The sequence below is a fragment of the Myotis myotis genome, unplaced genomic scaffold (assembly GCF_014108235.1).
Source record: "Myotis myotis isolate mMyoMyo1 unplaced genomic scaffold, mMyoMyo1.p scaffold_m19_p_38, whole genome shotgun sequence".
NCBI classification, from domain to species: domain Eukaryota; kingdom Metazoa; phylum Chordata; class Mammalia; order Chiroptera; family Vespertilionidae; genus Myotis; species Myotis myotis.
The window spans coordinates 1,804,322-1,873,821 of NW_023416344.1; the positions used below are offsets into that span (position 1 = coordinate 1,804,322).

Here is a 69,500-nt window from a genome sequence, read left to right on the forward strand (position 1 = left end):
GGTGGTGCCCTGAGCTGGGATTGAACCCACAACCTTGGTGTATGGGGACGATGCTCTAACCCACTGAGCTACCCAGCCAGGGCCTGTATTAATTAATCAACCAATCAATCGATCAATCAATCAATCAATTAATACTATTTAGAGAAGTCAGGAAGGCAGCGTGTTTTGGGGAAGGAAAAGTCTAATTCATCCAAGAAGTGAATCTCCAAGCAGGTGTAGGCTGGGCGAGGGGGAGGGGAGGGAGAGGCAGGAGGGGCATCGCGCCTTCTGAGGGTGTGTGTGGGGGGAGGAGAGGGGGCCCCCAGAGCAGATGGATGTCCTGGGTGGGGAAGATGGAGAAATCTGAGCCCTGGGAGGCGTGGCTCCTTTGGATTCCGATTCTGATTGATTCCAGGAGCGGAGGGAGGGTCTCTCCCGTCCGGGGTCGCCAATCGGGGCCCATCAGGAAGCCAGGCTGCCCGGGAGGGAGGGTCTCCGCGTCCGGGGTCCCCCAATGGGTGCCCATCAGGAAGCCAGGCTGCCCCGGGAAGAAGGCGCCTTAGTCCGGGACCCTTTGCCGCACCCGCTCTCCGGGTCTCCCTCTCCTCGTTGGCGCGAACGGAACCGAAACTAAGCGGCTGGAAAGTTTGGGCTTCCCGCTCTCCACGGAGCCAGGGCGCGGCGCGGGCCGGGCCGGGGCGGGGCCGGAGGGGGGCGGCTGCGGAAACGGCCCGGGTGGCGCGAGCGAGGGGCGTGCGGGCCGGGCGGGGCGGCGCTGACCGCCGTCTGTCTCCGTCCCGGTGGCGCGTCCCGCAGGCGGGGAGCCCGCGCCGCCGCGTCCGGGCCGCCGGCGATGATCACCTAGGAGCGCCCGGCGCGCGCGCAGGAGCGGGGCGCGGCGACACGCGGCCATGGAGCGGGACCCGGCGGCGGGCGAGGACCCTGCGCCCCCGGACCGGCGGCCGCAGGGACGGCGAGGGCGCCGGCGGAGGCGCCGGGAGAGCCGGACGCGCACGGTGCGCTCCAACCTGCAGCCGCCGCCGCCCGCCAGCGCCCACGAGGAGGGCGCGGCGCAGGGCGCACGGCGGCGGCGACGGTGGTGGTGGTGGCGGCCCGGGCGCGGGGGCGCGCAGCACCTGGCGGACAACCGGCTCAAGACCACCAAGTACACGCTGCTGTCCTTCGTGCCCAAGAACCTGTTCGAGCAGTTCCACCGCCTGGCCAACGTCTACTTCGTCCTCATCGCGCTGCTCAACTTCGTGCCCGCCGTCAACGCCTTCCAGCCGGGCCTGGCGCTGGCGCCCGTGCTGTTCATCCTGGCGGTCACGGCCTTCAAGGACCTGTGGGAGGACTACAGCCGCCACCGCTCCGACCAGGAGATCAACCACCTGGGCTGCCTGGTCTTCAGCAGGTGAGCGGGGCGGGCGGGGCTGGGCGGGGCGCGTGGGGTCCGGGCCGGGCCAGGGGCGCGCTCCTGGAACTCCGGGTGGCGCGCGGTGGGAGTGGCACCATAGGCCACAGCGGACTGTTTGGATATTCGTAAAAGTGCGCCCAGTTTCCAGATGGAAAGACTGAGGCTCTGGGGGTGGGGGGTGGGGGCGTTTGGGGAGCATCATTCCATTGAGCTTCTCCCTCCTGGTCCTGCTTTCTTACCCACGAAGGCACCTCCCCAGAGTTGGGGACACTCAGGCTGGGCTCGCCCCCCCACCCCGGGATGCTTGCTGGCCTTTCTTGGGGGGCCGGGGGAGCTGGCTGGACTCAGGACGGAGTTTTCTGGCCTCGAGTGGCAGCGGCGGCGGGTGGGCTGGAGAGTAGGAAACTTTTAATTTTGTTTGTTTTGGTTAATCCTCACCGATTTTCTGAGAGAGTGGAAGGGAGAGAGAAACATGGATTTGAGAGAGACACAGCAATGGGTTGCCTCCTGCGCGCGCCCTCTGGGCCAGAGAGCCTGCAACCCAGGTACTTGCCCTTGATCGGAATCAAACCCGGGACCCTTCAGTCCACAGGCCGATCAATGTTCTATCCGCTGAGTGGAACCGGGCAGGGCAGTAAGAAACTTTTAGATGCCGGGGTGCAGGGGGTGGTCCCCTGTCTCAGATGATCCCTCAGACCTGGCCCCTGAACTAGAATGATCCCCGGGCTGGAGTCCAGCGGCCCCTGGGCGCCCTCATTCCTGGCCGCTCCCTCCCGCCTTATAAGTTAAAAAGGAGGGAACCCGATTCCCAGGCCCGAACGTTCCTCCCGCCTCTGGCTTTGGCGAGACTTCCGTGTGCCAGGAGGTTTAATAACGTTAACAACCGACGCAGGAATGTAAACCTCGGCCCTCGGGAGCATCTGGCCTTGGGACAACAGGGTGGAACTGTGGAGGGCACCCGGTGAAGGGCAGGGGGCCTCACAGTGGCTGTTTTTTTTTCTGTTTGTTTTTTAAATTTTTATTGATGAGAGAGAGAGAGAGAGAGAGAGAGAGAGAGACACATCAGTGATGAGAATCATTGTTTGGTTGCTTGCTGCACATCCCCCCACTGGGGATCGAGCCTGCAACCTGGGCACGTGTCCTTGACCAGAATTGAACCCGGGACCCTTCAGTCCGCAGGCCGATGCTCTATCCACTGAGCCAGACCGGCTACGGAGCTGACTGTTAAATTTTCTTCACGTGCACCCGGTTTCCAGATGGAAAGACTAAGGCTGGGGGGGGGGAGCATCATTCCACTTGGTCTCTCTCCCCCTGCACCCCCCCAGAGCTGGGGACACTTGGGCTGAGCCCACCTAGGACGCCTCTGTCCCTTCTTCCTTTATTCTCCCACCCAGAGAGCCACCAGCTGCAGGTCCATCTGGGAGCTGTCCCGTGTGCCGAGCCCACCTCCAGGTCACACCCCGTGCAGGACAGCAAATGGTCTTGACCTCAGTTGAGACCTCAGCCCATGTCTCCTTCCTGTTCCCTTCCCTGAGTCCTGGCGTAGGGGCCGATACGGGCCTCGGAGTGGGAGGGCGTGAGCTCGGTCCAGCCTCCGTCACGTGGGAAGGGCCGCTAGCGAGTCTCTTCAGTTCTCAGGGTCAGATCGCCCCCCTCCAAAAAAAAAAAAAAAAGATGGGGGCCCCGGTTGATGCTGGTGCCTCTGAGGATAGCTTCGATGAAGACCTATTCCTGCCTTTGAGGTATCTCTGACCCTCCTAGCCACACTGGTCAGTCTTCCGACTTCGGAGGTTCAGAGAGGTTCGGTAACTTGCCCAAAGCCACACAGCTGCTGTAGGTCGTATCCCGGAATGCGACCCGGGTCTTTCCAAATCCCACAGCTTTTCCAATGGTCCTGGGCTGGTACTTCTCAAATTCCCATAAGGAATCACTTGAGAAGTTTGATAAAATTTACAGTGTCTGCCCGGCCGGTGTGGCTCAGTGGTTGAGCGTCACCCTACGAACCAGGAGGTCACGATTTGATTCCCCATCAGGGCACAGGCCCTGGTGGTGGGTTCAATCCCCAGTGGGGGACGTGCAGGAGGCAGCCGAGTCTCTCTCTCCCTTCCTCTCTGTAAAAAACCAATAAAATATATTTTTAAAAATAAAGTATCAGTGGAAGAAGTATCCTTGGGTGAGGCTTAACCAGAGAGAGAGAGAGAGAGAGAGAGAGAGAGAGAGAGAGAGAGAAGAGATACTGGATGGAAAGCACGTTGTCACCTGAAATAAAAAAAGTGTATTTCCTGCGGCCTCGGTATTTCTAGAAAGGAGGCCACAGGAGCCGGGGGCCGGCTGATGAGAGGAAGTGGTGCAGGTGCAAAGACTGCAGCCCACGGCAGGGAGGGAGGGAGACGCGTCGGGGCCTGGAGTCCTGGCCCCGGGGACTCCGGGGGCCCCTCCCTTCCCGGCTCAGTCTCAGGCTCCTGGTGAGCAGGAGCCAGGAAACCCCACAGCCCTGGCCAGCCACGTCATGTTTGCCAGCGGCCGGCCTGCGGGCACCCCTGAGAGCTCGCCGGACGGCGGGGCCCAGGGTGGGAGCCGTCCCATGAGCATCCCCCGTGTGTGCGAGTCAGACACTCAGATTCCTGGGCCCAGGCCGAGGTGAGCTTGGTCAGGAACAACGGGGATGGATCCAGACGACTTAGGAGTTTTTTTTGTGTGTGTTTTGCTTTTTTTAAAAATAAATACATATATATATATATATATATTTTGGTCCTAATCTCAGACCTTCCACAAGGGGACATGGGGTAGAGGCACGAGGTGCATCAGCTCACAGCCCCACCCATGAGCTGCCCTCGGCTCTCCCAATATTTCGTATTGATTTCAGAGAAGAAGGGAGAGGGAGGAAAAAGAGGGGGAACGGGAGATGTCTGTAATACAACAACAACAACGAAAATAAATACACACACACACACACACACAGGGAGAGGGAGGGAGAGAGAGAAACGTCAATGAGGAGAGAGAACCACGGATCGGCCGCCTCCTGCACGCCCCGCACCGGGGATCGAGCCCGCAGCCCGGGCCTGGGCCCCGACTGGGAATCGAACCCTGACCTCCTGGCTCCCAGCTGGGCTGCCCGGGTTTCCGTGTGATCCTTTCCCTCGTGTTTCCGTCATCTCTGTGGGGGCCCCTGGCAGGGTCGCCCCAGTGGCGGACGCAGCAGCTCTCACGCGTGACGTGACTCTCGGGCGGCTTCACCCGGGCTCCGTCCTGGGGGAGAGGGCGGCCTCTCCCGTCGCCGCCCGTCTCCGTCTCGGGAAAGAAGGGCCCCAGGGGGTGCTCTCTCGGCCCCCCCTCTCCCGTGTTTGTCTCTGAGCGCGTGGCTGTCACCTTCGACCCTGCCCTTCCCGTGGTTCTCACTCCGTTCCCCAGGTTCACGGGGCGAAGGCTCCAGCCTGACGCTGTGGTTGGCTTGGTTTTTCGTGTTTCGTCTTTTTCTCAGAGGAGAGCTGAAATGAGACCCACCGAGTTCTCCTTTTGATTTCTGTTCCTCTCTCCCTGGCCGCCTCTCTCCTGCCCTCCGCTTCCTGGAGGCCCCCCTCTTCCTGGCCAGCGGTGGCCGCAGAGCACCTGCCCGGGGGGCGGGGGGGGGATCGCGTCTGGGTCCCACCGACCGGCACTAAGGAGACTCGCAGACGCCGGGACGGGACCCGGGGGCAGGGACGGGCCAGCTAGGCCCCGGGGATCAGAGGCTTAGGAGTGTTATTTTCTGGTTAATTCTCATCCGAGGATACGTTTCCCATCGGATTTTTTTTTTTTTTGAGAGAGAGAGTGGAAGGGAGGGAGGGAGGGAGGAGGAGAGAGAGGGGGAGAGAGAAACATCCATGAGGAGAGAGCATCATGGACTGGCCGCCTCCTGCACGCCCCACGCTGGGGATCGAGCCCACAACCCGGGCCTGTGCCCCGACCGGGAATCGAACCCTGACCTCCTGGTTCGTGATGGACCCTCTTGACCTGGGAGTTTTGGGGAGGAGGGGGCTCTGTGAGCGCCAGGGCCCTGCCCTTCTCCGTGAGGCGGGCGGCGTCTGGTGGCATTCCCGTACCAGGGCGCCGGGGTACTGACTCGAAGGAGGCACGCCTTGCTATTTATAGCGCGCTGGGAGAAGGCGCAGGGAAAGGGGAGAGGCTATTTTGATTTCTGCATTTTTAGAATGCCCTCCTCGCGGGCCCTCCGCCCAGCTCCCCTCGCCTCGCCCTTTCCCAGGTTGCAGGGTGTCTGTTGCCCTTGGCGTGCCCTCCGGTTCACTTTCCCACCGAATCGTTATTTTCCGTTTTGCTTCGGGGGAGTTTTGTTGACACACAAAAGCGGAAAACGGTCCGTGTAGTCAAGTCTCTCTGTCGGCCTCTTCCTTTTATGCTTTTAACTTGGGAAACTGTTATTCTGGGTGTAAAATCTGCGAATCGCTGCAGCTGAAGACAAAAGGGATGACCTTGCAGGGCCTGGTTCAAGGAGACTTGGGTCTCTGGTTATAAAGAATATTTCAGCCCGGCCGGTGTGGCTCAGTGGTTGAGCATCGTCCTACGAACCAGGAGGTCAGGGTTCGATTCCCCCATCAGGGCACAGGCCCGGGTTGCGGGCTGGATCCCCAGTGTGGGGTGTGCAGGAGGCAGCCGATCCGTGATTCTCTCCCATCATCGATGTTTCTCTCTCTCTCTCCCTCTCCCTTCCTCTCTGAAATCAATAAAAATATATTTTTTTAAAATATATATTTTTCTTAAAAAAAGAGAGAAACACAGAAAACATGGCCCATTCACCCATATGGTGTTTTGGGGGGAAAATCCTCAAAGACTGGAATGTGTTGCATGTTTGGGGGTTTTGGTTCGATCAGCGGTTGGTCATTTAAACTCCTTGCAGAGTCCTCGCCGGTGTGGCTCAGTGGCTAGAGCGTCAACCTGCAGACCGAAGGGTCCCGGGTTCGATTCCGGCCCAGGGCCCCGGTCGGGGCTCATGCGGGAGGCAACGAACCGATGTCTGTCTGTCTCTCTCTCTCTGTCTCTCTCCCCCCGTCTCCCCCTCCCTCCCCCTCTCCCTAAAAATCCATGGGAAAATATCCTTGATTGAGGACGAACAACGCCAACAAAATAATAATAAACTCAGGACAGCTGACCCACTGGCCGCTGCGTGAGCGTGGACCGTTGGCGAACCCCCAGGTGTGGGCCCGGTCCCCGTTGGGAATTGCCCCCCCCCCCCCCCCCCCGTATTCCCTGAAAGATGCTCTCAGCCTGGCCTGTCCAGGGGCCCCAGCCCCACCCGCCTCTGGGATGACTGGGCTCCTTAGAGGAGAAGGGCTGGGTGTGGCGCCCGCAGCCGGATTCCAGATGTGCAGAGGGAGGGAGTGCGAGGCGGAGGGTGGGGTCCGGGCCGGGCTGGTCGGGTGTCTGGGAGGGAGCTGGGTTTGCATTGCACGGAGGAATGGTCCTTCACCCCAAATAGAACTTGGGCTTGGAGTGAATGTGGGTGGGCAGCCGGGGAGCAGGCGCCGGGCCGGCCGGGGCTCCCTGAGGCCAGAGGAGAATTTGCGGGGTCCCCGGGGGGAGCCCCGGAGCTCAGTGCAGGGTCCCCGGTGTCTTTGCTCAGGGTGATGAGAAAGTGGGTTCCTCAGACCCTAAACGCCGGGGGCCGTTGCGATGCGGAGTCACAGGGGACACGTCCCCCTAAGGCTGTTTTCTTCAGGGTCTAATGGCTAAAGGGGAGAGAGAACGTCTTTTTTTAGTTTGGTTTTTTTTTTAGGATTTTTAATAAAACCAACATGTGTTTTTTGATGTTTAGAGAGAGAGGGAGAGAGAGAGAGAGACAGAAACATCCATGAGGAGAGAGAATCACGGGTCGGCTGCCTCCTGCACGCCCCGCACTGGGGATCGAGTCTGAAACCCGGGCCTGGGCCCCGACCGGGAATCGAACCCGGGACCCTTCCGTCCGCAGGCCGACGCTCTATCCCCCGAGCCACACCGGCCGGGGCCCAATAAAAACACATTTAAAAAAAATAATAAGTGGAACAGCAAATCGATGTCTTTCTCTCTCTCAATCAGGAAATTTTAAAAATGTGTTTTGTTCCATCTCTTACTTCGCACGAGAGGGTATATACATACGTCCTGCTCCCGTATTCCACTTCGGTTGGCGAAGAAGCCTTTTTGGAAATAGAATGCCCCCCCTTGTCGCTCCTAAAAAAAATAAAAAATAAAAAATCCAGCGCTGGGCTTCCGAGCACGTCCCCGCCCTCCCAGGGCGCCACCCGGAGGGACCCCAGGCAGGCGGGCGAGCAGGCGAGGTCTCCGCATCGCGCCCTCCCCCGTGGCCCAGAAGGAAAATCAAGACGGAGCCCGGCCGGCCGGGCGCCGCAAGGAGAAGCGGTTTGTCTGAGTTGAAAGGGGAACCACGCGAGTGTTTTTTCCTCCGCGTCCGAGGCAGGTGGACAGCAGATAAGGGGCCGGCGGGCGGGCGGGCGGGCGCCGCATCCTGCCGGCCCAGGGACTCGGGCGTGCCCCTGGAACAGGTCTGCCGGCCGGGCCCAGGCTGCCCTTGTTCTGTCCCTGCCTGGGAAGCGGGAAAAAAGAACCTTATTTATTTGTGTAGTAAGGTTTCCTCCGGGCGATTGTGCAGCGGCCTCGGGACAGAACGGCCCGGTTACAAAGCAGAGAGAGGGCCAGCTTTGTACTCTGGCCCGGGGTTGGGGGGGCAGGGGCGGGGGGGGGCGCTGGGAGGCACCGCCTGGTTGTGCCTTGGACCGGGGAGGGGGGTGGGGGGGCATCGGAGTGAGGTTCCGTGACCTGACTTGTTTGTTTTTTTAATACATTTTTATTGATTTCAGAGAGGAAGGGCGAGAGAGAGAGAATCACGGACCGGCGGCCTCCTGCACGCCCCACACTGGGGATCGAGCCTGCGCCCCGGGCCTGTGTCCTTGAGTGGAATTGAACCCGGGACCCTTTAGTCCGCAGGCCGACGCTCTACCCACTGAGACACACTGGCAAGGGCTTTTTTTTTTTTTTTTTTAGCAGCATGTGCCCTTCATAGAATGCAGAGATTTTTTTCAACCGGTGTGCTGCAAGAATTTGTAAACATTTTTAAAAATGTTTTTATGGATTTATTTATTTTTTTTATAAAGAGAGAGGAAGGGAGAGAGAAAGAGAGAGAAACATCCACGATGAGAGAGAATCATGGACCGGCTGCCTCCTGCAGGCCCCCCACTGGGGATCGAGCCCGCAACCCGGGCCTGTGCCCCGACCGGGAATTGAGCCGTGACCTCCTGGTTCGTAGGTTGAGGCTCAGCCCCTGAGCCACGCCGGCCGGGCTCAACCCCGTCGTTAACTGGTCACTCTGATGACCACCTGACCGGGTTGGGGGGCAGCTGGCCACCTGCCCTGGGCCGAGGGCTGACGGGCACGCTCCCCGGGTCCAGAGGGCAGGGCCTGCGTCTGCGGTGCCCGCCCGCCCGCCCGGGGGACACGCGCTCCCCATGACGCGCCGTGAAGAGGGCATGTGGCCTGCTGCCGGGCGGCCGGACAAAGCCGCCCTTGTTCTCCGGGCAGCGCCCAGTGCCGGCCTGTGGGGAGGCGGGAGGTGTTGCTTTTGGACCCGACCTCCTTGGGGCGCTCTCCCGTCTGGAGGGCGTTCATCTGAGAGCAGAGCCGGGGCCGGGCCTAGGGCCCGCGGAAAGACTGGTGTGTCCTCATGCCCCCCCCCCCCCCATTCCCGCACCCCCTCCCCCCAGCACAGGCCCGAACGTCGGACGGGCGCCTGGCTGGGCTTTCCTCTCTGGCCACGTTGACAAGCGTCCGGCGGGTTCTCTCTCAGGCCTGTGAGCTATGTGGACGATGTGTGTCTAGGGCAGTGATGGCGAACCTATGACACGCGTGTCAGAGGCGACACGCAAACTCATCTTCTTGGTTGGTTTTTCTTGGTTCAATGGCATTTAAATCTATACAATAAATATCAAACATAGAAGTCTCTGTGTTACTCTGGTTGCAAAGATCAAAACATGTCTCTGTGCGACACGGCACCAGAGTTAAGTTAGGGATTTTCAAAATGCTGGCACGCCGAGCTCAGAAGGTTCGCCATCACTGGGATAGAGCCAGGTCCTGAGAATCTTTATATATATATATATATATATATTAATTGATTTTAGAGAAGAGGGGGAGGGAGAGGGAGAGAGAGAGAGAGAGATCCATGATGAGAGAGAATCACGGATTGGCTGCCTCCTGCACGCCCCCCACTGGGGATGGAGCCCGCAACCCGGGCCTGTGCCCCGACCGGGAATCGAACCCTGACCTCCTGGTTCCTGGCCAGCCAGGCCAGATGGTGAGAGTCTTGAACCCTTTTCTGTGGGTGCTGCAAGAGGGGGGCCCTGATCCACAGGTTCCCCACCGCACGAGCCGATGCCCTCGTTCTGGAGGTCAGAAGCCCAATACAGGTCTCACGGGGCTACAGTCGAGGTGTTGGAGCCCCGGGCGGTGGCGCAGTGGTTAGAGCGCCGGCCCAAGCAACCAACGGGCGGGGAGCGGGAAGGGGTCCCGTTCTCGGCCAAGGGCAGGTTCCATCCCCTGCCCCTGGCGGGGGCACGTGCGGGAGGCAGCCGGTCGATGTGTCTCTCTCACGTCAATGTTTCTCTCTCTCTCTCCCTTCCTCTCTGAAATCAGTAAAACTATAAAAAAATGACAAATCCCAGCACAAAAGGCCTGGGCTGGGGCGGGGGGAGAGCAGGCGGCCGTCGCAGTGCCGGCCCGGTCCCTGCGGCCGGAGCCCAATGCCCAGGGCTGTGCTCTGTGGATTCTGACCCGTAAGCGTCACGCTCCCCACTCCCTCCCGTTCCACATCCGCCGGCCGAGCCAGAGGCCTTTCCCCGAGGCCCGTTCGGGTTACGGCTGCCGTTCGGGTTACGGCTGCCGCCGCCTCCTGCCCTGGGGACAGCGTGTCCCGCGGCCCCGATGGCCCGTCCCAGGGGACCCCGGCAGGTCCCAGGCGGCGGACACCTGTCCTGGCCACACCCGGCTCCGGCCACAGCCACGGTGCCCGCCTGGGGGTGGACCCGTGACTCCTGGGGTGTGTCCCCCCGGGAAGAGGCCAGGGTGGACGGAGGGGTCAGCGCTCCGTGTCCGCTGCCAGGACAGCCTGTGCCCGGGAGCAGAGAGGCGTCGGCGCTGCTGTGGGTGCCCAGGGCCGTCCCGGCAGAGCCCGGCAGGCCGGTGTTCAGCTCCTCTGTTTTATTCATTTACTGTTTAAATATATATTTTTTTTTCATTGATTTCAGAGAGAGAGAGAGAGAAACATCCATGATGAGAGGGACGCACGGACCGGCTGCCTCCTGCACGCCCCGCACCGGGGATGGAGCCCGCCCCCCGGGCCTGCGCCCCGACCGGGAATGGGACCCGGGACCCTTCCGTCCGCAGCCCGACGCTCTACCCGCTGAGCCACACCACCCAGGGCGAGGAATCCTGCTGAAAAGCTGTCGTCGCTGCCTGTTGTGTGGCCGAGTGTGCGTTCAGCTGGGGGTCGTTGTAGGGTTTCGGTGCGCCTTTCTCAAGTGTGAACATTCTCTCCCTCCCCCCTCTCCCTCCCCCCTCCCTCTCTCCCTCCCCCTCTCTCTCTCCCCCCTCCCCTCTCCCTCTCCCCCCTCTTCCTCCCCCCTCCCTCTCTCCCTCCCTCTCTCCCTCCCTCTCCTCTCCTTCCTCCCCCGCCCCCGCAGCCCCGCATCTGTGCTGGGTGAAGGTCTGAGAAATAAATTCCGCCCAGGCATCAGGCCTTGGCGCGAAGTGCTGATTCCCCGAGATTCCTGGCTCTCGGGCGGGGAGCCTCCCGTTCGGGTTCCCTCCTGCGTCCTGGATTCTCCTCCTGGATTTTCGTCCGTCCGTCCGTCCGTCCGTCCGTTCGTTCTGTCTGCCGGGCGGGGGGCGGGGGGAGGGGAGGGGGCTCCCTTTCGTGGGCCGAGGACGTTCTGAGGCTGAGGCTGCCTGGGAGTCTCCGTCCACTTTGGTCCGCGTGTCCGTCACTTCGTGCCCTCCCTTCCCCTTCACGGCGTCCTGTGGGTCTCTCTCCAGATACTTTATTCATTTTTTTATTTGAATAAAGAGGGTTTTTTACATTTTTTATTTCAGAGAGGAAGGGAGAGAGAGAGAGAAACAGCAACGATGTGAGAGAATCGGGGACCGGCCGCCTCCTGCACGCCCCGCACTGGGGACCGAGCCCGCCACCCGGGCCTGTGCCCTTGGCCAGGAGTCGAACCCGGGACCCTTCGGTCTGCAGGCCGACGCTGTATCCACTGAGCCACACCGACCAGGGCACCAGTAAAAACACTAGGTGCCCCGGTTAATAATGCGGGTTTTTTTCCGTAGATGGGGTTACGCAGTGTTGATAGACATGCGATCTGACACGTGTGCTGTTGGTTGTATGGCTCCCTCAGATGGCCACCCGTTCCGATCGACGGCGCACGCACGTTCTGAGCCGCACGTCAACACGCACGAAGACGTGGACAGTGGGGTCTCTGGATGGTCGGCCTCAAAACAAGGAAAGCTCTATTGGGACGGCCTCCACAAATCCCCTGAAAGATGGGGGAAATGTGTGGTTGGCTAGGGATGGACATGACTTTGAATAAAGCACCTTTGATGTTTCTCTTGAAATTATCGTGTATCCTTGGATTTCAAAATCCACATTTTTAACCGGTTGAGAGTCGATCCAAAAAAAGTTTTTTTAAAATATCCTTTATTGCTTCTTTACAGAGAGGAAGGGAGAGGGACAGACAGAAACATCGATGAGAGAGAAACATCGGTCAGCTGCCTCCTGCACGCCTCCGTACTGGGGATGAGCCTGCAACCCAGGTACATGCCCTTGGCCAGATTCGAACCCGGGACCCTTCAGTCCGCAGGTCGACGCTCCATCCACTGAGCCACACCGGTCAGGGCTCAATCCGAATTTTTAACCGGTTAATGGTTAATCCGAATTTTTAACCGGTCAGTAGTTAATCCGCATTATTAACCGGTTAATAATTAACCTGGATTCTGTAATCCAGGAAAACACGATCATTTCCAGAGAAGCATCCGAAGTGCTTTATTCCAAGTCACGTCCATCGCTAGGTCCACATTTCCCCCATCTTCCAGGTGATTGGTGGAGACCGTCCCAATAGAACTTGCCTTGTTTTGAGGCCGACCATTCAGAGACCCCATTGTCCACGTCCTCGTACGTGTTGAAGGGCCGCTCAGGACGTGCGTGTGCCCTCGATCGGAGCGAGTGGCCATCTGAAGAAACTATACGACAAAACGGCACACGTATCAGATCGCGTGTATACCAACACGCGTGTAACTCCATCGATGGGAAAAATCCGCGTTACCAGCCAGTGCACCTCGTATATTTAAGAAAAGGGGAAAGCAAGCAGCATTGTCCAGTGAGCTCCCTGTGCCCAGCACCCGGCCGGGGCGGTGATCGAGCCTGGGCCCGTCCTGCTAACGACAGTCTCTCTCTCTCTCTCTCTCTCTCTCTCTCTCTCTCTCTCTCGCCTTCTCAGGGAGGAGAAGCAGTACGTGAACCGCTTCTGGCGGGAGATCCGCGTGGGGGACTTCGTGCGGCTCCGCTGCAACGAGATCATCCCCGCGGACGTCCTGCTGCTCTCCTCCAGCAACCCCGACGGGCTGTGCCACATCGAGACGGCCAACCTGGACGGGGAGACCAACCTGAAGCGACGGCAGGTGGTCCGCGGCTTCTCCGAGCTCGTAAGTGGCCGGGGGGCGGGGGGCGGGGGGGTTCCCAGGGCATCGCGGGCACGGCGCCCACCGCGTCCACATCCCCCCTCCGTCACGCCAAGCTGCGTTTCCTAGGAGACAGAGAGGAGACGGAGGGTCTGAGTGGACCCCTGGCCTCCCTGAGCCCAGGCCCCGCCTACCGCTGTGGGGAGCAGGTCTCCTCTCTCTCTCTCTCTCTCTCTTCTTTCTCTCTCTCCCTCCCTCCTCCCTTCCCCTCTCTCTGGAAAGAAATGGAAAAAAAATGTCCTCGCCCGGCCGGCCAGCGTGGCTCAGTGGTTGAGCATCAACCTAGGAACCAGAAGGTCCCTGTTCGATTCCCGATCCAGGGCACAGGCCCGGGTCGCGGGCTCCATCCCCAGCGTGGGGCGTGCAGGAGGCGGCCGGTCCGTGATTCTCTCTCATCGTGGATGTTTCTGTCTCTCCATCTCCCTTCCTTTCCGAAATCAATAAAGATATATTTTAAAAAAAGAGAGAGAGAGAGAAAGAGAGAGAGAGAGAAAGTGAGAGGTGAAACGAGACCGTCCGCAGGGCAAAGGGTGGCGGCTGTTTCCTCCTCCCCTCAGCTCCTCGGACAGTTGGTCTTTAATTAAATTATCCGCGTCCGCCGCGGAGGAACTGGGGGAGGAAGCGATTTATCACCGCCCGGGAAGCGCGGACAGCTGGCGCCCTGCGTTAATTGGACCGGTCGATACGGAGCCTTTGCAGAAATGTCATGGTTTTCCTTTGACGTCTTGAAGGCTGGTCGCTGAGCCCGTAATTTATACCGTGGGCATCTTCGCTGTCGGGCTTCACAGTCGCAGCCGTGCGGCGGTGGTGTTTTGGTTTGTGGGTTGTTGGTTTTTGTGTATGTGGTTGGAGGATATTCATTCTGGAAAGGGCACCGTTGAGGAAGGAAAGGACTTTGAGAACACCATCGCCGATGTGAGGCCAAAAAAAAAACCAAATTCATTCTAGCAGGTGGGGCTCCTCAGCCCCATCCTCTTTAAAAATATTTTTTTTTAATTTTTTTTTTTTTAAAGCCATGGCCGGGGTTTGGTTTTTTTGCTCAGTGGTTAGAGCAGCGGTTCTCAACCTTCCTAAGGCCGCGACCCTTTCATGCAGTTCCTCATGTGGTGCTGACCCCCGACCATAAAGATATTTTCGTGGCAACTTCATCACTGTCAATGTTGCTACTGTTACGAATCGTCATGTAAATATCTGATATGCAGGACGGATTTTCACTGTGACTCATGGAACATCATGAAAGCAGAGTGATCAATCACAAAAACAATACGTAATTATAGACGTGTTTTCCGACGGTCTCAGGCGACCCCTGTGAAAGGGTCGTTCGACCCCCAGAGGGGTCGCGAACCACAGGTTGAGAACCGCTGGGTTCGCGTGTCAACCCCTTGACAGAAGGGTCACGGATTGGATTCCCGATCCGGGGCAGGTATCCGGCTGGAGGGGTTCGCCCCCCGCCCCCAGTCGGGACGCGTGCGGGAGGCAACCGAGCCATATGTCTCTCACATCAGCGTTCCCCTCTCTCTCCCCCTCCCTTCTCCTCTCTCTGAAAAAAAAAAAAAAATCAATGGAAAAAATATCCCCGGTGAGGAATTAACAGCAGCAACCACAAAATCGTTCTCCCTCACCTTCAATGACTGGCTTTTTTTTAAAAAAAAAAATAATAATATATTTTTATTGACTTCGGAGAGGAAGGGAGAGGGGGAGAGAGAGAGCAACATCCATGATGAGAGAGAATCATGGATCGGCTGCCTCCTGCACGCCCCCCACTGGGGATGGAGCCCGCAACCCGGGCCTGTGCCCTTAACTAGAATCGAACCCGGGACCCTTCCGTCCGCAGGCCGACCCTCTATCCACTGAGCCACACCAGCCAGGGATTCGATGATGGACTTTTCAACAGTGGCTTAAAAATAAGAAGTTTAAAATAAAGCCCTTTTACATGGGTGACGAAGGCAGACGGCTTCAAAGGGTGACGGCGTCGGATTTGTGTTGGACGGGACTTCAAACAGCGGGCTCCCATGTGGCCTTTATCAGGCGCATTGCGGCCTTGACCCACCGCCAGGACGCCCGTGAGGGCCGACCTTGGGAGGCGAGGCGCACGTCCCGACCTCGGTCCAGGGAGACCGGCGTTGCCTGGGAGACCTTCTCCCAGCTGCTGTGTCGGCCTTGGTGGACGGTGGCTGGGACCGGTAGGATGCGGGTGGAGTTCTGTACCTGAGCTCGGACTGTCCGTCTCCGGCACCAAGACCATCTCAGGAGGGACACTCGGGCCCGGCCGGCGTGGCTCAGGGGTTGAGCGTCAACCTACGAACCAGGAGGTCAGGGTTCGATTCCCGGTCGGGGCACAGGCCCATGTTGTGGGCTCGATCCCCAGTGTGGGCGTGCAGGAGGCGGCCGATCCAGGATTCTCTCTTGTCATTGATGTTTCTCTCTCTCTCCCTCTCCCAATACAAATATATACATATATATTTTTAAAAGCTGGTGACAGTGGCATAGAGGACCCAGAGTTTGAGGGATGTTGGGGTGCCCCCCACCCCTGGGGAGGATGTGGGGAGGGGGTGATCCTGAGACGGGACGGAGCTGCCAGCAGCAGGAGCCTGGCCCTCTGCCCGTCATCCGGGATGAGCCGGGCGCACCGGCCGCTAGCATTCCGGAGACAAACAAGCTGCCGCGAAATTAATGATCTAGAATTAAAAGGACGCCGCGTCCCCAGGAAAGTGATTTATTTCGAGAATTCCATGCGTAAGCAACTCTCGGCCGCGTGGAGCAGGAGACAGCAGAGCCCTGGCTCCACCGGCAGATTAATTCCTGCCGGGGAAGGAGCTGGGGGCGGGCAGAGGAGCGAAGACCTTCCCTCTTCCTAAGGTGGAAGGAGGCTCGGAGAAGTCAGAGGAGGGAAGTCAGAGGAGGGCGTACGTCCTACATCCTACATCCTACGTCCTACGTCCTGCGGGACAGGCCATGCCTCCAGTGGCTGTTAGCGGCTCTGCAGGAGTCGTGCAAAAAATAAAAGAGTTTGGGGGAAATGAGGTGGGGTGGGGGTGGAGGGCGAAGTTTGCTAGCTCATTACCAGTTGCCAACTTCCCCTGCCCTTTCATTTTTTAAATATATTTCATTGATTTTTACAGAGAGGAAGGGAGAGAGTGAGAAGCATCGTTGAGAGAGAAACATCCATCAGCTGCCTCCTGCACGTCCCCCGACCGGGGATCGAGCCCGCAACCGAGGTGTGTGTCCTGGCCGGGAATCGAACCCGGGACCCATCAGTCCGCCGGCCGTTGCTCTATCCACTGAGCCAAACCGGTTAGGGCTATTTTTTTTTTTTAAATATGTTTTTATTGATTTCACAGAGAGGAAGGGAGAGAGAAACAGCAATGGTGAGAATCATGGATGGGCCGCCTCCTGCACGCCCCACACTGGGGATCGAACCCGAACCCCGGACATGTGCCCTGACGGGGAATCGAACTGTGACCTCCGGGTTCGTAGTGTTTGGCAGAGTCCACAATTATATGAGGACTCATATAACAGCCCCTGAGCCACGCAAACTGGGCTGTTTTTTTAATTTTTGTTCATCCTTACCAGAGGCTATTTCAATTGCTTTTTCAGAGTGAGTGGAGGGGAGGAAAGGAGGGAGGGAGGGGGGCGGGGAGAGAGAGAGAGAGAGAGAGAGAGAGAGAGAGAGAGAGAGAGAGAGAGAAACGTTGATGTGAGACACATGAACTGGTTGCCTCCCACACACGCCCCGACTGGAGGCAGGGAGCAGCCCCGCAACCCAGCTACGTGCCCTGGACCCGGAATCGAACGCGAGACCCTTCCATGCACGCCGGCCGGCCCCCTAACTACTTGGCCACACTGGCCAGGGCGCTCATGTAGGTTTTGACAGTGGTTTTCTATGAAACACCCCTTGACCTTGCTGGTGTGGCTCTGTGGTTAGAGCGTCGGCCTGCAGATTGAAGGGTCCCGGGTTCGATTCCCGGTCAGGGCACATGCCCGGGTTGCAGGCTCCATCCCCAGTAGGGGGCGTGCAGGAGGCAGCCGATCCATGATCCTCTCTCATCACTGGGGTCTCTCTCTCTCTCCCCCCCCCTTCCTCTCCCTTCCTCTCTAAAATCAATACAAATATATTTTTTAAATAATAATGATGATAAATAAATAAAAAGGCAGAAAGGTGAGGGCCTCTGAGGACGGAGCCGCGGAGCCCAGCGCCCTGACGCCCCCCCCTCCACCCCCCATGCTGTTTCAGGTCTCCGAATTCGACCCTTTGACCTTCACCAGCGTCATCGAGTGCGAGAGGCCCAACAATGACCTGAGCCGGTTCCGAGGCTGCATGTGAGTGCTGTCCGTCCCTCTGCCCCCGCCCTGTCCTCCTGTCTGACCGGCTTCGTATATGCGCACGGCGGGCCCTGGAGCAGCACGGAGTTATGGCACCGGCTGCCACGCCGTCGAAAATCCTCATATAATTGTGGACTCTGCCAAACACTTCGCCAGTAACAGCCAACTGTGGGCCGGAACCTTACCAATAACCAGAACAGTTGATTTACATATTTTTTTAAATATATATATATATTTTATTGATTTCAGAGAGGAAGAGAAGAGAGAAACATCGATGATGAGAGAGAATCGTGGACCGGCTGCCTCCTGCACGCCCCACGCTGGGGATGGAGCCCGTACCCCGGGCATGTGCCCTGGACCGGGAATGGAACTGTGACCTCCTGGTTCCTAGGTCCCACGCTGAGCCACGGAGCCACACCGGCCGGGCAATAAAAAGATACTTAAAATGCAAAACCGCAGCCACAGGCACTTGCGTCGGTAGAAAAACTGGAGTTGATTTGGAGAAAGGAAAAGCCGTTAGCTGGCAAGGGCATCTCGGGGGCAGTGATGTGTGAAAAATCCCTGAAGGCCGGTCGGTAGGGGGTGGCCGGATCCATTTAAGAGGCGTTCGTTTACAGACGAAACGGCCCATTAGGCGTGCACCGTCTACAAGAAAAGGGGGCGGGGGGAGCCACGCGGGGGTCTGGCCCGGGTGAATTCCATCGACGTCCTTCCTGAGGGAGACAAAGGCTCCTGCTTGTGGTCGCGTTGCTTCGGGAACGAGTTCAAGTCCGAGAACCAAGGAGGATCCGCTGGACACATCGTTCTTCGGTTTCCCCCAAAGCTGCCTGGCCGGCGCGGCTCAGTGGTTGAGCGTCGACCTAGGAACCAGGAGGTCACGGTTCGATTCCCGGCCAAGGGCACAGGCCCAGATGATGGGCTCCATCCCCTGTAGGGGGCGTGCAGGAGGCAGCCGATCCATGATCAATGTTTCTCTCTCCCTCTCCCTCTCCCTTCCTCTCTGGAATCAATAAAAATACACCTTTTTTTTTTCTTTTTTTCCCCCTTTATTGAATAAGATATTACAAATGTGTCCTTATCCCCCCAATGTCCCCTCATCCCCCCAATCCTGCCCTCACCCTCACCCCCTGTTGTCCGCATCCATCACTGATGCTTATATGCATGCATACAAGTCCTTTGGTTGATCTTTCCCCCTGAAAATATATCTTAAAAAAAAGTTCCCTAAAGCTCCTTCCCCAAACCCCTGGCTCTGGCGGTGCTCCTAGCAGCCCGGTTCCCAGGGAACGCCGACGAGAACCCACGCCGGGTCTTGTAGAATCCACGGAGGCAGGGTGCCCGCCCTCCGGGGTCCCAGTTCGCCCTCCCCGCCCTGCACCCTGCGCCCAGGCCTCGCCTCCCCAAGGCAGCGCTCCCTGGGACGGGAGGCCCGGGTAGGTGTCCCCCATGACGGGTGACACATGTCCCCCCCGCAGCACGCACGAGAACGGGAAGAAGGCCGGGCTGCACAAGGAGAACCTGCTGCTACGAGGCTGCACCGTCCGGAACACGGAGGCCGTGGTGGGCATCGTCATCTACGCAGGTGGGCACGCGGGTCGCACGTGGGGGGACCTGGGGGGGCACACCGGCTGCCCTCCTCGTCCTGTGAGCTTGGGAGCATCCCCCCTTTTCTTTTTAAAATATATTTTGATGGATTTCAGAGAGGAAGGGAGAGGGGGAGAGAGAGAGAGACACACACACACATCCGTGATGAGAGAGAATCATGGATCAGCCGCCTCCTGCACGCCCCCGACAGGGGATCGAGCCCCCAACCCGGGCGTGTGCCCTGGCCGGGACCCTTGAACCGTGACCTCCTGGTTCATGGGTCGATGCTCAACCATTGAGCCACACTGGCTGGGGTGTGGGTTTTTTTTTTTTTCCTGATTATAAAAGTAGCATAGCTCTTAGCCAGTTTGGCTCAGTGGATAGAGCGTCGGCCTGCGGACTCAAGGGTCCCAGGTTTGATTCCAGTCAAGGGCATGGACCTTGGCTGCGGCCACATCCCCAGTGGGGAGCATGCAGGAGGCAGCTGATGATGTGTCTCTCTCATCGATGTTTCTAACTCTCTGTCCCTCTCCCTTCCTCTCTGTAAAAAAGTCAATAAACTATATTTTTAAAAAAAAAGAAATGAGAAAAAAAGCACAATATCTAATCCCATCTTGACCCAAAAGTGCTCCCCGTGAGCGCGTTAGCCTGGGGCCCTCCGTGCAGCTCCGTGGCTGTTGCCGGGTTCGGATCGTTGCTGTACCCTTCTCTCTCTCTCTTTTTTTTTATACCCTGCTCTTTTGGCCGGGCCTGCCCCCTACGTATTCCTGGATGGCGGCGGCGTTACACCTCCGTCCGCAGAGACGGTGCCAGGGGTCCCCTCCCGGCCGGACACTGACTGCTGCGCCCCCCTCCTCCCCCCCCCACCCCCTCCCTCCCCGCCCCCCCACAGGACACGAAACGAAGGCGCTGCTGAACAGCAGCGGCCCTCGCTACAAGCGCAGCATGCTGGAGCGGCAGATGAACTGCGACGTGCTCTGGTGTGTCCTTCTCCTCGTTTGTACGTGTCTGTTCTCAGCGGTCGGTGAGTCTCCCCGCGGGACGGCCTCCGGGCGGGCCTGGTGGGCTGCCCGCGACTCCTCCTTGGGCCCTAAAGCCGAGTGGCGTCCGCCGGGGCCACGGGGAGACGCCCAGGCGCGTGGGCGTGGCGCCCGGGGTCGTATTTCCCGTTGGAAGTTTCCTGGACGGAGGGATGATGTTTTACTTTTATTATTATTGTGTTGTTGTTGCTGTTGCTGTTGCTAGTCCTGACCCGGGGATGTTTTCCCATTGATTTCTAGACAGAGTGGAAGAGACGGGGAGAGGCAGAGAGAAACATCGATGTGAGAGGAACACGGTTGGTTGGCTGCCTCCTGCACCTGCCCCCACCGGGGCCCAGGCTGGGGAGGAGCCTGCAACCGAGGTCCGTGCCCGTCAGTGGAATCGAACCCGGGACCCTTTGGTCCACAGGCTGATGCTCCATCCACAGAGCCAACCTGGATAGGGCTGTATTATTATTTTTCTAATATATATATATATTATTATTTTTACATGTATATTATTATTTTTCTAATATATATATATGTTTTTTTATATATATATTTTATTGATTTTTTACAGAGAGGAAGGGAGAGGGATAGAGAGCTAGAAACATCGATGAGAGAGAAACATCGATCAGCTGCCTCCTGCACACCCCCCAACTGGGGATGTGCCCGCAACCCAGGTACATGCCCTTGATCGGAATCGAACCCGGGACCCTTGAGTCCGCAGGCCGACGCTCTATCCACTGAGCCAAACCGGTCAGGGCTCTAATATATTTTTATTGATTTCAGAGAGGAAGGGAGAGGGAGAGAGAGATAGAAACATCAACGATGAGAGAGATTCACGGATCGGCTGCCTCCTGCACGCCCCCCACTGGGGATCGAGCCCACCACCCAGGCCTGTGCCCTGACCGGGAATTGAACCGTGACCTCCTGGTTCCTAGGTGGACGCTCAGCCACGGAGCCTCGCCGGCCGGGCTGAGCTTTGCTTTCTTAGGCGGCCAGCGGGCTCCTTTGGCCAAAATGTCCCCGTGCTGAGTCACCGCCTTCCGGTTCGGCTTCCGTCTGCCCTGAGCCGTCGGGCGAGTGACGCTCTTTCTCCCTGCACGCTGCCATAGGGCACGGCGTCTGGGTGCGGCGGTACCAGGAGAAGAAGGCGCTGTTTGACGTGCCCGAGGCGGACGGCGGCTCCTTGTCCCCGGTCACCGCGGCCGTCTACTCGTTCCTGACGATGATCATCGTCCTGCAGGTATCGGTGCCGAGGGCCCCGCGGCTCTCGCTGTACTCTCCCGGCCAGAACGCGGGGAGTCCTCGGGCTCCGCCTGGACTTAGCCCGTTCACGCCGCCTCGGGGCCGAGGACCACCCACCCGTGTACCGCCCGAATGCGTCGCGTTTTATGTCGACACCGAGTATATCCAGAGGGTGTTTCCTTGGGTGATTTTCAAGTTCAAATTCTCCTTTGCCATTCTCTCTCTCTCTCTCTCTCTTTCTCTCTCTCTCTTTAATATATTTTGTTGATTTCAGAGAGGAAGGGAGAGGGAGAAATATCCATGATGAGAGAGAATCATGGATCGGCTGCCTCCTGCACACCCCCTACCCTGGGGATCGAGCCAGCAACCCGGGCAGGTGCCGTGACCGGGAATCGAACCCTGACCTCCTGGTTCCTAGGTCGAGGCTCAATCACAGAGCCATGCCGGCCGGGGGTTCATGGAGCTTGCTCTTACGTTGTCAGAGGGACCCTGAATGTTGTCCTGGGAGCCTTCTTGTCTCTGCTGTTTCGTGCTTTGCAGGAACTAAGTCGCTGGCTGGGGTGCGTCCGAGGGGCGGGCCGCTGGGAGCCCGGGGGAGGACAGCCCGGGGGCCGAGGGCCGCCGTCTTCGCTCGCGGGGGCGCTGACTGAGCCGTGTCTTTTGTCTTTTCTCCTCTCCTCTCTCCTCTCCTAGCCTCTCTCAGGGCTTGCGCCTGCCCCAGGCCCGGACACACCCCGAGGATGTCTGCTCTCCCCTGCGTGGCTCCTCTTTAAACCCTTTGCCAATATCCTAAAACACTCCCCCCTAGTGACGCTAAGCCCACCCCTGTACGCTCCGAAAGGTACAGTACACTCCTGCTTCCTTGTGGGGTGCTCGTTTTATTGTATTTCATTTTATTTTATTTTTTTTTTTTCATCCTCACCCGAGGATATTTTTCCGTTGATTTTTTTCAGGGAGAATGGAAGAGAGAGGGAGAGACAGAGAGAAACATCGATGTGAGAGAAACACAGGGATGGGTTGCCTCCTGCACGCGCCCCGACCAGGGCCCGGGCCGGGAGGAACCTGCCACCGCGGTACCTGCCCTTGACTGACCAGAATCGAACCCGGGACCCTGAGGTCCGCCGGCCGACGCTCTAGTTACTAAGCCAAGACCGGCTGGCGTGTGTTGTCATTTCATTGATTTTTTTTTTTTTTTGAGAGAGAGAGAGAGGAAGGGAGAGAGATAGTAACATCCATGATGAGAGAGAATCGTGGATCGGCTGCCTCCTGCACGCCCCCCACTGGGGATCCAGGCTGCAACCCGGGCCTGGGCCCCGACCGGGAATCGAACCCGTGACCTCCTGGTTTGTGAGTCGATGCCCAATCCCTGAGCCACACCGTGGTTGTCATGTTAAATAGCTTAGACCAGTGGCTCCCAATGGGGGGCACACGCCCCAGAGGGCGGCAACTTGAGAATGCGTTGTTCACAGTGAATTTTTTGCATTTCTTACGGTTCTAGGGGCCGCATGTACAGTATACAGATACGTATGGTGACATATCTATGCATTTCAGTTCTCTGTTATATCTTTTAAAACTTCATTTGCTATTTTTTCATGTCCCTTCATATTATTATTATTATTATTATTAACAATTCCTTAGTGATTTCTTCCTCGGTTCGTCCGCTGTCCTTTCGCCCTTTTGTTTTTCTCGCTCGCGGACGCCATGTTCTTGGGCAGCTTGTTTAGCCCGAGTTCGTGGCCTTTTCGGTTTCCTCCACGTGAAGGGGAGTTCACGCTGTGAATAAGAAGAATTCTGTGTTGGGGGGCCGGGATGGGGGCGCCGATTGGGATGTTAGAGATGCCCAGGGGGGCGTGGCCGGAACAAGGCGGGCGCCACCGGCCTGGACCGGCCCCGGCCGCCCTGGTCCTCCGGGTCCCTCACCTCTGGGCGCCCCGCGTCCCCCAGGTGCTGATCCCCGTGTCGCTGTACGTGTCCATCGAGATCGTCAAGGTGTGCCAGGTGTACTTCATCAACCAGGACGTGGACCTGTACGACGAGGAGACGGACTCGCAGCTGCAGTGCCGGGCGCTGAACATCACCGAGGACCTGGGCCAGATCCGGTACATCTTCTCCGACAAGACCGGCACCCTGACGGAGAACAGGATGGTGTTCCGGCGCTGCACCGTGTCGGGGATGGAGTACTCGCACGACGCCAACGGTGAGCCCCGGGTGGGGGCCCCCGGGGCGGCTGGGCCCCGAGAGCTGGTCCGTGCTGAGCCCCGTGCATGCCCGCCCGCACACGCACACGCATGCACACACACAGACACAGACACATCCTTCCAGGGGTGCTGATTTCTGTTGGTTAATCCTCACCTGAGGATTCTCATTTTCCCGTTGATTTGTATTATTTCTTTTTTAGTTATAACCTCAGTCGAGGATATCTTTTTCCCATTGATTTTGAGAGAGAGTGGAAGGGGGAGGGAGAGACAGAGAGAAACACCCATGTGAGAGAGACACGTCGATGGGCTGCCGCCTGCATGCCCCCCTGACCGGGACGGGGACCGGGACCAGGAGCCTGCCGCCGCGGTCGGTGCCCTTGACCGGAATCGAACCCGGGACCCTTCAGTCCGCAGGCCGACGAGCTCTAGCCACTGAGCCAGACCGGCAAGGGCTTTACATTGATTTTTAAAATATATGTATATATATATATATTTTGCCCTAGCTGGTTTGGCTCAATGGATAGGGCATCGACCTGCGGACTGAAAGGTCCCGGGTTCGATTCTGGTCAAGGGCACATGCCTGGGTTACGGGCTCGATCCCCGGTGTGGGGCATGCAGGAGGCAGCCGATCAATGATTCTCTCTCATTGATGTTTCTCTTTCTCCCTCTCCCTTCCTCTCTGAGATCAATAAAATATATTTAAAAATATATATACATATATATATATGTATTTTTTATTGCCCTGTCGGCGAGGCTCCATGGTTGAGCATCAACCTACGTGCCAGGAGGTCGGACAAGGGACCTGTGCGTGGGTGACACTGCCCCCTGGTGGCGGGTGTCCTTAAAGGCTCTCCCTGGTGATGGGGTGAGTGGGGACGGAGCCCGCCTGGGCCTGAGCACCCCGCGGCCTTGAGGACCAGCCTCCCTGTGTGAGCCTCCGGCAGGACGGCCCCCACTACTCAGAGGGCCAGGCCTTCCCAAGCTCCTGTCCCCCCGAGACCCCATGCCCATGAGGCTGCCCCTGGATGGGGGGCTATACGTGAACCCATCTCGGCCCCTGTGTGTGCCGGAAGGGACGGGGCCCAAGCCCTAGCCGGTGTGGGTCCCGGGTTCGATTCCGGTCAAGGGCACGGACCTCGGTTGCTGGCTCCACCCCCCGGGGCCGGGCCCTGGTCGGGGCTCGAGCGGGAGGCCACCCATCGATGTGTCTCTCTCACATCGATGTTTCTCTCTGTCTTTTCCTCTCTTCCACTCTCCCTAATAAAATCAATGGAAATATATCCTCGGGTGAGAAACAAACCAACAAACAAAAAGGATAGGACCCAAGACTTGGCAGCCCACGGGCCTCATACCACCTCCCCCCCATCCCCCCGACCCCAGCCTTGCTTCCTGGGACCTTAGCGCGCTCTGGGCGAGCTCTGGGAATCGGTTTTCCCATCTGTGAAATGGGTTGAGACTCTCACCCGCACCAGGTTGGCGTGTAGGTGCGTCCTCCACCCCTCGGAGGTGGACACCTCGCCAGACGGCAGAGGCGGCGAGGGCCCTGCAGACGCGCTTCCACGCCCCCCCGGTCACCCCGTGGCCCTCTCCCCACAGCCCAGCGGCTGGCCCGGTACCAGGAGGCCGACTCGGACTCGGAGGAGCCTGTGCCCAGAGGCGGGTCTCTGTCCCAGCGCGGCAGCATCGGGAGCCACCAGAGCGTCCGCCTGGTGCACCGGACCCAGAGCACCAGGTCGCACCGGCGCACGGGCAGCCGGGCCGAGGCCAGGAGGGCCAGCATGCTGTCCAAGCACACCGCCTTCAGCAGCCCCATGGTGAGGCCCGCCCCCCTGCACACCCCCTCCCCACACCCCTCACCTCCGGGCCATCAGAGGCCTCTGTGTTTTGTTGTGGTTGTTCTAGGGCACCTACCTAGGTTGCGGGTTCAGTCCCCAGTCGGGGCATGTACAGGGGGCAACTGGTCAAGGTTTCTCTCACATCAGTGTTTCGATCTATCTATCTATCTATCTGTCTCTCTCACTTTCTCTCTCTCAAATCAATAAACACACCACCCTGGCTGGTTTGGCTCAGTGAATAGAGCGTTGGCCTGCAGACCAAAGGGTCCCAGGTTCGATTCCGGGCAAGGGTACATACCTCGGTTGCAGGCTTGATCCCTGGCCCATAGGGGTGCGAGTGGGAGGCAACCAATTGGTGTTTCTCTCACATTGATGTCTCTCTCTCTTCTCTCTCTCTCTCCTCCTCTCTCTCTCTCCCTCTTTCCTGCCTTCCACTCTCTCTAAAAATCAATGGAAAAAATATCCTCTGGTGAGGATTTTTTTTAAAAAAAAATGAAAGAAATCAAGGTGCCTTCGTCAACCACGCAGACACTTAGTGGGTCCCTGGGCCAGACCGACGCTGAGTAGGTCCCTCGGCCTCTGGTCTCCTGCAGGAGACGGACATCACGCCCGACCCCAAGCTGCTGGAGAAGGTGAGCGAGTGCGACCGGTGCCTGGCCGTCGCGAGGCACCAGCAGCACCCGCCGGCCCACCTCTCGCCCGAGCTGTCCGACGTCTTCGACTTCTTCATCGCCCTCACCATCTGCAACACCGTCGTGGTCACCGCCCCGGATCAGCCCCGGCAGAAGGCAAGTCCCGCCCCCAAGGCCCCCCGAGAGCCCGCGACCCCCTCCACCCCCAGGCGGCAGCGGTCAGGAGCCGGGATCAGGGGCCGAGTCGGGGGAGATAGGAGAGGCAGGGGCCCAACACGACGTCCCCCCATCACCCGAGTCTCAGGCTCCCAGCTCCATACAGGAGAGAGGACTGGACAGGCCGGGGACCGGGACTCGGGGACCAGGACTGGGGGGCGGGCCACCTAGACGGGGATCCTGGCGTCCCCAGCCAGCTGAGCAGGTTGTCACTGGTTCGGAAAAGATTCTTCAGGGTTTGGGAATGTTATTTGCATATTTGAGGGTTTTTTTAAATATATTTTTATTGATTTCAGAGAGAGGAAAGGAGAGGGAGAGAGAGAGAGAAACATCGATGATGAGAGAGAATCACGGATCGGCTGCCTCCTGCAGGTCCCCTACTGGGGATCCAGCCCGCAACCCGGGCATGTGCCCTGACCGGGAATCGAACGGTGACCTCCTGGTTCATAGGTCGACGCTCAGCCACTGAGCCACTCCGTCCGGGCACATCGATATTTTTCTTTCTCTCTCTCCTCCCTTCCACTCTGAAAAGCAATAGAAACATACCTCAGGTGAGGATTAACAAAACAAAAAAGGAAAGAAAGAGAAAGGGATGTTGACTCTGGTTGCAACTTCCTCCAGTGTGCGCCCGGAAATCCAGGAATCCGCCAGGAAGGACGGGCGTGCGGGTGGCAGCCCGGGTGGGGACCCCACCTCACCACCTCCTGCCCCCTCTCTCTCGCAGGTGAGGGTGAGATTTGAGCAGCTCAAGTCCCCCGTGAAGACCCTAGAAGGTCTCCTCCGCCGGCTCTCGCCCAGCCGCCTAACGGGGTGCGGCAGCGCGGCGAGCCTGTTCCCCGCCAAGTCCAGCTCCAAGTCGGGGTCCAGCTTCCTGCCGGTCCTGTCGGCGGACAGCGCGCTGCTGGGGCTGGAGGAGAAGCTGAGCCAACCGGCCCAGGCCCAGGCCGTGGCCAGCGAGGGCTGCGGAGAGGACGGCTGGGCGTCCCAGCCATGCGCCCCCGAGGGGTGCGCCCCGGACCCGTGCGCCCTGGAGCGCGCGCCCCCGCCGCCGCCTCCCAAGGATCCCGAGCTGCGCTACGAGGCCGAGAGCCCGGACGAGGCGGCGCTGGTCTACGCCGCGCGCGCCTACAACTGCGCGCTGGTGCAGCGCCTGCAGGACCGGGTGGCCGTGCAGCTGCCGCACCTGGGCCGCCTCACCTTCCCGCTGCTGCACACGCTGGGCTTCGACTCCACGCGCAAGCGCATGTCGGTGGTCGTCCGGCACCCGCTCACCCAGGAGATCCAGGTCTACACCAAGGGCGCCGACTCGGTGGTCATGGACCTCCTGCTGCCCTGCTCCCCAGGTACCAGGTCCCCCGGCCCCTCCTCCCCAGGTCTCCCGGCCCCTGCTCCCCGGGTCCCCCGGCCCCTCCTTCCCAGGTCCCCCGGCCCCTCCTCCCCAGGTCCTCCGGCCTCCCGGCCCCTCCTTCCCAGGTCCCCCGGCCCCTCCTCCCCAGGTCCCCAAGCCCCTCCTCCCCATGTCCCTCGGCCCCTGCTTCCCAGGTACCCCAGTTGCTCACCCGCTATTCTGCTTCCGCTCCAACCTAGATGACGCCAGGGGGAGGCATCAAAAAAAAATCCGCAGCAAGACCCAGAATTACCTCAACCTGTACGCGGTGGAGGGCCTGCGGACCCTGTGCATCGCCAAGAGGGTGAGTGGGAGCCGGCGGGCGTGGCTCAGCAGTTGGGTGTCCACCCGGGAACCAGGAGGTCAGGGTTCGATTCCCGGCCAGGGCACACGCCCAGGTTGCAGGCTCCATCCCCAGTGTGAGGGGTGCAGGAGGTGGCCGATCCATGATTCTCTCTCATCATGGATGTTTCTCTCTCTCCCTCGTTCCCTCTCCCTTCCTTTCTTAAATCAACACAAAATATATTTAGAAAAGAAAACAGAGGCCCTGGCCGGTGTGGCTCAGTGGACAGAGCGTCGGCCTGGGGACTGAAGGGTCCCGGGTTCGATTCCCGTCAAGGGCACCTGCCTCGGTTGCAGGTTCCCCGGCCCTGGTCCGATGGCGTGCAGGAGGCAGCCAAGCGATGCGTCTCTCTCACATCCATGTTTCTCTCTCTGTGTCTCTCCCCCTCCCTTCCACGCTCTCCACACTCGAGGGGAAAATATCAAGTAACAGAAAAATAAGATAGAAACAAAAAAGAAATCTTTAATATATATATATCTCCTGTATAATAAAGAGCTAACATGCTAATTAGACTGGGCGGTGGAATGACCTCCTGGAACGACCTTCCTGAACAACCAGTGGGCAGGGGGCGGGGCTGCAAGGGCTGAGCTCCTTGCACGAATTTTGTGCATCGAGCCTCTAGTGTAAAATAGAAGAGGGTGAGTGGGGGCGCCATGTGTCCCCAGGCGCTCCATGAGGCACGCACTCAGCGGGTCCTGTCTCTCTCTCTCTCTCTCTCTCCCTCCCTCCCTCTCAGGTGCTGAGTAAGGAGGAGTATGCCTGCTGGCTGCAGAGCCACCTCGAGGCGGAATCCGCCGTGGACAACCGAGAAGAGCTCCTCTCTCAGTCGGCCATCCGCCTGGAGACCAATCTGCACCTTTTGGGTAATTACACTCCCTCCCGGCCCGTTGGGTGGACCAGGGTGGTTCAGAGATGGTCGGGGTGGGGCAGGTGACGTGCTCTCCGTTCTTGGTTACAGAACCTCCTGGCCCGATGTTTCTCTCTCTCTCTCTCTCTCTCTCTCTCTCTCTCTCTCTCTCCCTCTCTCTCCCTTCCTCTCTGGGAAACCAATAAAAAACATATTAAAGTATTTTCTATTTTTATTTGTTTATTTGTAGATACTTTTACTGATTTCAGAGAGGAAAGGAGAGGGAGAGGGAGAGGAACATCAATGACGAGAGAGAATCATGGCTCGGCTGCCCCCTGCACGCCCCCCACTGGGGATGGAGCCTGCAACCCGGGCCTGTGCCCTGGCCGGGACTTGAACCCTGACCTCCTGGTTCCTAGGTCTCCCTCTTTGAAAAATCAATAAAAATATTTTTTTTAAAAAGTAAAAAATACAGGTGGAAGTCAGCTGCGCGTTTGGGAGAGCTGGAGACACTTGGTTGTGGGCTCAGAGGTCCCAGGTGCCTGGGCCTCAGGGACACCCTGCCTCGACCCTCCCCACCCGGGGCAGCCTCCCCCTGGAGCTCAGCACGATGCCACCGCCTGGGGCCTCCTTTTTCCAGCAGCTGAGACCACCGGCCGCTGCCCTGGGCCTCGGCCTGCACCTGGGTTCCGTTTCTGGCGCTTAGTAGGAGCTTGTCACTGCCTCCCAGTTACCCCTGCTCACCCTCAGCTGCGTGGAGCAGTCAGTGCCAGGGAACGTGCCCACCGCCGTCCTGGCCTGCCCGCTCCTCCGCGTGCGCGTGAGGCCGCACCAGGCCAACCCTCGGCGGCTCCCAGTCTGCAGGCCTCTCAGTGTGGCTTCTCGCCCCATCAGGGTCTGGGGACGGACAGGGACAGGGCCTCACTCACCTGTGAGCCCCGTCTCTGTCGGACCAGGTGCCACTGGGGTCGAAGACCGCCTGCAGGATGGTGTTCCCGAAACCATCGCCAAACTGCGCCAGGCGGGCCTGCAGATCTGGGTTCTCACGGGCGACAAGCAGGAGACGGCCGTGAACATCGCCCACGCCTGCAAGCTGCTGGACCAGGACGAGGAGGTCATCACCCTCAACGCCGACTCCCAGGTGGGTGCCAGGTGCCGGGGCCTCAGGGACACCCGGCCTCGACCCTCCCCGCCCCCCCGGGGCAGCCTCCCACCGGGGGCCTCCCCCTGGAGCTCAGCACGATGCCTCCGCTTGGAGCCTCCTTTTTCCAGCAGCTGACGAGACCAGCCGCTGCCCCGGGCCTCTGCCTGCACCTAGGTTCCGTTTCTGGCGCTTAGTAGGAGCTTGTCACTGCCTTGGAACAGGTGGCACTCACCACGGTCTCTTAGTTTCAAAGGAACACATCTGCGATTTCTTTCTTTTTTTTTTTTTTAAATCCTCACCCGAGAATATGTTTGTGGGGTTTTGTGGGGGGTTTTTTTATATATATTCGTATTGATTTCAGAGAGGAAGTGAGAAGAGAGAGACAGAAACATCAATGATGAGCCCTAACCAGTTTGGCTCAGTGGATAGAGCGTCAGCCCATAGACTGAAGGGTCCCGGGTTCGATTCCGGTCAAGGGCACATATCTTGGTTGTAGGTTCCCCGGAGCCTGGTGTCCGGGTACATGTAGGAGGCAACCAATCCACGGGTCTCTCTCACATCGATGTTTCTCTCTGTCTCTCCCTCTCCCTTCCACTCTTTCTAAAAATCAATGGGAAAATATCCTCGGGTGAGAATTAACAACAAAAAAGAAAAAAACGTTAATACTGAGAGAGAATCATGGATCGGCTGCCTCCTGCACGCCCCCTATCTGGGGATCGAGCCCGCAACCCGGGCCTGTGCCCTGACCAGAATGACCTCCTGGATCATAGGTCGATGCTCAATCACTGAGTCACGCCAGCCAAGCTCCGAGATATGTTTTTATTAATTTTACAGGGAGAGAGAGAGACACATCAATTGGTTGCCACCTGCACCAGGGCCGGGGGTGGAACCTGCAACCAAGGCATGTGCCCTTGATTGGGAATCGAACCCAAGACCTTTCAGTGTGGGGGCTGGTGCTCTAACCACTGAGAGCACCGGCCAGGGCAGAACAGCCGTCCTCCGTAGCTAACCGGGTCTTAGGAGGGAACCTGGGCCCAGCCTGGTGCCCGCGAGGGAGACCTCGGGCCCCAGGCGTGTTTGGGGGGGAAGGGGGGTGACCTGGTCTGTGGTCGGTCCCCGTCAGCGGACACAGCCCTCCCGTGTCCACCCCAGGAGGCGTGCGCCGCCCTGCTGGACCAGTGCCTCGCCTACGTGCAGGCCCGGACGCCCCCCGGCGCCCCGGAGAAGACCCCGGCGGGCGGCGCCGGCGGGCGGTTCTACCCTCTCCTCCGCCTGCCCCCCGAGGCCGCCGCCCCCCGCCCCTGCCTGAGCCTGGTGATCGACGGGAGGAGCCTGGCGTACGCCCTGGAGAAGAGCCTGGAGGACAAGTTCCTCTTCCTGGCCAAGCAGTGCCGCTCGGTCCTGTGCTGCCGCTCGACGCCCCTGCAGAAGAGCATGGTGGTGAAGCTGGTGCGCAGCAAGCTCAAGGCCATGACCCTGGCCATCGGTGAGCGCGCGGGCCGGCCGGCCGGCTCTCTCTCCTTTTAATAATTCCCCGTCGTTGAAAGTATCACCGTTGTTCCCTTCTTTCCCCCTGCCCGAGGCCCTCACCGCCCTATTGTCTGTGTCCATGGGTCATGCATAGCTGCACCCAAGGTCTTTGGTTCATCACCGCCCTTCCCCGTCTTCCCTCCGAGATCCCGCACTCTGTCCCACGCGTCCGTGTCTCTGCATCCACTCCCTGCGTCCGTTTATTTTGTTACTTAGATGCCACCTATGAGTGAGATCATGGGATGCTTGTCTTTCGCCGACTGGCTTATGTCACTTACCGTGACACTCTCCGGGCCCCTCCATGCTGTCTCCAAGGCTAAGAGGGCCCCCTTTTTCACGGCTGCGTAGTATTCCCCGGTGCCCATGAACCACGGCTTTTTTACCCACGCGTCTACGGAGGGGCACCCGGGCTGTTTCCCGATCTGAGCTATTGGAAATGGTGCTGCTATGAGCATAGGGGCGCGTATGTCCTTTCTGAGCGGTGTTTGGGGTTTCTTAGGATATAGTCCTAGAGGTGGGATCGCTGGGTCAGATGGCAGTTCCATGGTTAATTGTTTGAGGAAACCGCTCACTGTTTCCCACCGCGGCTGCCCCAGGCGGCATTCCCACCAGCAGTGCGGGCGGGCTCCCTTTCCTCCACATCCCCGCCAGCACTGGTCGTGTGTTGATTTGTTGACGGCAGCCGCTCTGACGGGCGTGAGGCGATCCCTCCTTGTCGTTTCAGTTTGCATGTCTCTGAGGATCGGGGACTTTGAGCATTCTTTCGTGTGTCTCTTGGCCGTCTGTATGTCCGCTTTGGAGAAGTGTCTAGTTAGGGCCTTTGCCCATTTTTAAATCGGATCATTTGTCTTCCTCTTGTTAAGTTGTCTGAGTCCCTCGGCCAGAATCGAACCCGGGACCCTTGGGTCTGCAGGCTGACACTCTACCCACTAAGCCGAACCAGCCGGGGCGGGCCTGTCGCTTGCACCTGCTTCCTCTCATTGCTTCCTGAACCCCCCACCCTCCCACATTGCACCATAACCTGGCACAGTGCTTCCTGCCAAGCTCTTTTTACCGTTTATAAAATCGTACCCACTGCGGCCTGGCCGGCAGGGCTCCGTGGCTGAGCGTCGACCTAGGAACCAGGAGGTCACGGTTCGATTCCCGGTCAGGGCACAGGCCTGGGTTGGGGGCTCGATCCCCAGTGTGGGGCGTGCAGGAGGCAGCCGATCCATGGTTCTCTCTCATCATGGATGCTTCTATCTTTCTCTCCCTCTCCCTTCCTTCCTCTCTAAAACCAATGTATATTTTTTAAGCCCTAGCTGGTGTGCTCAGTGGATAGAGCATTGGCCTGTGGACTAAAGCGTCCTGGGTTCTATTCCGGTCAAGGGCACCTGCCTCGGTTGCAGGCTCCTCCCCAGCCCGGGCCCTGGTCCCGGCACCTGCAGGCGGCCACCAATGGATGTGTCTCTCTCGCATCGATGTCTCTGCCTTTCCCTCTCTCTTCCACTCTCCCTAAAAATCAGTGGAAAAAGACCCTCGGGTGAGGATTAACCAGAAAAAGAAAGAAAAGAAAAAGAAAAAATCATGGAACAGGCCATGGGGTCTCAGAGGGCGGACAGAGGCAGGTGGGTGGGTGGGAAGGGACCGTCAGAGACCTCGCGTGCATGTAGGCACCACCCGTAGACATACACCCCAGGACGGTGCCGGCCTGGGCAGCGGCGGGGGGCTGGGGCGGGCCAGAAGGGGCCCAGGGCGGGGGCGGAGGGGGCCGGGGGAGAAGGGAGACATCTGTCACACTTGAAACAATAAAGATTCGAGAAAAAGAAAACAATATAGAATCCAAAGGGCAGGCGGCGACCCCGGAGAACATTAGCTCGTGTCTGTGGCTGCCCGAGGTGAGTCACCGAGAACATTGTTGTCCATCACCCCTCGTTGCGGAGGGGACGTTCTGGGAAAAGCTGCCAGGGATGTTATTGCTTCGTAGAATTTCAATTCTGCACAGTCTGACTCACCGCCCACGTCGGGCCCAGAGCAATAAAGGATCGGGGGGTGGGGGGGGAGGAGGGAGGAGGGAGGAGGGAGGAGGGAGGAGGGAGGAGGGAGGGGGAAAATTCCAGGGCAGAGTCCTCGTGTGGATGCGGATGAGTCACCCCCTGGACGTCGTCGTCGTCGTGTGTCTGCACTCTTGGCGCATTCGAAACGAGTTACTGCTGCGTGATGGGGGCCTGGGGCGTCCTGTTCCGAGAGCAGTGGCAGCGTCTCCCCTTGCCTCCCCTGCCGCCCCCCAACCCCCTGAGAGTTCTAACCTAGGCCTGGTGTGGATAAACATTTTCTCTTCTTTTTTTTCCATATAAAATATATGTTTTTTCCTTGTATCTATATGTATATGGTTTTTTAATGTATTTTTATCGATTTCAGAGAGGAAGGGAGAGGGAGAGAGAATCAGAAACATCCGCGATGGAGAATCGGGCATGGATCGGCCGCCTCCTGCGCACACACACACACACACACACACACACACTGGGGACCGAGCTGCAACTCCCCCCGGGCATGTGCCCTTGACTGGAATTGAACCCGGGACCCTTCAGGCTATCCGCAGGCCGACGCTCTGTCCCCTGAGCCAGACCAGCTAAGGCTAAATATATATATAAAATTTTAAATTGATTTTAGAGAGAGAAGGGAGAAGGAGAGGGATAAACAGATAGAAACATCCAACAGCTGCCCCCCGCAGGCCCCACACTGCGGATGGATTCTCGCGGGGGATCGAACCCGTGACCTCTTGTTTCACGGGTCGATGCTCAACCGCTGAGCCACGCCGGCCGGCCGGGCGGGGGCTAAACGTTCCCCGTCAGCAGCTTGACTGGAGGAGCAGCAGTGCTCCTTGGGGGGACTGTCGGGGGGCAGGCGGGGGCAGAGGTGAGCACGGAGGCAGTCCGTGTGGACACGGATCTCAGCCTTCCCCTGGGCAGAGCGTACCCCTCCTGCGCCCCCTGCGGGGAAGCGCCCGCGTGAGTATGAATTGGAGTCTCCTGTCCGTGCGATAATGACTGGACCCGGCGCCCGGCCGGCGTGGCTCAGGGGTTGAGCATCGACCCGTGAACCAGGAGGTCACAGGTTCGATTCCCGGTCAGGACACGTGCCCGGGTTGAGGGCTCCATCCCCAGTAGGAGGCAGGCAGTCCATGATTCTCTCTCATCATGGATGTTTCTCTCTCTCTGTCCCTCTCCCTTCCTCTCCCTCTCAAATCAATAAAAACATATGAAAAAGAAAAAAATAAATAACAGATTGGACCAGTTCAGGAAATAATCGTGATGAAGGGGGAGCGTCTTTCACGGGGCTGGACGCCGTGTTGAGGGCACTGTAGGCGTGGGAGGCAGCTGTGCAGAGTGCACACTAAATGAAAAGGTGGCCACAGCCAGCCCGCTTTCAGATAGATAGATAGATAGATATTGATTGATTGATTGATTGATTGATTGATTTCAGAGAGGTAGGGAGAGGGAGAGAGTGATAGAAACATCCATGAAGAGAGACAATCATGGATCGGCTGCCCCCTGCACGCCCTCTAATGGGGATCAAGCCCGCAACCCAGGCAGGTGCCCTTGACCGGAATCGAACCCGGGACCCTTCGGTCCGCAGGCCGGCGCTCTATCCACTGAGCCACACCGGCCAGGGCCCCGCCCGCGTTCCGATACACCTCTGGGTGCGGCTGGCGGTTCAGACCTGGCACGGTGGTTGCTCTGACCTCCGACGGCCTGACTCAGTCCTCCCAAGGCAGATCCCCGCTCCTCCCGGGGCCTTTCGGGGGACTCGGGCCTGTGGGGACCCCCTTGCAGCCGATTTGCTTCTGGGCCTCTCGTCTCAGAGGGTCCCTCCTGCCTGTGCCGCTTCTAGGAGACGGAGCCAATGATGTCAGCATGATCCAGGTGGCCGACGTGGGCGTGGGCATCTCCGGCCAGGAGGGCATGCAGGTAAGACGCCTCGGGGCTGTCCCGGGCGACCGGGAGGCTCACAGTCCCCTCACGCCTTCCCGGGGGCGGGGGGCCTCTGGGCGACAGAGCTGAAGGGTCGGCCTTCCACACAATTCATGATGGATGGCCTGCTGGTCGGGGCCGTACGAGAGGCAACTACTGATGCTCGCACACGGATGTTTCTACCCGTCTCTCCCTCTCCCTTCGTCTCTGAAATCAATAAAAAATTTTTTTTTTACTTAAAAAAGATACCCCTGAAATAGCCCTGGCCAGTTTGGCTCAATGGATAGAGCGTCGGCCCGCAGACCGAAGGGTCCCGGGTTCGATTCTGGGCAAGGACACAGGCCCGGGTTGCGGGCTCGATCCCCAGTGTGGGGCGTGCAGGAGGCAGCCGATCCATGATTCTCTCTCATCATGGATGTTTCTCCCTCTCCCTCTCCCTTCCTCTCTGACATCAATAAAAATCTATTTTAAAAAATACAAAAAAATGATACCCCTGAACTAGAGTCCTTGTTGAGATAGAATTTTTCTTTTTTCTCTTTTTTATTTTTTTTTAATATATTTTATTGATTTTTTACAGAGAGGAAGGGAGAGGGATAGTTAGAAACATCAATGAGAGAGAAACATCGATCAGCCGCCTCCTGCACGCCCCCCACTGGGGATGTGCCCGCAACCAAGGTACATGCCCCTGACCGGAATCGAACCCGGGACCCTTCAGTCCGCAGGCCGACGCTCTATCCACTGAGCCACACCGGCCAGGGCTGGAATTTTTCTTTCATCGAAGGCGATCACAAGAGAGATGATCGTAAAGGAGGCCTGGCCGTTCGCACACACGTCACGTGCAGCACTGGGCTCCTCCGCCTGGAGCTGCCTTGTACGTGGGGGGGATGCCTTGTACGTGGGGGGATGAGACGGCGGTGGGCGGGGCGAGGTGCCGCCCGTCACGCAGGTCCTCTCCCCCCCAAGGCAGTGATGGCCAGCGACTTCGCGGTGCCCCGGTTCCGCTACCTCGAGAGGCTGCTGATCGTGCACGGACACTGGTGTTACTCCCGGCTGGCCAACATGGTGCTCTACTTCTTCTACAAAAACACGGTAGGTGTGGGCCCCCACTGCTCCCCGCGTGTGGGAGTGAGAGGGCCGCCCTGAGCCCGGCCGGCGTGGCTCCGTGGCTGAGCGTCGTCCCCTGCACCAGGGGGTCAGGGTTTGATCCCCGGTCAGGGCACAGGCCCGGGTTGCGGGCTCCATCCCCTGCAGGGGGCGTGCAGGAGGCAGCCGGTCCATGACTCTCTCTTATCATGGATGTTCCTCTCTCTCTCTCTCTCTTCCTCTCCCTGCCTCTGTCTCAGATCAATAAAAACATATTTAAAATACGTGGTGGATGAGGAGAGATTACCCAAAGAACGTGTATACATATATGCATACCCCATGGGCACAGACAATAAGGGGGTGAAGGCCGGGGGGGGGGGCAGGAGGGGCGCTAGAAGGAAGCGCAGGGGGGGAAAAAGGAGGCCGTATGTCATACTTCCAAAAATAAAGATTTTTAAAAAACATACATATTTTAAAAATCAATATATTTTATTGATTTCAGAGAGGAAGGGGAGGGAGAGAGAGAGATAGAAACATCGGTGATGAGAGAGTGCCATTGATCGGCTGCCTCCTGCAGGCCCCCAACTGGGGATCGAGCCCCAGAATCGAACCATACCCTCCTTGGTTCATAAGTTGGTGCCAAACCACTGAGCAACACCGGCTGGGCTTAAAAAAACCTGTTAAAAGCATAAAAGGACCTGAGATTCCCAGTCAAGAGGACTTGCTTGGGCGGCAGGTTCGATCCCCGGCCCCCGTCGGGGTGCGTGCGGGAGGCAGCCAGTGGATGTGTCTCTCTCATGATGGATGTTTCCCTCTCTCTCTCTCTCTCTCTCTCTCTTTCCCTCTCTCCCTGCCACTGTCTTAATGTGCGGAAAAGAATACCCTCAGGTGAGGATTGACAAGAACAGATGTGCCAGGCAGAGGGGCCGGCCCCCGGCGGCTCAGTTGCTACCGCGGGGCCCCGCGCGGCCCCCTGGCGTGGGCACGGACGGACCCCCGGCCAGGCCCGCGGTCCCTGCCCCGCCGGAGGCGCGGGGCCGCTGTTAACAAGCACTTGATCCGCTCGAGGAGTTCAAGGATGAGAAATTCATTAGTTTTACAAACACGTTGGCGCTCCTTTCCAAGAAAGAGGGGAGGCGTCGCCATGGCAACAGCGGTGGCGAAAGACAGCGTTGGGTACCACGGGGACGAAGAAGAAAAAGAGAGAGAGAGAGAGAGAGAGAGAAAAAACACCCACTCAATTATCTTAATACTTTTTTTTTCTCTCTCCCCTTTCGGCTTACGCACCATGAGTCGTGAGGCCGAGCCTGTGGCCGGGGGCGAGAGACGCCGGCGTAGGAGGGAGGGAGGGCGGGCGGGATTGGGGGGAGGGGGGGCGGTGAAGAAGCCAGGTGTGTCGGTGGAGAAGGGGAGAGCCGCGGTCAAACATGGGGTTGAAACAGGACCTGGAGGATGTGTGTCCTGAGAGCTCACATGGATACAGACGGTCGCCCGGCCGGGTGGCTCCGCGGTTGAGCACCGACCTGGGAACCAGGAGGTCGGGGTGCAATTCCCGGTCAAGGGCACGTGCCCCGGACTTGGGCTCCATCCCCAGTGCGGGGCGTGCGGGAGGCAGCCGATCCGTGATTCTTTCCCATCATGGATGTTTCTACCTCTCTCTCCCTCTCCCTTCCTCTCTGAAATCAATAAAAAATATATATTTTTTTTTTATTAATTCTCACCTGAGGATATTTTTCCTTTGACTTTTAGAGAGAGTGGAAAAGAGGGAGATGGAGAGAGAGAGAGAGAGAGGGAGGGAGAAACATCAATTTGAGAGTGAAACATGGATGTGAGAAAGACATACGGAGCCTAGAACCAAGGGACATGCCCTTGGCCGGAATGGAACCTGTGACCCTTCAGTCCGTGGCCGGATGCCGAGCCACGTCAGTTAGGGCAATAAAAACATCTAAAAAATCATCATAAACCCAGGCCCTAGCTGGTTCGGCTCAATGGCTAGAGCATCAGCCTGCAGACCAAAGGGTCCCGGGTTCGAGTCCGGTCAAGGGCACACGTACCTCCGTGGCAGGCTCCTCCCCGGCCCGGGCTCCCTGGTCGAGGCGCATGCAGGACGCAACCCATCGATGTGCTTCTCTCACATCGATGTCTCTGTCTCTCCCTCTCTCTTCCGCGCTCTCTCAAAATCAATGGGAAAATATCCTCGGGTGAGGATTAAAAAAAAAAACGGACAAAGCAGATCCAGGAGACAGTGTGTGCCAGGCCCGTCGCCAGGGCTCAAGAATAAAAAAAAGTTAAAAATCTTTTCAGCCCTGACTGGTGTGGCTCAGTGGATAGAGCGTCGGCCTGCGGACTGAGGGGTCCCGGGTTCGATTCCGGTCAAGGGCACGTACCTTGGTTGCGGGCACATCCCCAGTGGGGGGCGTGCAGGAGGCAGCTGATCGATGCTTCTCTCTCATCCATGTTTCTAACTCTCCCTCTCCCTTCCTCTCTGTAAAAAATCAATGAAATATATTTTTGGAAATAATTTTTTTTCCGTCGCTGCGGTCACACTCAGCGAAACCCTCAGGCCCCAGAGGGCACGGCCCCGGCGTCTCTGACCGGCCCGCCCCCTTCTCCCCGTCTCGCTTCCAGATGTTTGTGGGCCTCCTGTTCTGGTTCCAGTTCTTCTGCGGCTTCTCCGCCTCGGCCATGATCGACCAGTGGTACCTGATCTTCTTCAACCTCCTCTTCTCCTCCCTCCCCCAGCTGGTGACGGGGGTGCTGGACAAGGACGTGCCGGCCGAGGCGCTGCTGGCCCAGCCCCAGCTGTACCGCAGCGGCCAGAACATGGAGGTGAGGCCCCCTCCCGCCCACCTCCAGTCTCCCTCCCGCCCTGTCCGCTCCCGGCCTGGAAAGGGCAAGTCCCCAGGGACCCGTTGTAGAGTCAGCCCTGGCCGGCGTGGCTCCGTGGTTCAGCTGCATTCCCTGTGCCCAGAGGTCGGCGGTTCGATTCCCGGTCAGGACACGTACTCGGGGTGTGTGCTCGGTCCCCAGTAGGGGGCGTGCAGGAGGCAGCGGATCCATGATTCCCTCTCATCAGGGGTGCTCCTATCTCTCGCCCTCCCTCTCCCCTCCTCTCTGACATCCATAAACATATATTTTAAAACAATGGATAATGGGGCGAAAACCAGCTCCACCCCAGTCAGCAGGAGCCGGAGGGAAGCCTGCTTGGAATCTAAATCAAGGGCCCTGTGGTCGCTGCCGCCTGAGCGGGGATTTTCTTTGCTTTTTCATTTTTTTCTCTAAAACAAGCCTCCAGAAATGTGACTTACTTTGCACGGGGAATTAACAAGAAGATGAACGCATAGGGAAACTGTTGAAAGGACACGCGAACACAAACAGATGTAAACAGTGGTAAATAGACTGCGTGGATTGACAGGCTAATTACCAGCTCCTCCCAGCCAGCGATGAGCGTGAGCCTTCCACGTTCGCTCCTCAGCTGGCTGGGATGGTTCTGTGTGTGCCATCGTCTCCGAGTCAGAGTTATTCTGTGTGCAATAGTCTCCATGTCAGAGATATTCTGTGTGCAGTAGTCTCCATGTCAGAGTTATTCTGTGTGCAATAGTCTCCGAGTCAGAGTTATTCTGTGTGTGCAATAGTCTCCATGTCAGAGTTATTCTGTGTGTGCAATAGTCTCCGTGTCAGAGTTATTCTGTGTGCAGTAGTCTCCGTGTCAGAGTTATTCTGTGTGCAGTAGTCTCCATGTCAGAGTTATTCTGTGTGCAATAGTCTCCGTGTCAGAGTTACTCTGTGTGTGCAATAGTCTCCATGTCAGAGTTATTCTGTGTGCAATAGTCTCCATGTCAGAGTTATTCTGTGTGCAATAGTCTCCATGTCAGGGTTATTCTGTGTGTGCAATAGTCTCCATGTCAGAGTTATTCTGTGTGCAATAGTCTCCATGTCAGAGTTATTCTGTGTGCAATAGTCTTCATGTCAGAGTTATTCTGTGTGCAATAGTCTCCATGTCAGAGTTATTCTGTGTGTGCAATAGTCTCCATGTCAGGGTTATTCTGTGTGTGCAATAGTCTCCATGTCAGAGTTATTCTGTGTGTAATAGTCTCCATGTCAGAGTTATTCTGTGTGTGCAATAGTCTCCATGTCAGAGTTATTCTGTGTGCAATAGTCTCCATGTCAGAGTTATTCTGTGTGTGCAATAGTCTCCATGTCAGAGTTATTCTGTGTGCAATAGTCTCCGAGTCAGAGTTATTCTGTGTGTGCAATAGTCTCCATGTCAGGGTTATTCTGTGTGTGCAATAGTCTCCATGTCAGAGTTATTCTGTGTGTGCAATAGTCTCCATGTCAGGGTTATTCTGTGTGTGCAATAGTCTCCATGTCAGAGTTATTCTGTGTGTGCAATAGTCTCCATGTCAGAGTTATTCTGTGTGCAATAGTCTCCGAGTCAGAGTTATTCTGTGTGTGCAATAGTCTCCATGTCAGGGTTATTCTGTGTGTGTAATAGTCTCCATGTCAGAGTTATTCTGTGTGTGCAATAGTCTCCATGTCAGGGTTATTCTGTGTGTGCAATAGTCTCCATGTCAGAGTTATTCTGTGTGTAATAGTCTCCATGTCAGAGTTATTCTGTGTGTGCAATAGTCTCCATGTCAGAGTTATTCTGTGTGCAATAGTCTCCATGTCAGAGTTATTCTGTGTGTGCAATAGTCTCCATGTCAGAGTTATTCTGTGTGTAATAGTCTCCATGTCAGAGTTATTCTGTGTGCAATAGTCTCCATGTCAGAGTTATTCTGTGTGTAATAGTCTCCATGTCAGAGTTATTCTGTGTGCAATAGTCTCCGTGTCAGAGTTATTCTGTGTGTGCAATAGTCTCCATGTCAGAGTTATTCTGTGTGCAATAGTCTCCGAGTCAGAGTTATTCTCTGTGTGCAATAGTCTCCATGTCAGAGTTATTCTGTGTGTAATAGTCTCCATGTCAGAGTTATTCTGTGTGTAATAGTCTCCATGTCAGAGTTATTCTGTGTGTGCAATAGTCTCCATGTCAGAGTTATTCTGTGTGCAATAGTCTCCATGTCAGAGTTATTCTGTGTGTGCAATAGTCTCCATGTCAGAGTTATTCTGTGTGCAATAGTCTCCGAGTCAGAGTTATTCTGTGTGTGCAATAGTCTCCATGTCAGGGTTATTCTGTGTGTGCAATAGTCTCCATGTCAGAGTTATTCTGTGTGTGCAATAGTCTCCATGTCAGGGTTATTCTGTGTGTGCAATAGTCTCCATGTCAGAGTTATTCTGTGTGTAATAGTCTCCATGTCAGAGTTATTCTGTGTGTGCAATAGTCTCCATGTCAGAGTTATTCTGTGTGCAATAGTCTCCATGTCAGAGTTATTCTGTGTGCAATAGTCTCCATGTCAGAGTTATTCTGTGTGTAATAGTCTCCATGTCAGAGTTATTCTGTGTGCAATAGTCTCCGTGTCAGAGTTATTCTGTGTGTGCAATAGTCTCCATGTCAGAGTTATTCTGTGTGCAATAGTCTCCGAGTCAGAGTTATTCTCTGTGTGCAATAGTCTCCATGTCAGAGTTATTCTGTGTGTAATAGTCTCCATGTCAGAGTTATTCTGTGTGTGTAATAGTCTCCATGTCAGAGTTATTCTGTGTGTGTAATAGTCTCCATGTCAGAGATATTCTGTGTGTGTAATAGTCTCCATGTCAGAGTTACTCTGTGTGCAATAGTCTCCATGTCAGGGTTATTCTGTGTGTGCAATAGTCTCCGAGTCAGAGTTATTCTCTGTGTGCAATAGTCTCCATGTCAGAGTTATTCTGTGTGTACAATAGTCTCCATGTCAGAGTTATTCTGTGTGTGCAATAGTCTCCATGTCAGAGTTATTCTCTGTGTGCAATAGTCTCCATGTCAGAGTTATTCTGTGTGTGCAATAGTCTCCATGTCAGAGTTATTCTGTGTGTACAATAGTCTCCATGTCAGAGTTATTCTGTGTGTGCAATAGTCTCCATGTCAGAGTTATTCTGTGTGTAATAGTCTCCATGTCAGAGTTATTCTGTGTGTGTATTAGTCTCCATGTCAGAGTTATTCTGTGTGTGCAATAGTCTCCATGTCAGAGTTATTCTGTGTGTGCAATAGTCTCCATGTCAGAGTTACTCTGTGTGTGCAATAGTCTCCATGTCAGGGTTATTCTGTGTGTGCTATAGTCTCCATGTCATGGTTATTCTGTGTGCAATAGTCTCCATGTCAGAGTTATTCTCTGTGTGCAATAGTCTCCATGTCAGAGTTATTCTGTGTGTGCAATAGTCTCCATGTCAGAGTTATTCTGTGTGTACAATAGTCTCCATGTCAGAGTTATTCTGTGTGTACAATAGTCTCCATGTCAGAGTTATTCTGTGTGTGCAATAGTCTCCATGTCAGAGTTATTCTCTGTGTGCAATAGTCTCCATGTCAGAGTTATTCTGTGTGTGCAATAGTCTCCATGTCAGAGTTATTCTGTGTGTAATAGTCTCCATGTCAGAGTTATTCTGTGTGTGTATTAGTCTCCATGTCAGAGTTATTCTGTGTGTGCAATAGTCTCCATGTCAGAGTTATTCTGTGTGTGCAATAGTCTCCATGTCAGAGTTACTCTGTGTGTGCAATAGTCTCCATGTCAGGGTTATTCTGTGTGTGCTATAGTCTCCATGTCATGGTTATTCTGTGTGCAATAGTCTCCATGTCAGAGTTATTCTGTGTGTGCAATAGTCTCCATGTCAGAGTTATTCTCTGTGTGCAATAGTCTCCATGTCAGAGTTATTCTGTGTGTGCAATAGTCTCCATGTCAGAGTTACTCTGTGTGTGCAATAGTCTCCATGTCAGGGTTATTCTGTGTGTGCTATAGTCTCCATGTCATGGTTATTCTGTGTGCAATAGTCTCCATGTCAGAGTTATTCTGTGTGTGCAATAGTCTCCATGTCAGGGTTATTCTGTGTGCAATAGTCTCCATGTCAGAGTTATTCTGTGTGTGCAATAGTCTCCGAGTCAGATTGGCTGGTGTTGCTCAGTGGCTGTCGACCTACGAACCTGGAGGTCACGGTTTGATTCCCAGTCACGGCACAGGCCCGGGTTATGGGGACGACCCCTAGTGAGTGGCGTGCAGGAGGCAGCCGATCCATCATTCTCTCCCATCAGTGATATTTCTCTCTCTCTTTCTCGCTCCCTCTCCCTTCCTCTCTGAAATCAATTTTTAAAATATTAACAACTAGAAAGAGCTGAGCACGTATTTCCGGTAACCAGCCCCGCCCTTGCCTCTGTGTCCCAGGAGTACCGGCCCCGCACCTTCTGGTGGAACATGGCGGACGCCGCCTTCCAGAGCCTGGTCTGTTTCTTCATTCCTTACCTGGTAAGCTGGCCCCGGCCCCGGCTTCCCCTCAGCTCCCTCCGGCAGTTCCCACCCACCCCACCCCCTACCCCCGCCCCCCAGACTCAGGGCGCCCGCCGCCCCTGTCTCGCAGGCCTACTACGACTCCGACGCCGACGTGTTCACCTGGGGGACCCCCATCACGGCCATCGCGCTGCTCACCTTCCTGCTGCACCTGGGCATCGAAACCAAGACCTGGGTGAGTGTCGCAGGCGGGCCTGTGGGATCTAGATGGTTGTGTGTGTGTGTGTGTGTGTGTGTGTGTGTGTGTTTATAATATATATTTTTAGGGAGAGGGAGAGAGAGAGAAACATCCATGATGAGAGAGAATCACGGATCGGCTGCCTCCTGCAGGCCCCCCAATGGGGATCGAACCCTGAACCCTTCAGTCCACGGGCCGATGCCCCCGGGGCCGGTCACGCCTTGAATGAACACGCCCCCGAGGCTACATGAAGTGATTTCTCGGGCTGGAGGTTCCCCACCCCCGGCTCAGGGGTGACCAGTGCCCTGTTGCTGAACCCACGGCCCCTCCTCTCTCCTTCCCCCCGCCCCCCCAGACCTGGCTCAACTGGACGGCTTGCGGCTTCAGCGCCCTGTTGTTCTTCACGGTGGCTTTCGTCTACAACAGCTCCTGTGCGACCTGCTACCCTCCGTCCAACCCTTACTGGACGATGCAGACGCTGACGGGCGACCCCCTGTTCTACCTGACCTGTCTCATCGCGCCCATCACAGCCCTGCTGCCCAGGTGGGTGCCGGGGACGCTGCCCTTCCCCCCCACCTCCCCCCAGTCCTCCCTGAGCTCTGGGGCCATTTTTTATTGTTTATTAGGATTATTATTTTAAATTCTTTATTGTTGAAGGTGTATTTCATGTGTTCCCTTTCGCCCCCATGAGCGCCCACCCCAGGCCTTCAGCACCCTGCTGTCTGTGTCCGTGGCTTATGCACATATGCACACAAGGTCTGACTGATGTCAGAGAGGGAGGGGGAGAGAGAGAAACATCCGTGATGAGAGAGGATCGTGGACCGGCTGCCTCCTGCACGCCCCACACTGGGGATCGAGCCCGCCACCCGGGCCTGTGCCCTGACCGGGAATCGAACCGGGACCTCCTGGTTCATAGGTCGAGGCTCAACCCCTGAGCCACACCGGCCGGGTGTGGGACCATTTTCTTTTTATTGATTTTTAGAGAGAGAGGAGGAGAGAGAGAGATCCATTGGTTGCCTCCCATATGCCCCAACCGGGGATTGAACCTGCAACCTAGGTATGTGCCCTGTCTGGGAATCCAACCTGCAACCTTTTGGCGTCCGGGGCGGATGATGCTCCAACCGACTGGGCGCCCCCCCCCACCCCACCCCCGGCCGGGCCCCGGGAGCGCTGTCCTTGCCGCCTGCCGGCCCCCCACTCCCCCCGTGCGAGCCCCAGGGCGCCGCCGACCGCGTCCCGTGTGCTCCTTGCAGATTGTTCTTCAAAGCTCTGCAGGGGAGCCTGTTCCCCACACAGCTGCAGCGGGCCCGCCAGCTGGCCAAGAGGTCGTCCCCCCGGAAACCCCGCGCCCCCAGGGACCCTCGGGGACCCCTCCCAGGAGCCCCGAGCCCTGACACCTCAGAACCGAGCTGCCCTGGGGCCTCGGCGCCCGCCTCCCAGGACGACGCCTCGCCGGGGTCTTGGCCGCCCGGCGCCCCGGAGGCCAGCGAGGAGCCCAGCCCCGTGGACGTGAGCGTGGACGTGAGCGTGCCGCTGCGGGAGGCCTCCGGCCGCCGGGCCCCAGGCCGCCCCTCCGGGCCCCGGGCCGCGGTTCCGGAAAGGCGTTCCGGGGACTCCAGGGCGAAACCCGCCCGGTCCGGCCGGACAGCCTCGCTCTCGTCCGTCTTCAGCCTCCCCCACTTCGGCTCTCCTGGCTGGATCTCCTCGCTGAGCCTGGTGGGCGGGCTGGGCGGCGTGTGGCAGCTCTCCCGGAGCAGTCTCCACGGGGACAAGCGGGAGGCCGAGTTCCTGCCGGGCCCCCCGCCGCCGCGGGACGGGGACCTGTGTGGCTTAGGCCAGCGGGCCGCCGACTACTTCTAGGGCCCGACCTGGCCCTGGGCTGCAGGTGGCCGTGGGGGCCGGACGGGGGGAGGGCAAGAGGGAGGGGCAGCGAAAACCTCCCCCTGACCCTTGTTTTTTATGTATAACATAGATGTTCATATTATTTATGTTTATTGTTTGCACAGAAGAGGTCTAGGAAGATGTATTTTATATGCGTCCCAGGCTCGCGCCGGGAACGAGCGGTACCCAGAGAACCGAGGAAAAGTTTATTTTTTAAGAGCCCCAAGTAAGAGCCCGTTGAGGGAGCCAGGAGTCCGAGCGTTAAGGTAGATAAACGTTTTCACGAAGAGCGACCCTCGGTGTACGTCCGTCTCATTTCGTACGAAGACGCGGCGTGGTTCCGCAGGCGTGTGCGTGTGCGTGTGCGTGTGTGTGTGTGCGTGTGTGTGTGTGCGCGTGCGTGCGAGAGCGGTGATCCCGGGCGGGCGTGGACGGCAGGGAGGGGAGGTGACGGGGCCAGGACGCGACCCCGGTGGCCGGTCCCTCACGGTCTGTCTGTGATTCCCACAGCTCAACCCCTGAGCCACGCCGGCCGAGCCCAGTACATGTTTTCTCCTTTAAAAATATATTTTTATTGATTTCAGCGAGGAAGGGAGACGGGGAGAGAGAGAGAAACATCCATGCTGAGAGAGAATCACGGACCGGCGGCCTCCTGCACGCCCCCCACTGGGGACGGAGCCCACCACCCGGGCCTGTGCCTGGACCGGGAATCCAACCGGATCTCCTGGTTCCTAGGTCGATGCTCAGCGGCCAGGCGCTGGGAGGGGACCCTGTCTCCTTGCACACCGGGGGGAACCCTGGGCCGCCGACAGGCAGAGCGAAGGCCCAGGAGGACTCAGGTCGCGGGGGCCGGGGCCAGAGCACCAGACGACGGCTGTCTTCCGGCTGCGGGCTTTGTGCATGAGACTCGGAGGCTGGTGGCTGGAGCCAGGGAGCCAGCCACCGCGTCGTCGGAGCTTGGCAGAGGCTCAGAGGCAGGCCGGGGGGGAGAAGGCTTTAAAACAGACGGAAAGGAGCCGGCCGGCCGGCGTGGCTCCGAGGCTGAGCGTCGACCTATGAACCGGGAGGTCACGGTTCGATTCCTGGTCAGGGCGCACGCCCGGGTTTCCGGCTCCGTTCCCAGTGGGGGGCGTGCAGGAGGCGGCCCATCAGTGATTCCCTCGTCGTTGATGTTTCTCTCTCTCTCCTCTCTCTCCTCTCTCTCCCCTCCTCTGCAATACTGCAGAGAAGACTTGGGGACAAGCCGGTAGATGATTGGGGTGAAGGGACAGACGAGGGTCCCCCGTCGCCTGCGTGTCAGGGCGGAGCAGGAGAGCGGGTGGACGGGTCCCGGCCCCGGGCGCCATTTGCAGCCCGATGGCCCCGGGAAGCCGTGAGGCAGAGTGAGACTCCCTCCCGAGTTTCACTGGACCAGCCCTGGCGCACAGCCCGCGGCCTGGAGACGGGCCACCGCTGGTGAGGCAGCAAGCCGGCAGACGCAGAGCCGGGCATGGCTCCACCCCAGGGCACCGGCCCAGGAAGCAGAAATCTGCAGCAGGGAGATGGGGAGGGAGATGATAGATAGATAGATAGATAGATAGATAGATAGATAGATAGATAGATAGATAGATTATAGATTACAGATACATGATAGGAAGATAGATGATAGGCAGATAGATAACCAGGTAGATGATAAATAGGTAAATGATAGGTAGATAGATACATAGATACATAGATAGATTATAGATTACAGATACATGATAGGAAGATAGATGATAGGCATGTAGATGATAAATAGGTAAATGATAGGTAGATAGATAGATAGATAGATAGATAGATAGATAGATAGATAGATAGATATAGGTACACGCTAGGAAGATAGATGATAGGCAGATAGATAGCCAGGTAGATGATAAATAGGTAAATGATAGGTAGATAGGTGATAGATACATAGATAGATAAATGATAAATACATGATAGGTAGATGATAGATAAGTAGACACGTGATATAGGTAGACAAATAGCCAGATAGGTGATAAACAGGCAAATGATAGATAGATGATAGATAAATTATAGATGCATGATAGCTAGATAGATGACTGATAGATAAATATAGACAGACAAGATAGACGGATGGCAAATAGGTAAACGGAAAGATGACACATAAATGATTCCCCCTCGTCACTGGCGTTCCTCCCTCTGCAATCCATACAAACGTGTGACGTAGAGGCTTCCGAAGGGGAAGGAGGCGCCTGGGTTTCTGTGAGGACAGCGTCCACGGCCCGAGCATGGAGCAGGCCAGTGCGAAACCCCAAGGGACCCCGCGGCCCCGCCTCCGTGACGGGGATGGTCCCCCAGCACCTGCTGAGCTTCGTCAAAACTGTCCTCTCCCCCTCCCCCCCACTCTCTCTCTTAATATGTTTTTATTGATTTCAGAGAGGAAGGGAGAGGGAGAGACATCCATGAGGAGAGAGAACCATGGATCGGCTGCCTCCCGCACGCCCCCCACTGGGGATCGAGCCCGCAACCCGGGCCTGTGCCCCGACGGGGACTTGAACCCTGACCTCCCGGTTCCCAGGTTGATGCTCAGCCCCTGAGCCACGCCAGCCGGGCAGAACCACCGGGTCTCTCTGCAGCCAGCTGGGGCTCCCCCTCCCCCAGCCCCCGGCACGGGGAGGACTGTGGGCCCTCCGCCCCCTCCCCCCTGCCCGGCGGGCGCTCTTTTGTGCAGGTGGAAAGGGGCCTCCTTCTCGCCACTTCTCTTGGACGCCTTTATTTTTTTTTCCAGAGGAAGGAAACACACAGACAGGACGCCATGGGCGCGGGCAGGCGGGAGGCCAGAGGTCAGCCTTTGATGGAGCCGATTTCAAATAGCTTCCGAAAATAGCAGCCCGGGGAGCGCATCTGGGCTTCCTCGGGTCATGTGTGCTCAGGAGCCAATTTTAAATCCTGTAACCGCCGGCCAGCGCCAGCGGGGAGAGACCACCCTTCCCTCTCCCCCCAGGGCCGCGGTCGGCGAACTGCGGCTCACAGGCGGCTCTTGGGCCCCGTGAGTGTGGCTCTTCCTCAGCCTTAGGGGGACCCTCATTACGTGAATCACAACGGACCTACCTGTATCGTTCAAGTTTAAAAAATGTGGCTCTCAAAGGAAATTTCGATCGTTGTCCTGTTGATATTGGGCTCTGTTGGCTAAGGAGGTTGCCGACCACTGGTCCAGAGGCACCCAACACACCGCGGGTTTGTTGTTGGGGTGTGTGTGTGTGAGAGCGTGTGTGTGTGTGTGCGTGTGTGTGAGAGCGTGTGTGTGAGAGCGTGTGTGTGTGTGTGCGTGTCGTCGTCCTGTGCCCGGGAGGGAATGTGTTTATTCCTGAAACCTCGGGGAGCCCTGGCAGCCCGGGAGGCCCTGCAGCGAGGATGCGCGGAGACGGGACCCTGGACTCACGTCGTGTGCGGCTTGTTTGCTCTGAAAAATGGGAACCGTGGACCCCACTCCCGGGTCACAGCCGCCGGCGCTTCCATCAGCCCAGGCCGACCGGGAGCCCCAAGGGCCCGCTGGCGCACACACGTGTGCACGCACACACACACACACACACACACAGGGAGACACACATATACACACGCAGACACAGAGACACACACACGCACACAGACACACACACGCAGACACACACATACACGCAGACACAGACACACACACGCAAGCAGACACACATACACACACGCACAGACACACACACACACACACATACACGCAGACACAGACACACACGCAAGCAGACACACAGACACATACACACACGCAGACACGCACACACATACACACACACGCAGACACAGACACACACGCAGACACAGACACACACGCTCACAGACACAGGCACACACGTACACACAGACACACGCGCACACAGACAGTTAAGAGCCGCACATGAGCCTAGCCCCGTGGTTCCCAATGTGGGGCCGTTTGATCTTTGGGGGGGGGAGGGGGACCAATTCGAGAACGCGTTGTTAACCGTGAATTTTTTTTTTTTGCATTCCTCATGGTTCTGGGGGCCGTGGAGACCCCAGAAAATCGTGTCCCCTGGGGTTCACAGAGCCGCGGGGGAGTAGGCCGGGCTGGGAGGAGAAAGTGGGTGCGAGGCTAGACTGGGTACGGCAGTGGTTTTGTTTTTTAACCTATTTTTATTGATGTCAGAGAGGAAGGGAGAGGGAGAGGCAGAGAGAGAGAGAGGGAACCATCGAAGTGAGAGAAACACATCGATGGGCTGCCTCCTGCGTGCGCCCCGACCGGGGACCGGGCCCCGGGGATCGTGCCCTTGACCGGCATCGAACCCGGGACCCTTCGGTCCGCAGGCCGGCGCCCTATCCCCGGCTGGGGCGGGGACGTGTCCTTGGAAGGGTGTTGAGAGAGGAAGCAGCCTTCAGTTCAAGGAGACGGGGCCAAACTGCGTGTAGGGTCCCCCCTCGTCAGAGAAATCTCCCTCGAGGCCTGAAAGCGCTTGGAGCCGCTGGAGCCTCGCCAGCCAGGGTGCAAGTCTGTTGTTGTTGTTTTTGATATATTATTATTGATTTCGGAGCGAGGGAGGGAGACGGAGAGATAGAAACGTGCGCGAGGAGAGAGAATCGTGGATCGGCCGCCTCCTGCACGCCCCCCACCGGGGACCGAGCCCACAACCCGGGCCCGGGACCCTGGGCCGCGATCGATCGCGCCCGCCCGGGGCCCCGCAGTCTGCAGGCCGGCGCCCTACCCACTGCGCCCCACCGGCCAGGGCGACAGTCCCGGGTGGTTCCGCCCGCCGCGTCCTTCCTTCCTCACGTGCCCAGAGCGACGCCTCCTCTCATTACATCCCCCCTCGCTCTCCTGTCATTCTTGGCGGGGAGCCCTGCCGGCCGCAGACTGTCGCGCGCCCGTCACCGGAGACGGTTTCATCTCGTCCCGGGCCCCTCAGAGGCTTCTCCGTGGACTGTGCGCATCCGGGATGACAGGCCTCTCCCTGCAGAACCCCAAGATGTTGTGACACCTCCTTCTGGCCTCGCCGGCTTCTAATGAGAAACCTGCCGCCGTGGGCGCGGGGCCGTCCCCGCGGGCGGGATGTCATTTCTCCGCCGCCGCCTTCTAAATAAAATTTTTATTGTTTTCTATCTCGTTCCCTTTTTGTGCGTGTGTGTGGCTGTTTGCGTCTTGATGCGGCGCACTTCGAGTTCATTTTTATTTATTTGTCTGAATTCCCCCGGCTTCGTGAATCTGCAAGTCATGTTGCTTCTCAGATCTTGGAAGTTTTCAACCATTATTTCTTTTTTAAAATATATATATATATATATACACATTTGCGCCCAAGCCGGTGTGGCCCAGTGGATAGAGCGTCGGCCTGTGGACTGAAGGGTCCTGGGTTTGATTCCTGCCAAGGGCACCTGCCAGGTTTCGGGCTGGATCCCCAGCGTGGGGCGTGCAGGAGGCAGCCGATCGGTGATTCTCTCTCATCATGGATGTTTCTCTGTCCCTCCCCGCCCTCTCCCGTCCTCTCTGAAACCAATAAAAAATATATATTTAATAAAAAAACAAAATTGAGCCCTAACCGGTTTGGCTCAGTGGATAGAGCGTCGGCCTGCGGACTGAAGGGTCCCAGGTTCGATTCTGGTCAAAGGCATTAAAAGAAAATAAATAAAATTACTTTTTAAAATATATTTTTTAAAAATTGATTTCCGGGAGGAAGGGGGAGAGAAATCGAAGCCTCCATGATGAGAGAGGGTCAGGGATGGGCTGCCTCCTGCTCGCCCCCCACGGGGTGTCCCCGGCCATGGACCCTGACTGGGAATGGGCCTCCTGGTCGACCCTCAACCACTGAGCCACACCGGCCGGGCAGGTCTTGTCTTATAGCCCCTGAGGTTCCTGGAACTCTGTTCCCTCCTCCTCCTCCTCCTCCTCCTCCTCCTCCTCCTCCTCCTCCTCCTCCTCCTCCTCCTCCTCCTTCCTCTTCGAGTTTTCTCTCTCTTTCTCATGTTGGGCAGTCGCGACACCGGCTCTGAGAGCAGACAGGCGGGGGGCGGGGGGGGGGGCTCCCTCACGCCACGGATTGTGTTAGGTGCCTGCCACGCGGGTTTATAATTGCCTTGTTGCAAACTTGATCCGGAGGAGTCGCACAACTTGCCGACAACGCCGCGCGCACGGAGGGAGCAGGTGGAGCCGGCGGAGCGCGGAGGGGGGCCGCCTGTAGAATTGCTGGAAGCAGACGCGAGCCTCCCCCCGCCCCCCCACCCCCCAGTTCCACTCCGCGCACAAAGGGACGAGGCTGGGCTGGCCTCCTCGCTCTGAGGTTCACCCTTCACAAGCTGTGTCCACGCCTTGTTGTTGTTAATCCTCGCCCTGGGGTATTTTTCCATTGATTTTCTTTTTCTCTTTTTCTTGTTTATTATTATTATTATTTTATTGCTTTCCGAGAGGAAGGGAGAGGGAGAGGGAGGGAGAGAGAAACATCCATGATGAGAGAGAACCACGGATCGGCTGCCCGCGGCACGCCCCCTACTGGGGATCGAGCCCACAACCCGGGCATGCGCCCCTTGATCTGAATCGAACCCGGGACCCTTCCGTCCGCAGGCCGACGCTCTGGCCACTGAGCCACACCGGCCAGGGTTTCCATTGATTTTTTTTTTTAGAGAGAGAGATTGGAAGGGAGAGGGAGAGACGGAGAGAGAAGAACAGGGATGTGAGAGAGACACATCCATCAGTTACCTCCTCCCACACGTGCCCTGACCAGGGCCGGGGATGGACCCTGCAACCCAGGTACGTGCCCTTGACCGGAATCGAACCCGGGACCCTTCAGTCCGCAGGCTGACACTCTGGCCACTAAGCCACACCGGCCAGGGCCCTTGTGTCCACTCTTAGAGGGAGCGAGTGAGATCAGCCACACAGGCCAGCAGGCATCCATCCGCGAGGAAGCACAGCCCGCCCTCGACTGTTTCACCAGAAACCCAGGGTGCAGACCCCCGGCCCCCGCCCCCAGCGACGGCCCCTCCCGCCCGGGCTGGGGCCGGCCAGGCTGGGGGGTTCGCAGCTGGACCTCACGGTCAACGGCCTCCATTGTCCCGTGTACCACCCCCCCCCCCCACGGGCGGCAAATATTTACTGCGGGCCCCAATTCTGCTTAATTATCTCCTCCAACAAGTGCAGCCCGGGCTCGACAAGCCACGGGGAAGGCAAGCTAATCGCGGGCATCTGCTCGTTAGCATCCGCTGCCTGTAATTACTGGGGAGGCGGGCAGCTGGGCCCGCCCGGCAGGTGCGCCCCCCGCCCGCCCGCCCACCGCCCAGAGGATGCTCTGAGGATGAGGGAGAGGGAGGCAGGGAAGGAGGGGGGGGGGCGTGTGGCTCCCGGGCAGGGGTCCACTCGGAGCTAACCCTGGGCCCGGGGCAACGCCGAGGTCACCCAGGTCGGCCTGACGCTGGAAGAAGCCCTGTCCAGTGCCCCATAAGGGTGAGGGAGAAAGAAATAGCTCCCCCATCTTCCCCTCCATACACACACACACACACACACACACACACACACCTCCCGCCACCCGGACGTTGTCTCATTTCTCATGCGACCTACGCAGGAAACCGTGTTCAACGCCCCCTCCCTGGGCCCCTCTCTTCGACGGTGCAAACTGGGATTCATCTGTTAACCCCTCCAACTCTACCTCTTTGGATTTATATACTGGTTGGAGAGAGAGAGAGAGAGAGAGAGGAGAGGAGGAGGAGGAGAGAGAGGAGGGAGAGGAGGGTGTGGAGGTCAAGACAGAGGCATCGAGTGGTTGTTCCATTTATTGGTGCGTTCATCGGCGGATTCTCTTTGTTTGAAATATATGTCTGTTGATGTCAGAGAGGAAGGGAGAGAGAGAGAGAGAGAGAAAATACATCCGTGATGAGAGAGAATCATGGACCGGCCGCCTCCTGCACGCCCCCCACTGGGGATGGAGCCCGCAACCCGGGCCTGTGCCCTTGACCGGGAATCGAGCCGTGACCTCCTGGTTCACAGGTCGACGCTCAGCCACCGAGTCCACGAATACTTCAGTGCCCGCTCCAGTTGGCATCTGGGCAAGTGAGCCCTTGGATTTCGAAGAACTTGGAACGGAGTCCAGGCGGGCTTTCTGGGACTGGCATCCTCCATCCCCACACACTCCCAGGAGAGGGCGGGCTAACAGACGGGTGGCCGCAGCACAGGAGGAGGGGACGCGGGGCCAGCCAGCCAGCCAGCCAGCCAGGCGGTCACCGGGCTCACTTCCAACCTCGAGGGACTCGCTCACCACCCCCGGGGCCGTCAGAGTGAGCCAGCCAGGCCCTGGCCTCCCTCCCCGGGGCTCCCCAGTCCCAGTGCCCTGTCCGCCCGCCCGTCCGTCCGTCCGTCCGTCCAGCAGGGGCTGGCGGATGCCAATGCGCTGGGTCTAAAACCACGGACGCCCGGGGGTCCGAGAACGGGTCGGGGGTTTTTAATTCCACCTGAGAAACGGTTGTTCAAGCCAAGCACATTTCTGCGGGAAAAGAAAAAAAAAAGGAGGGGAAAAAAAAAAAAAGGCTCTGCAAAGGGTCCATTCTCTGCTTAGCAACCGCCGGCTATAAATAAAAGTGGCCCCGTGTTTGCTGTGTTATGATTAATGGCTCGGCGCGCGCGCACGGAGGCGCTGGCCTCGCTGGCATCCTGGGCCCTCGTGCGCAGCGGGCCCGGAACATTCCGTGACCTTTCTCCGAAGGCGGAGCGGGTGCCAAGCAAAACAGACCCCACGGGCGGCGTGCTGGCGCTGGGCCGCTGTCCCCGACGGACGCCGCGCCCGTCCCCCCGCCCACCCAGGGGACAGGTGCTCAGGTGCACGACCACCCACCGGGCCCTTTGCTCTGAGAGAGAGAGAGAGAGAGAGAGAGGCCTTGTTCTCCCCATTCTGCCCCCCACAGCAGACGAGGCTGCCCACCCCTCTCCTTCCCCTGAGAAAGGGTTCCATCTAAGACAGGAACTGTGCTGGACGCGCCCCAAACGGCGGTCACGTCGGACATACGGTCTCAGGGCGTCTTTACGGCCTCGGGGCTGCTGAGAACAAAACCCTGGGGGTCTCCAGCTCTGCCGGCCGGCCGGCCTGGCTCAGTGCTCGAGCGCCGACCTAGGTACCAGGAGGTTCGGTTCCCCGGGCAGAGCACGTGCCCCGGCTGAGGGCCCCAGCCCCAGGAGGGGGTGTGCAGGAGGCGGCCGATCGATGTCTCCCTCTCCCTTCCTCTCTGAAATCAATAAAAATGTATTTTTTTCTTTAAACCAACAAAAAGCCTGGCGGTATCGCCGGAGGATTATGAGCACCTCGCGGGGCAGCTGGCATTATCTTCGCGCCCCGTGGGTGCCCGCCGACGCTGATTAAACACCAGCAGTGCGGCCTTAGGTGCCTCCGGTGGCGGAGCAGCCTCCCTGCCCAGCAGTCACGATCTGGTAACCATGGGGACGGGCTGGGGATGGAGGTGGGGATTGCATCCATCCGCTCGCCTGTCTCCCTGGCCACACGGGGGGCCCTGCTGCTCGGAGGCAGGCCCCGATGAAGGGCTTGTCCCTGCCCGTCTGTGGGTGCTGCGAACTCACGTCCAAATAAAGGGTGATGTGGGCACGGCCTCCAGGGACACGGAACCTAAAACAGGACCGGAAAATAATAATAATAATAATAATAATAATAATAATAATAATAATAATAATAAAAGAATCCTCCCTCGCAGGATTCAGGAGGCGAACCGTCTCCATTACAAGAGTCATGAGCCTTCGGGACGGTTTTCTGCGTAGCTCAGGGGTTTCGTCTGCCCGGGGACCACCCTGGGCAGACGGAGGTGACCCACGGGAAACAGGCAGGCACACGCGTGTGGGTGCGTGCGTGCGTTCAACGGGCCCCCATGGAGCACCTGCCTCGGGCCTCGCGTTGGGCGTGAGAGCACAGACGCCCGGTTCCACGAGCGATACTCTCATGGCACCACCACCCCCCACCCCCCGTGTCCAACGAATCCTCCAAAAGTAATTCTCTTTTTTGCTCACTCAGAACACACACACGCACACACACACACACACACAACCCAGCACCTTTTTATCTCCAGGAAAATCAAGTCCCCACCTGCCTCAGCCCACACGACCTCCCAGCCCCCTTAGGCAATACGACACTTGCTTTTAGTTTGAGCTCTTACTTCCCGAGGCCTGCATGCAGGTGCTGTGTCATTTATGTCTTACCTCTCAAAAAAAAAAAAGTCTGAAGACCCTTGAGGGTTAGGTTTTCAGCTCCTTTTTTTAAAATTGGATTTTAGAGAGAGGGGAAGGGAGCGAGACAGAGAGGGGGGGGGAAGGGGATGTGTTGTTCCATGTATCGACGCATTCCCTGGTGGGTTCTCTCCCTTTTTTTTCTTCTTTAATATGTTTTTATTGACTTCAGAGAGAGAGGGAGATAGCAACATCCGTGAGAGAGAGAGAGAGAGACACGAATCACGGGTTGATCCCCCTCGTACGTGCCCTGACTGGGGACCGAACCTGCCACCTTCGTGTGTCGGGACGATGCTCTGACCCACTGAGCCGCCCGGCCGGGGCCCAGGCTCTTTCTGGAGGCCCCTGTCCCATGCACGGGCGCCAGTCCATTGTTTTTCACGGGGTCTCACGGTACGTGGCTTACGCTGTGAAATGTGTGGGTGTCTCGTGTAAAGCCCGTCTCCTTACCTATACAGTCTTCCTTTAAAGGGATGAACAATATCATTCTTTTCCAGAACAAAAAGGAAAAAAGGACCATGTGATAAGGCCCTTAGGAGAAAAAATACCTTGGATAAGCTGTCTTGATTTAGAAGAAGAGAGGGGAAAAAAAAAAAAAAAAAAAAAAAAGGCGTTTTCTATTTTATATGTGAGCAGCGCCACCTGGTGGTGAGCCCACAGAGGCGTTTCTTCCCGCAGGATCTGGGGGGAATGCCTTTGAGCCTCTTTTCAGCCCGGCCTTCTGGCCCCGGGGGCACCCCCAAAAGGCCCCCCCCGAATAGAAATTCATGCCTGCTGCCCCTATGAGTGCTATCCTGCAGCCTCACACAGTGGAGGGGCACGTGGCTTGTTTTATTTTAATTTTTACCGAATGTATCGGGGTGACATTGGTGAATAGACCCTATAGAGGGGTTTCAAGGGTGCAATTCGGGAATTCACCTTTGGGCTGTTGTACTGCGTGCTCACCGCCCACAGTCAGGCCTCCTTCCCTCACCATTGGCTCCCCCTTTTCCCTCTCCTGCCTCCCCAACCCCTTCCCTCCGCTATGCACCCTACTGTCGTCTCTGCCCAGGAGTTGTTTTGCGTGTGCATGTGTGTGCGTGTGTGTGCACGTGTGTGCATGTGTGTGTGTGTGTTTTACTTAATCTGTCACCTTTCCCCCCATCCCTCCACCCCCGCCCCCTCCTCTGTATCTACGCGTCTGTCTCTACCTTGATCGTTTATGTTGCCCGTTCCATTCGGCGTGTGAGTGAGACCACGTGATCACAGGGCACACATGATCTCGGCCTGGCTCCTGCCACTCGGCAGCACAGCCTCCGGCTCCATCCAGGCCGCCGCCAAGGATAAGAGGCTCTTCTTCTTTTTTAGGGTATTTTTATATTTTTGACGGCCGAGTAGTATTCCCCACGCAGTTGCATAAGATGGTGCGTTGGCGCCTCCTTTAGCAGGTCCGTCCGTCGCCTGGCTTCGCGGGGGTAGATGCCTGCTTCGTGTGCCCGGGGCGGGTGCTGAGGGGCGCCCGCCTCCTCCCAGTCCAGTGACCCCAGGTTAGTTTTGCCCCCCACCCCGATCCCCGTCTGGCTGGCCTGCCTGGCTGCGAACAATGCCACCGGGGAACAGAGTGTGTGAGGCCTGGGGGAGCCCTGCCTTCGCCTCGCCGCCCGCCCCCACCACGCTGCCTGCCAAGAGGAAGCCCGCTCCTTCCCGGGCACGGTGAGTGGCAGGAGCCACACAACAGCCTGCCGCCCGGCTCCCACTCAGAGCCGCACGAAGGGTGCTCTTCTCGGCCAGCCTGGCTGCTCCCCCCGATGCCAAGCCGTGCCGTGTGGCTCACTCTCCTGGCATCAGACGTCAGAACTGTTGTGTGAAAATAGGGACTCCCGGCCCGGCCACCGGCGTGGCTCTGTGGCTGAGCGTCCACCCAGGAACCAGGAGGTCACGGTTCCATCCCCGGTCAGGGCACAGGCCCGGGCTGTGGGCTCGATCCCCAGGGTGGGGCGTGCAGGAGGCGGTGGATCCAGGATGATGTTTCTGTCTCTCTATCCCTCTCCCTTCCTCTCTCTCTCTCTCTCTCTCTCTCTCTCTCTCTCAAAAAAAAAAAAAAAAAAAAAAAACACAACACATACACAATAAAAACATTTTTTAAAATGTGGTTAAGAATAAAATTAAGGTATTATTTTTCTTTCAACTTGTACATGCCATTTTATTATTATTAATATTGTTAATCCTCAGCTGAGGTTATGGTTATTGATTTTAGAGGGGAAGAGGAGAGAGAGAGAGAGAGAGAGAGAGAGAGAGAGAGAGAGAGAGAGAACGCTTGATTTCTTAGCTCCCTCTCTCCATAAGATGGGCTCCTGGGGGCTGACCTCATGGTCTGGCACAAGCTGAATGGGTCCCTTTAGATGGAAACAGAAATCTGCCTCCCTCCCCCCCCCCAAAAAAAAAAACAAACAGGAAACGACCCAAAATTGCCAATGTTACAGACAGCAAAAGCTGGGGGGGATAAGCACAGAGCCACGAATTCACTACTTCTTTTATTTTTTTAATCATTGACTTTAGAGAGAGGGGGGGTAACACTGATGTGAGAGAGAAACGTCGGTCCGGGGGCTCGAACCCCCGCCTGGGTATGCGCCCTCCCCGACCGGGAACGCTCCAACCAGCGGACCCAGTGCGGGCGTCCCCCCCGGAGGTGGGGCCCTAGCTCGTCCCGGCGGAGGTCGCACAAAAGGCCGAAGCCCGGGCGGCGGGCAAACGACAGAAACGCCGATGCGGGGTCCCGGGGGCGGCGGGGGGCTGAGCCGGGGGCCGGGGCCAGCGCGGTGCTGCCGGTGGCGCCCTCTGCTGGTCGGCGCGCGCCAGCACCCCGCCGCCCGGCTCCCCGCGCGCCGCAAGGAAGGGGCGGGCGCGGGCCGCTGTTGCCAGGGCGTCCTTCTGCCTCCTCCTTCCCCGCGGGCCCTGCCTCCCTCCCGCCCGCCCGCCCGCCCCGGCCATCTGCCCGCGGGCGGCGGCGGCGGAGACAAAAGCCTGCTGGGGGGCGGGCCGCACCCCGCCACGCGCTTGCAGTGCCTCCGCCGCCCGCGGGGGCGCTCTCGTCCCGCGCAAAGAGGCTGCCGGCCCCGCCGCGCGCGCGCCCCCGCGCACGAACCCCCGCGCACCCGGCGGGAGAGTCCATTCGTTCCGCTCGCGGCGCGGAGGCACCCGGCGCGGGATGGGGACCCGCTCTGGCGGCGGCGATGTGTACGGAGATCTCTGGCGTCGTGCGCTTTTTTACTGCCCTCGGGGCGACGGGGCTCGGCCTCCGCGCTCGGGTTTTCCTTTCGAGCCAAACGCACGCGCGCTTTGGAGAGGCCCGGCGCTGCCATGGCGACGAGCAACGCCCCTCGCCGCGCGGACGCGCGCGCGCCTCTGCGGCCCTCCCCCTCACTCCGCCGCCACCCCCCCCCGCACCCACCCCTCTGAGACCCCCCCCCCGGGCAGGGACCCTAACAAAGCGAAGACCCGACCCCCCCCCCCCGCTCCCGGAGCCGGGGCGGCGAGGGGTGCGTTCACTCGCCGGGGAATGCGCTCGGATGCGCCCTGGGCGCTGGGGAACAATGGCGCAGCCCGCCTCGTGGGTGGTTTTTTTTTCGTTTTTTTTTTCTTCCTTCCTTTCTCTCTAGGTTTCCAATCTAGGGGACATGCCAGCCAGAGACCCCACTAGGCGGAGAGCCCCTGACATACCTGGGGGGCGGGGAGGGGGGTAGAATCAGCAGGGGGGGGGGCCACCGGGACCCCTGTCCCTGCCCAAGAAGCCTCACTGTCCCCCGTGGGCCCCAGACTTCCCTGCTTTGAGACAGTTGGTGGCCCAGCCTGGGGAAACCTGTCCCACGCGCCCAGGCAGCAGCAAACTAAAGCTCTCCATTATAGCTGATTAGGACCCGGGGCCAGGAAAAGGAAGTCAGTGCTCAACCTACATAGAGGGGGAGCGCCTGCTAAAAGTGAAGGTTTAAACAGGCCCGGCCCGTGTGGCCCAGTGGTTGCGCGTGGACCCAGGAACCAAAAGGTCACCGGTTCGAGTTCCAGCCCCCCACCCTCCTTATGGGCTCGATCCCTGGTGGGAGGCGGCCGATGGATGTTTCTAGCTCTCTCTCTCTAAGATCAATAAAGTATTTTAAAAAAATGTTTTTTTAAACAGGACCCAGAGTCTCCTAACACCATAGACAAAACAGCCAGGAGGCCCGAAAATGTCACCCGCCGTGCCAAGAACCCAGAGAACCGGAACTCCGGAGAGAAGAGACAGCCAACTGACATGGCCCCCCGGGGGGAATGAGATGTCGGAATCATCAGAGCAGGATTTTTAAAAACAGCTGCTAGGGAAACGTTTCGACCGTCAATAACAGAGTCTCTGGAAAGGAACACAAACCTAGAGGCTACGTACGATGCTAAGGAGAAACGAGTCAGACGGAAAACAAACACCGTAGGATCTCATTAATATGTGGCTCCCAAAGCGCCAAATAGAATAAAACGGAAGCAGCCCTGGCCGGTTTGGCTCAGCGGGTAGAGTGTCAGCAATGGGTCCAGCAGGTTCGATTCAGGTCAAGGGTCAAGGGCGCGCACCTCGGTTGCAGGCTCCATCCATCCCTGGCCCCAGTCGGGGCGCCTGTGGGAGGCAATCAATCGATGTGTCTCTCTCACATCGATGTCTCTCTCTTTCTCTCTCTCTCTCTCCCCCACTCCCTTCCATGCTCCCTAAAAATCAATGGAGAAATAGCCTCGGGTGAGGATTAACGAAAAAGCAAACACAAGATAGAAACAGGCTCATGGGCACAGAGAACAAACTCACGGTAGCCAGCGGGGAGGGGTCTTGGGGGGGCGAGTGGAAAAGGTGACAGGATTTCGAGGTAGTGACAGAACAGCCACAGGGAGGTAACGCACAGCACGGGGAACGCGGAGTCAATAATACCGTAATAACTACATACGGTACGGTGACGCGGGGAGGGGGTGCTGGAAATGCCAGGGGGACCCCTTGGTGAAGCATATGACCCCTAACCCCTACGCCAGTGATGGCGGACCTATGACACGCGTGCCAGAGGTGACACGCAAACTCATTCTTTTGGTTGATTTTTGTTAAATGGCATTTAAATCTATAAAAATAAATATCAAACATGTAAGTCTTTGTTTCACTATGGTTGCAAAGATCAAAACATTTCTATATGTGACCCGGCACCAGAGTTAAGTGAGGGTTTTTCAAAATGCTGGCATGCCAAGCTCGAAAGGTTCGCCGTCGCTGCCCTACCCTGTACACCTGAGACTCACATCCTATTGAATGTCGACTGTCACGGAAACATAAACTGTAAAATAAAAATGAAAATTAAGAAAAGAAAAACTATTACAAAATCACAGCCAAAGGCCTTGGGGCCCCGTAGCTCAGGCCTGCGACGCCAAGGTTTAAGGGTTCGATTCCCGGTCAGGGCACATCTGAGAAGCAAACAAACAATGAAGGCATAAATTAGTGGAGAAGCCGATCGATGGTTTCTAAAGAAATCAATGAAGGAACCGCAGAAGGAAGATGTGCTCCAGCCACAGCTCTGTGATTAATCGCAACCTTCTGTATGAAACGGCGGGCAGCAGGGACACACACACACACACACACATATGCCTTTTAGCAGCTGCAAAAGGTCCGGTGTTCCCCCAGGGCACGTGGGTCCTGCCCTGGTAACCATGGAGCACAGACGGGTAGTATTATTGTTATTGATCGCCAATGCATGCATCGACAGGCGTTAGGGACATAGCAATCCCACCCCTAAGGAACCCCACCCACCAGTATATTTAAAAATATATATTTGTATTGATTTCAGAGAAGAAGGGAGAGGGAGATAGGAACACGGACGACGAGAGAGACAATCATGGATCGGCTGCCTCCTGCGCGTCGGGACGGAGCCCGCAACCCGGGCGTGTGCCCCAACTGGGAATCGAACCGTGAATGACCTCCTGGTTCGAAGGTCGCCGCTCAGCCACGGAGCCACGCCGGCCAGGGCCGTAGCCCTCTTTCTCGATGGACTCAGGACCGCTCTCCCTCTCTTGCTGGTTTTACCCCGTCGCTAAAAACCGGCATTGTAAGATGACCGGAGAACGAATAAATGCTTCCAGGTGAAGGGACAGGTTGTTGTCCTGTGGACTCAGTGTGCGCTTGGGGTTTCTCTACAAGCGGTCCGCGCCCAGCCTGGCCGTGGCCGGTCACCCTCAACGCTGTGAACCAACCGACGTGCCTGCATGTTAACGCGGCGCCCGCAGCTCAGCCTACGGACAACTGCAAGCTTTCTATGGACCCAACGCCGGTGGGTTTGGAGGTGTTTACTGCTTGGATGTGTGCTCCTGGGAGCGGAAAAGCCTTATTGCATGGAGGGATCAACCTTATCCCCGGGTGGATGGGCGTGTGTGCATGTGTGTGTGTGTGTGTGTGTGTGTGTGTAAGCAGAATGAGTTGTCAACGCCGCAGATAACACCATGTACCTGAAAGAAAAACGTAAGTTCATTTTCCGGCGACAAGCGTGTGATTCTTTAGAAACATCAGCTGTTTCCCGAGGCCTCGCTTCTCCGCAGAGAGAACTAACGGCAATCCGAGTGTTTTCGCGGACACGCGTACTGTTCGCGGTTGGCAAGAACACCCGGGAACAGGGATTTACACGCAGGATCGGTTGTCACTGGAAATTTTGGACGGAGACGTCTTTTTGTTGGTGGTAAAAAGGAGGCGAAAAATTTCACGACACCGTCGTCAGTCGCCCGCCCCGCGTGGCTGGCTGTTGAAGCTTAAATGACTTCAGATAAAATCGAAACAGGATTTGGTCTCACTCGCCGCTTTCCAAGTGCTCAGTCGCCATGTGTGGTGGCCCCGGCCGGCCGGTGGCTCAGCTGGTTGGAGCATGGTCCTCGCACACGAAAGGGTTTCGGGTTCGATCCCCATTCGGGGCACGTGCGGGAGGCAGCTGGCGGATGTTTCTCTCTCGCATCGATGTTTCCCTCTCTCTCTTTCTCTCCCTTCCTCTCTCTGTAAAAATCAGTAAAAACGTATTTAAAAAAACAACGGGACGACGATGCATTGAGGGGCAGCCTTGTTGCCTCAGTTCAGTTCTCTTTTCTGAGAGCTGTTGATTCCAAGTATTATTACTATTTAATCCTCACTCAATATTTTTTTTTCCATTGCTTTCTAGAGAGTGGGAAGGAGAGAGAGAGAGAGAGAGAGAGAGACATTGATATGAGAGAGACACATCGATGAGTTGCCTCCCGCACACACACACACCCCGACAGGGGCCTAGGATCGAGCTTGCAACCGAAGGGCCGGGGCTGGGGCGGGTGGAATTCTTTTGGGATTCCTTCTGGGGAAGGAGAGGACATCGGACACGTTAGCCTTCTCTCCGGCCGGCTTCTGTGTCCCGGACTGGCTGCGATCCCTGGCCGAGGACCAAGGCCGCGTGGGGCGTTCCTGGGGCGCTGAGCCGACTGGTGGCCTCAGGGTTAATTTCCTGGTCACTGTTTTCAGCAACGTGTCAAACTGGACGGCCTCGCCTGGTCCATCCTGAGATATAGGGCGTCCCAAAATTCACGCAAGGTTTGAATTTTGCGTGAGCGTTAACAACAACGACAACAAAAAACAAAAGCCTAATTTTACTTGGTTGATTGAATCAGATTCTCATATCTGTTGCCCTTTGATTTCAATCCCTTCAATTTGATAAGCATCACCAAGTACCAATGATGGCCCAGGAGCAGGGACAAGGAAGACCTACGAAGACCGAGGCTTTGCGTACGTGCCAGCAAAGCCTGGAGGCCATTGACCCGATGTGCTATTCCGCACATAACCCTAGACTGTATGCTTTATGAATCAATAAAAAATTTACAATTTTAAATTATAAACCTGTGTTTTCTATCAAAATTACTTCTTGCGTGAATTTTGGGACACACTGTATATGCTGGGGACCCAGATCTGCTTCGGACATCCGCTGGTCAGACCCAGTTGGAGGAGGGCCATTTCACACGGGGTGGGGCCAAGCGGGGCTTACAGCTGTCCGGATAGGAAATAATACAATAATTCAGAAATAGCCCTGCCCACATAGCCTGGGGGGGTTCACGTGTTGTCCCGATACAGCAAAGTTTGGGGTTCGCTCCCCGGCCAGGGCACATATGCGAACCACCCAGCGGACGCTTCGGTAAATGCGAACCCCACCTCGTGCCTTGTCTCCCCGCCTCCAGCCCACCCACCGCGGCGCCTCTTCCCCAGGCTCCCGAACTGTGGCCGCCGGGTGTGACAGGCACGGGGTGTGGGTGGCCAAGTAAGTACATTTAAGCACATTTATTTATTTTCATTATTATTTTAAATATATTTTTACGGATTTCAGAGAAGTGGGGAGAGAGAGAAAGATCCAGGAGGAGAGAGGATCATGGATCGGCTGCCTCCTGCACGCCACACATGGGAATCGAGCCCGCAACCCGGGAATCGAACCCTGACCTCCTGGTTCCTAGGTCGACCCTCAGCACGGAGCCACGCCGGCCGGCCGGGCGTTTAAGCTTTTCTAGATGAGACTCTCCGTGTGCATCCCTGTGGTTGAGGGGTGCCCCCCCCGCCCCCGTGTGAACACGGGCGATGCCTTTCACTGCCTCGTCCTGGGCACTCTGGCAGGATGCCGGCCACAACCAGAGTGGACGTGGACAGCTGTCCAGGGCCCTCACCCTTAACGATGACCTCCCACGGCTGTCATAGACTGCTCTTCCTCCCCTCCCCCCATGTGGACGAGGACAAAGTCCCAGCTGCCAGGACGCACACGGGCGGCCGATGAGCCCAACGTGGACAACACCACCCCCCCCCCACCCCCCATCCCCGTCCCCGTCGTGCACCCATCTCCTCCCCGCCCATCTTCAGTGCTGTCCCAGGCGGGGGAGAAGCCAGTTGATTGGAGTCCTGGTAATCGCCCCACATATGTTTTTTTGTCTTTCTCATCATTCACTTTTTAAAAAATGTATATATTTTATTGATTTTTTACAGAGAGGAAGGGAGAGGGATAGAGAGTCAGAAACACCGATGAGAGAGAAACATCCATCAGCTGCCTCCTGCACCCCCCCCACTGGGGATGTGCCCGCAACCAAGGCACATGCCCTTGACCGGAATCGAACCCGGGACCCCCCCCCCCCCGAGTCAGCAGGCCGACGCTCTACCCACTGAGCCACACCAGCCAGGGTTCATTCACTTCGTTCACAGGGCTTCTTCCTCCTTCCTGACCTCGTCGCTCACGGAGAGCTCTGCCACTGTGAGGCCCAGAGGACACATTTGGGGGGGAAGGGAGGGTGGGGGTCTTGTTCAAATGCAGATTCCTGGGCGCTACCCCCCCCATCCCCCCCCGTGGACCCAGACTCTGGGTGTGGAGGCCATGCCCCAGCCAGGGGCACCCGCACAGGCTCAGGCCTCAGCAGCCAGCAGCCACCCCGGCTTTTAATTGTTCCTTTTGATGGACGGAGGAGGACGCCGGAGCGGAATCGATAATGTGTGACTAAACCCTGGGACCGCAACGAGGTCTGCGGCGCCGGGGGGCTCGCCGTGCAATCATCAGCCTCATTAATGCTCCTGGCGTTCCCGGCGGCGAACGCATTCGGAGGCCGGGGAGGGGAATTAAGCTTATTTTGTGCGGGTGACTCATACCGGCGGGTGGCTGAGCAGAGTCGTCCTCCAGCAGCGATGACAGATCAGAAGGCTGAGTGGCAATGGGGGAGGGGCCGGGGGCCTGGCCAGCCGTGTCTGGGGGGGAAGCAGGTCCCCAGCAGTGTCAGGGGTGAGAGAGGAGCCCAGGGGCCACCCTTTCCTCTCTCCGCCCGCCAATTCCTCGGCGTCTAGGGAGGGCTTAGCGCCAGGCCCTGCGTCCAGTCCTTGGCAAGATGCCGTCTTGTGACTCATCACCAAAGCATCCCTTTCAGAGGGAAGACATCCAGGCTTCGAGGAGATGAGCAGCTGGGCCGGCCAGTGTGGCTCAGTGGTTGCGCGTCGGCCTGGGAACCAGGAGGTCACAGTTCGATTCCCTGTCGGGGCACCCTCCCCCCCCGCCCCCCGGGTTGCGGGCTCGATCCCCAGTGCGGGGCGTGCAGGAGGCAGCCCGTCCATGATTCTCTCTCACATCATGGATGTTTATGTTTCTCTCTCCCTCTCCCTTCCTCTAGGAAACGAATAAAAAAAAAATGTTTCTTAAAAAAAACACGATATCTTTTATGTCCCGAATATCTAAATTCCTATGTGAAGATAACCTCGGCCTTTCTGTATCGTTTTTACTGTCAGGAAAAAAAAAATAAAAATAAAAAAAAATTGAAAAAGACAACCTTTAGGGATAAAGATGGCTTGAAGCAATCTCACACAGAGTCCCGCAGTCCGTTTTAGCATTTTGATCTGCTTCGTGTCCAGCAGGAATAGACCATGTTGCTTCCCAACTGTATTCATGAGTCTCCCCTAGCCAGATGTTTTCTTTCGCTGAGAAAAAAGCATAGTTGTCTGCACCATTTTTTTTTTTTTGCTCTTTTTTGCACCATTTTAAATATTTTACGTCACCGGTGCACTTCCTTAGTGCATTAATATATATATATACTTTGTCTGAATTCCTAGGGGAACCGGTGAGATATGTATTTAAAATGGCGTTAGACACACAAAGGCAGTGGGCGTGACTTCAAAGGCCGGGAGGCAGCGATTCTGAGGGTGGCTTCATTGATTTGCGTGGAGCTGTTTTATTCAGAGCAGCTCAGCTCAGCGGCGGTGGCAGCTGGCGCTCAGCGAGGCTCCTCCCCCCACCCACCCTCCAGCTGGGTGCGGGCGGGAGGGCGGGCGGGCACAAAGGGGCCTCGATGGCCACGGTCAGAGCATGATTTGATGGGACTTCCAGGTTTTTTTTTGCTTGACCTCCTTCTGATGCAGTCTTGGATATCGGTGCAATTAGTGACCATGACTGGTTGGAGACACATCGATCGGAGGGGACTTCAGTATAGATCTTGTTCAGTATCTTAATTTCACACACCGTCATCCTGGGGTCGCGCCCGTTGTCGCTTGCGCAGTTGCTGGAGTTGGCAGCCAGTTAACATTTCCTGCAGTAAATTCATTTGCCCGAGTTTTCTGTCCCCCCTTCTCGCCCCACCCCCACATGGTATCCGCCTTGTATCGCTCTGCTGGACACAGTTGAAACGTGAAATAGCCATTCGTGAGCTCCCTCATTCACACACTTTCCCGGGAGCCACCAGGTGTCGGCCACCCAGACAGGTGCTGGGGACACAGAGCAAGTCCGGGGCCCTCCCCTCCGTCAAGGAAGTTGAGGGGGGACGGAGGCGGCGACAGGGCACCTGGGCCCACGGTGCCGGGCGTGAGGGGGGACGTGCTGGGCGGTGGGTCGGACGCACGGCCACAGCCCTGCGTGGACGTGGCCCAAAGGCGGGGGGAACTGCCTGTGAGGGGGTCCCCAGGGGTGGGCCCGCGTGGGGAGGGGGTGGAAACAGGGCTGGGAGGGCGAGCAGGCCCCCATGAGGCCCCGTGGCCCTGCGGCTCTGAGGCTCACACTCTATAGTTCAAGTCCAGAAGCACTAAGGGTCCAACTGGCACTGGGACTGGGAAGAAGCGGATGCTCTAACAACCATCATGGCCAGCGTGGCTAATATAATAATAATAATAATAATAATAATAATAATAATAATTAATAATAATAATGGTAATAATTTAACCTTCCCAATGCCCAATTCCTCTTTCTCCCAAAGTCCGCCCCTCTCCCTGTCGCAGCGAGTGGTGGGACATGGGACAAATCCAACGGTTGGATTTCACTTTATTTTTGTTAATTCTCACCTGAGGGTATGTTCCCACTGATATTTAGAGAGTAGCAGGGAGGGGGAGAGAGAGAGAAACACGGATGTGAGAGAGACACACCTCGATGGATTGCCTCCCACACGTGCCCCAACCAGGGCCGGGGATCGAGCCTGCCCCCGGGGAACGTGCCCTTGGCCAGAATCGAACCCGGGACCCTTGAGTCCCCAGGCCGACACTCCACCCACGGAGCCGCACCATCCAGGGTCAGCAGGCCGCTGTTGGACACGTTGAGTGGGAGGTGCCTGCAGAACACCTGGCATGGATCTCTGACGCCGGCCTGACCCTTCTGGGTGAGGCCTGCGTTCTGGGTCCCGGCGTGGGCCCTCGGGGACAGGGAGAGCGTCTGCGAATGGCCTGGCCGGAGACTGGGAGACCGGGCGGGCAGAGGCGACCAACAGGACTCGGAGGAAGAGCATCTGCCAAGGAGCCTCGAGGCCGAGGGGCTGGAGACGCCGGGGAGGAGCGACCTTGAGACGGGGCCACGAGGCCACGGCTGCCGAGGAGACCAGCCATGCACACAGGGGAGTGGACGGCTGGGAGCCTGCCACCAACCAACCGAGTACATGCCCTTGACCAGAATCGAACCCGGGGCCCTTCAGTCCGCGGGCCGACGTTCTATCCACTGAGCCAGACTGGCTAGGGTGGGATTCAAGTCTTGAGAAGGCTCCCCCCGCCCCCCGCCCCCCTCCACCAAAAAGAACAAAAACATTCGCTGTGGAAGGGAGGGTGGCTCACACGGTGAGGCAGGCCGTGGGAAGACGGCGGAGGCGTGAAGTGCGTGCCTGAACCGCCATGGAGATCATGCTGTGACTCTTACTAACATTTACTGGGCTCGTCAGATGCCACGCGATGTTCGTCACGGAGCTAATTTTGCTTCAACATTCTTTTTTTTTTTTTTTAATATATTTTTTATTGATTTCAGAGGGGAAGGGAGAGGTTAGAAATAGAAACATCAGTGATGAGAAAGGATCACTGATTGGCTGCCTCCTGCTGGGGATCGAGCCTGCGACCGAGGTAGGTGCCCTCGGCCGACCGGAATCAAACCCTCAAACCCGGGAGGGGACTCTTCAGTCCGAGGGCCCGCGCTCTATCCGCTGAGCCAAACCAGCCAGGACTCACAGTCTATCTGATCTTTGGGAACGCTAGGTAATAAAAATTTTTTTCCCTTCATTTTGATTCACCAGTTGTGACGCATATGGACAAGGACTCTTGAGCACTGAAACAGCCCTGTCGAAATAAAAACAACTTCACCAGCCATTTGAGGCAAAATGTTTAATTGAAAAGGGTGCGTATTAGAAGGTCTGTATTAGTGAATTCTCCCATGATCACCAAAACGTTGGGTCATTCAAAAACGTGTCCTGTTTCACAGGTGTGACTTTCTCTCTGGCCGAGTTGAGGACAGTGAGGGCGACTGCCAATCTTTTACCGTTTCCGCAAAGCCTGGCACAATTCTGGGTTAACAGTACAAGG

General features: G+C 57.4%; 1 protein-coding gene across 4 annotated transcripts; it reads left to right on the forward strand.

The window, feature by feature from the left end:
- Positions 1-558: 558 nt before the first annotated feature.
- Positions 559-46,513, forward strand: ATP10A (ATPase phospholipid transporting 10A (putative)). 4 transcript variants are annotated; one of them, XM_036303814.1, is made up of 21 exons: positions 559-1,390; positions 12,925-13,129; positions 17,400-17,485; positions 18,961-19,067; positions 19,962-20,093; positions 21,207-21,337; positions 23,284-23,536; positions 25,134-25,351; positions 25,966-26,160; positions 26,945-27,563; positions 27,808-27,911; positions 28,687-28,813; positions 29,754-29,938; positions 31,094-31,427; positions 35,345-35,421; positions 36,388-36,513; positions 39,250-39,336; positions 43,791-43,871; positions 43,984-44,088; positions 44,447-44,634; positions 45,345-46,513. In XM_036303814.1, the coding sequence occupies exons 1-21, from the start codon at positions 891-893 to the stop codon at positions 45,949-45,951; spliced, it is 4,467 nt and encodes a 1,488-aa protein (XP_036159707.1). In that variant the 5' UTR covers positions 559-890; the 3' UTR covers positions 45,952-46,513. The 4 variants fall into 4 exon arrangements, with proteins under 4 accessions (XP_036159707.1, XP_036159706.1, XP_036159705.1 ...); XM_036303813.1 differs by having other exon boundaries at positions 560-1,390; positions 19,962-20,069; positions 39,136-39,336; positions 45,345-46,512; XM_036303812.1 differs by having other exon boundaries at positions 560-1,390; positions 39,136-39,336; positions 45,345-46,511.
- Positions 46,514-69,500: the final 22,987 nt, after the last annotated feature.

What these genes read in the sequence shown, in the direction of transcription:
- ATP10A (XM_036303812.1), top strand. Translation starts at nt 891, where the DNA reads ATGGAGCGGGACCCGGCGGCGGGCGAGGACCCTGCGCCCCCGGACCGG. An exon ending in ACTTCTTCTACAAAAACACG is followed by an intron (nt 36,514 to 39,135) that starts GTAGGTGTGGGC and finishes TCTCGCTTCCAG; the next exon opens with ATGTTTGTGGGCCTCCTGTT. An exon ending in GCAGCGGCCAGAACATGGAG is followed by an intron (nt 39,337 to 43,790) that starts GTGAGGCCCCCT and finishes TCTGTGTCCCAG; the next exon opens with GAGTACCGGCCCCGCACCTT.